This window comes from Lutra lutra, chromosome 17 (genome assembly GCF_902655055.1).
Source record: "Lutra lutra chromosome 17, mLutLut1.2, whole genome shotgun sequence".
In the NCBI taxonomy this organism is placed as follows: Eukaryota; Metazoa; Chordata; class Mammalia; order Carnivora; family Mustelidae; genus Lutra; species Lutra lutra.
In genome coordinates this window covers 29,368,121-29,438,764 of record NC_062294.1, presented here as the reverse complement: position 1 = coordinate 29,438,764, position 70,644 = coordinate 29,368,121, and the positions used below count along the sequence as shown (strand labels likewise).

Sequence of the window (70,644 nt, the reverse complement as noted above, 5' to 3'; positions counted from 1 at the left end):
GTGAACAAAACTTGTCTTTTGGGGCTTATATTCTAGAAAGAATAGTGGGTTTAAAAAATATGTTATAATTATGGGGACGCCCTGGTGGCTCAGTCCGTTAAGCATCTGAGTCATGATTTTGGCTCAGGTCATGATCTCAGGGTCGTGCGATCGAGCCCCACATTGGGCCCCAGGCTGAACATGGAGCCTGCTTGAGATTCTTTCTCTCCCTCTCCTCCTGCCCTTCCCAACACTCATGCTCTCTCTCTCTCTAAAATAAATTAATCTTTTGGGACGGACGCCTGAGTGGCTCAGTTGGTTAAGCAGCTGCCTTCGGCTCAGGTCATGATCCCGGCGTCCTGGGATCGAGTCCCACATCGGGCTCCTTGCTTGGCAGGGAGCCTGCTTCTCCCTCTGCCTCTGCCTGCCACTCTGTCTGCCTGTGCTCACTCTCGCTTCTCTCTCTATGACAAATAAATAAATAAAATCTTTAAAAAAAAATAAATAAATCTTTTAAAAAATATTATTGTGATGAGAACATAACATGAACCCTATCTTCTCAACAGTGTTTAAATGTGCAATATGTCATTGCTGGCTATCGGTACAATGCTGGATGGTTCACTACAGTGTGTTCATTTTAGGTAACTGAAACTTCAGGCATGTTGATTAATAATTCCTCATTTCTTCCTCCCTCTAGTGCCTGGTAACCATGATTCTAGTCTTTGATTTTATGATTTTGGCAATTTTATTTTATTTATATATTTTTTTGGGGGGGGGAAGGGGCAGAGCACACACACACGTGCACACGCGTGATAGAGAGAGAGAGAAATCTTAAGCAGACCCCCTTTGGAGCAGGGAGTCTGATGAGGGTCTCGATCTCATGACCCTGAGATCATGACTGGAGCTGAAATCAAGGGTCAGACACTTAACCAACTGAGCCACCAGGTGCCCCTGATTTGGTCCATTTTAAATACTTTATTTAAGTGGGATCATGTAGCACTCCTCTTTCTGTTTTGGCCTGATGTCCTCAAATGTGTATCCATGTTGTTGTTCATCGCAGATTATCTTCTTTTCTAAGGCTGTATAGTATTCCTTTATGTGTTTATGCCACATTTTCTTTACCCATTCATCTGTCTACAGGCTTTTAAGTTATTTCTACATCTTACCTGTTGTGAACAGTGCTTCAGTGAACATGGGAGTATACAAGTGGCCAATGGGTATATAAAAAAAATATTGTCATGCATTATCAAGGAAATGGGATACACAAAAGTTCAGGATGGCTTTGCCAAAAAACAAAAATGAAAAAACAAAAAACAAAAAAACCAAAAGACCAACATTGGTGAGGACTTAGAGAAATTGAAACACGTGAGCACTGTTGGTATGACTGCAAAATGGTGCAGCCACTGTGGAAAACAGGATAGTGGTTCCCCTTCAAAAGCAGAATTACCATAGGATCCAGTAATCCCACATCTGGGAAGAGATCCAAAAAAAAAAAAAAAAAAAAAAAGCAAGTGGAAATCAGAATCTCAAAGAGATATTAGCACACCATGTCCTGAGCTTTAGCATGTTTCAGAATTACCTGGAGTACTCATTAAAATATCAGTTGCTGGCCTCTGTCCCCTGCCAGAGTTTCTGATTCAGCAGGTCTCGGGCAGGGCTCTGGGGTTTGCATTCCTAACGAGTGCCCCAGTGCTGCTGCTACTGGTCCGGGGAACCTCACTTTGAGAAACACTGCTCTAGTTGAGCGCCGTGAATGTCAAGTCTGGTTGCACATTCAAAACCGCCTTTTTGAAAGCTTTCCAAAAATACTTGTGTGTGCCCCGCCCCCCGCCTGCCTCTCTGCCTACTTGTGATCTCCTTCTCTCTCTCTGTCAAATAAATAAATAAAATCTTAAAAAAAAAAATACTAGTGCGTGTGTGGGCAGTGGGAGGCCCTGCCATTGGTTCTAATTAATGGGTCCAAGCTGGGGTCTGGGCCTTGATGTTTTTTGAGAAGAGCGCCCCAAGTGATTCTGCGCAGTTGAGTTGAGAAATACTTTTCTTAACCTAAATGTGAAGAGGGGAGGGTAGACACATTTAGCAGGGCAGCTAAGAGGCTGACGGGCCCCACTTGGCACTCTGTTTTCCATTCCTGGCCCTGGCAAATTACTTTGTCTTCCTGTGACTCAGTGTCCTCATTTTAAACTGTGTTGTCGCGAGAAGCAGGAGAAGTACTCTCCGTGCTTGGCACGTAGCAAAGCCCTCAGTACATGCTGATTCTCAGGCTGGCACGCGGACTGGGGTACATGTCTCTGTCTCTCAGGGTACATTGTCTCTGCCAATTTTCATTTGATGACTTGGTACGTTTCCCAATAAACACATTGCCCGTTAGGACACCACAGAGGCTGACCTGACTTGTCTATCCTTAGATTTGTCATTTGCCCTGGTGCCTTCCTTTCTAGGGGGCTCCCTGCTGCCTTCCTTCTCTTTCTTCACTCAAACACCGATAATAAGGTCCTCATGACTCTCTGACAGCCCCAACTTCTTAGCAAAAGCGTCTTGTTTGCAGCTGTGGAAACATTCGTCATCCAGTGTAACTAAGCAAAACACCCCACCCTGGGACGTGTCTAATACACGTGCTGGAGAGGCGGTGCCAGGAGAGCAAATGGGACCCGAGAATAATTCCTCAAACGAGCCCCAGGCACGTAGTGAAAGCTGTCGGAAGCCAGAGGACCCATTAAAAATTTTTTGATGGACAGTCAAGCTTGTTGTCTTTCTAGCGCTTTCTCATGACCTGCTGTGGTTTGTGCTGTGTGAATTTTTTTTTTTTTTTTAAGAGTCATTGACTTCAGGGAGGGGACTGTGGGACCCCCAAGAAGTTGGGGCAAGAGACTCGGGGTGTGTACGTGTAGGTGGAAGGCACAGAGAGGGGGCCCTGTGTAGGTCTAGAAAGCTGGTTTGGGGTACACAGAAAGGAGGGGCAGGGAAGGGAACGTGCTTTCTTGCATTAGCCTTGTTGGACGGAACATAAGCTAAATTTATACATGGCCCTGCTAAGGCCAGGAATCCAGACTAGTCTCAGGGTGGGGAAAGCAAGAAAGTGGTTCCAGTGGCCCAGAAGCGCTTATAAAACAGCCTGACTTGGCTTTTATTCAGGTTATCTGGGGAGACATGGTATCCTCCTTGTGGGTCATCTGGAGATGGGGACCGTGTAGCTTGGTGGTCAAGAATGCCAGCTTAGGGATCAGAAACAACCCTGGGCACGAGTCTTCCCCGCCACCTTTTGCTAGGCTGTGTGACCTTGGGTGAGTGCTTCACCTGGCTGAGTTTGCTTTTTCATCTGTAAAATGGATATATTATTAGCCAGAGCACAGGGTTGCTATAGGACTGAACATGAGCTCGTGTTTGTGGAGTACTTACACTGCCTGCTGCGTGGGACCCACTGCCCTTCATCCATCCAATGACTCTTCATTTATTAAGCCTGACTTTGTGCCTGGTCCCACTCAAGGAGCAGCCACCCAGGGGTGAATAAGGCAGGTGATGTCCCTGATCTCAAATAACTTATATCCTAGCAGAAAGAGGCTGTATAAACAGCAATAAGTAAACAATGGGAGAAAAGTGCCATTAAATGCTTTGCTGATAATTAAAATAGGGTGCTGACTGGGGCACCTGGGTGGCTCAGTTGATTAAGTGTCTGCCTTCGGCTCAGGTCCTGATCTCAGGGTCCTGGAATGGAGCCTTGTGTCAGGCTCCCTGCTCAGCAGGGAGTCTGCTTGTCCCTCCCTGCCGTCCCTCCCCCAGCTCATGCTTGAGCACACACTCTCTCTGAAATAAATAAAATCTTTAAAAAAAAAAATGGGATGCTGTGAACAAGATAGGGGTCCCTTTTCCACAGGTGGGGGGTGGTCAAGATAAGGTCCCTATGGGGATGGTTTAAACTGAAATCTGTATGATGAAGAGCAGCCATGCCTATTTCTGGCGCAACAGCATTCTGGGCAGGGGAGGCAGCATGTGCAAAGGCCCGAAGTTTGGAGTATGGAGAGGGAGAGGCACGGATAGGAGGGTGGGGTGGCTGCCAAAGAAGGGACTAGGCAGAGAATGGAGGGAGAGAAATGGTAGGAAGAGGCAGGAACCACTTTGCCTCATGGCCCCCAGGAAGGATTTTGATGTTCTCCTGAGTGTGGAGGGAAGGCCTGGGGGTGTGGGGGCGACTAGAACAAGTGACAGGGTGACATGGTCTGATTTTTATTTTCAGGTGATCTCTGGGGAACAATGGAATGCAGGGGTGAGAGCGGAAGGGGGGAACAGAGAGGGAGCTTCTGCCATTTTGGAGGGTGGGTGCTGGCCGCTCAGTCGGCCCTGTTGACTTTGCTTTTAGCCTGTATGCCCTCCCTCAGGATGGAAGCAGAGGGCAAAGCCTCCAGTCTAATCCCCCCAGAACTGAGCTGCAGGGGCTGGAGAATGGGGTTGGTCCTCCCCGCTGTGTGTCCCCCTGCCTCAGGTTGGTGAGCTGAGATAGAGCTGGAGAGAAGACCCCTTCCGTTCATAGGTCCCCGAAGGCCCCCCCCCACCCCATTTCCCAAAGGGATGGAGGACACTGGCCATCAGCTGCCCTGTCTGGAAAGCGGCTCCCTGAAGGGACAGGTTTTTCTGGGGCTGGTGCTGGGCTGTTTCCAGGGGTTTTCTGGATCACTTCTGCCCTTGGAAGCAAGCATCTCACCAACATATGTAGGAAACATGCGTGCTCTGCCTGCTGCTTGGACACCCGGCCAACTGTTAGGATGTTGCTTGGAACTCATATCCCATCTTGCTGGGTCCATCTGGTTTGGACACCAGAGGGGCCTGAGCCCTGACGTCTGACTGGCCCTCTCATAGGCTCAGGTCTATCTGAAGGCCACAGGCCTTTGGTTAAAATGAATCTGGGAAACATGAGGAGGAAGTGTGGCTATACAGGAAGTGTCTCCCATCCACACCAGGTGGCCCAGAAGTCCCTTGGCAAGTGACAGCCTGGGTCTATCAGACCAGGCTTCTGGGAGCCCCCTGCCCCCGCCCCCCAGCCTGTCTCATGCAACCAAAGAATAAGATTTTCCATTAAAATAAATTTCTCCTCCTTGTCTGATGTCTTATCTAAACCCCCTACTTGAAGAAATCACTGTTCCTTCTGTGCTTTTTTTTTAAAGCTATCTTTGTATTCCCTCAATTTTTATAGCCGATCATTTTGTACGTGAACCAAGTACTAAACAAGCATTATTACTGCTTTGCGCACCGTGCACCACAGAGGCATAAATCCCACATTAACCTCATCCTAAAGAGCGGCTGAGTGCATTTTAATAAATGTCCCAAATGGTTTTAGTGTCTGGTAGCCAAACGGAATAAAAAATGCGCGCGCATTACAGGACGTTATGAACCTTTCTATCAAAAGTAATAATAAACAGACTGCTAGTTGAGCTCGGTGATTGGGCTACATTTTTAAACAGTATACTGAGAGACAAATCAAGGTGGAGCTGAGATGATTAGGTGATAACGATCCAAGAGGGCCTGGCCATCTCCAGGGGTTTCTAGAAGCAGGTAGACCTCCCTCCTGCCTCTGGATGCGTTTGCATTCTGAGCTCCTCCCCTCTCAACCCCCGCCCGCTCCATGGTACCAAGAGAAACAAGCAAATTAAGAAATCTTTGCTGCACACAGATATTTAATATAAGCAGCCAGATCAAGGCAGGGACGCACATCATTTGTCAGTTAAATAAAAATTCAGATGAGGTATTTTCCTGACGCCGCGCCAGGCGCCATTAGGAAAGCATTCTGTTTCCGGGGTCGGTGACGGCGCGCCGTTGGGGCCAAACTTCCTCCGCCCACAAGGTGTTCCTCGGAGTCACGCACGCCTCAGACGGCCCATCCGAGGGCTGGGAGTCTCCACTCCCAGTACCCGCTCGCTCTTTCCTTCCCGTGGTGGGAGTTCCACTTGGAAAGCTCCAGAAGCCAGTTAGGCCTTTGGGTCATCCATCCAGGGGAGATAGAATATCCTGCCGGTGGCCATTTTGGATGTGCAGATGTTTTGGTTTGGGCACATCTGTAGGCAATCACTCTGCTTTCTGGGCAGGAACGGTGTTTTATTATGGGATTATATGTGTAATCTTGGATAAATAGTAGAAATTGGAGTAGTTCGGTTGGAAGACTTGTTTTCTCTCCCAGAGAGCAGTGTAAATAGCAAACCAGAAACCATGCGCTCGTCACTGCAGCGAGAATCGAACTCTCCAGTTTTCTTCCTTCTGGCTGGCCCCCAGAGCCCGGTGTGAGGCTCTGGGCCAACAGGCTGCTGAAGCGGGTCAGGCTAGGCGTGGGGCGGAGGGGAGGGGGTCTCTTCCCAGGAGGGTGCTGGCTGGTCTCTGATACCCTGCCCCCAGAGGATCTGGACAGAGTCTCGGTGCCTCATTGCAGTTTTTGGAGTATGGGCTCTTCTTCCACTCCTAGCCCGATGTCTTCTTCCCCACCAAATGTGAGAAATGCGAAAATGGGGTGCTAGGGGGAGGCAGCCTGTACTGTCACAGATACATTTCTCCAATTCTGGTAATACACATAATGATGTTACTCAGTTTTGTTTTACATTTCCAAAACAGATGTACCAAATCCCTGTAAACTGATCTATGGTAATGCACTTAATTTTAATCTTCGATGTTAAAAGTAAAAACTGATCACTTAAAGCAGAAACATGTGTCACTTCTCCATAAGCTGGCATAGGACCCAGCCTCCCCCTTACCACTTAACTGTTTTGGCTCTGCTCTTGGCCTTCTCTTGATATTGTCCTCCCTGTGACCGCCCCTCCTTCTCCCGCACCATAAGGCATTTCTCAAGGAGCTTCCCCATTGCTGAGTGTCTGCTGTGCCTGATAGGCACTTCTAACCTTGGGTGTTCCCCAGGATCTCAACGCTTGCTGCTCTGGGCTACCGTGAGTAGACCTTGAAAACCACATGTCCACTGTGTTTTGGAAAGTTGGAAAAAGATCTCCAAGGCGTGTTCGATTGTGGAGAACCACTGTAAAGGATGGTCCGTGAGAAAAGAGTGCTCCGTGATCCAGATGCTGGCTAATTATTATAGTGAGAGAGGTGATGAGTACCAAATATCTTTGTTCAGGAGGAAGGGCTGAAGGAAAAGCCCTGATTTTTCCTTCTAGAAAATACGTTGTGGCTTCTTAACATCCAGGTCAGTGCTACCCTGAGGCACAACATAGATGGCAATCAGGGAAGTCAGCCCGGAAATAACAAAGGAGTCTGGAATGTAAAAAGAGGTTTCCCCAGTGATGGGCCAGAAGGGTTTGGAATGGTGAGATGCAGGATAATAATTTTTCTTCCAGTACAGGTCATTAGACCCCCAAACTCCACTCAGCTGAGTGTACCACATGGTGCCAGCTGTTTTCTGAAGAGTTTCTGGTGGCCATCACTGAACGGCATGGCGTCAAAACGTGTATCTTTGATGTTGAGGTCAGGAAGAGTTGAAGGCAGATGGACATTTTTTGTGCCTGAGTTGGGTGGGGGTTGGGGTCCCCACTGCCACGGATTTCTGGGGTTGACTTCTCAGGTGCAATTATCTACGAGACAAACCTGTAGATGAAGAAGCCCAGATGGAAGGAAAGGCAGGCTGGGTCTGGAGACCAAGAGCGGCAAGGGCCGAGTGTGGGAAGTGACCGTGGTTGATGTTGTTGGGGCTCTCAGTGCCCGGCGAGGGTCCGGGCCAGGGCCAGGGATGTGGCAGGCCCAGGTTAGAGTGCATGCACCAGGGAATTTCATATCTTAGCTTGAGATCAACTGGAAGACTCAGAAGGAAGTGACGTCATTGAGTTGAGACTTAGATCTCCCCGGCAGCTCTGGGGGCTCCAGAGAGCTCCTTTCCCTTCTCAGATCCCACATTCCTTATGTTGGCCCAAATCAGAGAGGGCTCTTTCCTTCCAGGGAAGCCCATCAAAGGAAAGGGCTGAAGGCCGGTGGCATCAAAGCCTCCTGGAGGACTGGTGACCGCACAGATTTCTGGGCCCCACCTGTCGAGTTTCTGAGTCAGCAGGGCTGGGGCAGAGCCTGGGAATCTGCATTTCTAGCGAGCTCCCAGTCGCTGCTGCTGCTGTTCCAGAGACCATACTCTAAGTAGCAGGGATAAGACTCTTGGTGTCCCTCAGTCTCTCTTTGTCTCGGCTGCTGGGTTCTGGAACCTGCAGAAGGAAGGGCCAGATGGCCCTGGCTGGCACTAGTGGAGATATTTTCCCAAGGGAGCTTCAGCAAGGCAAGGCAGAAGAAGGGTCCTGTGGCCTGGGTCCCCAGAAAGCCTGTGTGTTGCTCTTGGGCAGTTGGGGGCAGAGTCATCTCGCTCTAACCATACTCAGAGGGTCCTGTTCTTCATCCAAAAACAACGCGGCGAACAAGAATTCAATTTGGCAGGGGCACTTTGTGTTTAAGCATACTTTCTCTTAATTTGATCACCCACGCAAGAGCCTTCCAGACATTTGGACGTAAGTTTTTAGAAATTCAGCTTATTTTCTCAGATATTTTCATTCCTGGACATTTGGTGGGGGAAGGGGGGCTGCTGAGAGGTGGAGAGATACACAGCCTGACGGAGATTATTCGAGTAGAAATTGGAATGCAGCTGGAAAGATTCTGGAAAGACACAAAAACAGAGTTGCGGAAAGAAGTAGTTTTTGAAGCTGAGCCCACCTGCTTGGCATTTCCAGACCTGCCACTCGTGGATGTGAGGCCCTGGGCAAGTCATCTGGTGCTTTTGCAACCTCAGTTTCCTCTTCTGGAATGTGTTCTGATAACAGCCGCCCTGCAGGGCTGCCGATGGGACTAGAGGTGATGCCCGGGAAACAGCCACACACTCCAGAACCCCCGCAGGCCCTCAGTTACCATCTGCGATCACAATTGTCACTCTCCTTTTTCTTTTTATTTTAATATTTACCCACCTAACTTGAACTCATTTATGTTGCAGAGTACTAAGAAAATAAAAACAACACAAGAATCATCCATGTTTCTATTTTATAAAACCTGTGTCAGCGTGCCTGGGTGGCTCAGTCAGTTAAGTGTCTAACTCTTGATTTCGGCTCAGGTCATGATCTTGGGGTCATGAGATCAAGCCCCGCGTTGGGCTCCGCTCAGCATGGAGTCCGCTTAGGATTCTCTTTCTCCCTCTTTCCCTCCAGCTGCTCGTGTGTGAGCTCTCTCTCTCTGTCTCTCAAAATAAATAAATACAATCTTAAAAAAATAAAAATCTGTGTCAAGGGGCCACATCAGTAATCTCAACCCAGGGGCGGTTCTACCCCTCATGGGGCATACGATAAGGTCTGGAGAGGATTTTGGTTGTTTGTTTTTGTTTGGTGTTGGTTGGGGACCTGCTCTTGGCATCCAGTGGGTAGAGGCCGGGGACCCTGAATACCCCATAATGCACTAGGCACTCCCATGACAAAGGACAATCCGGGCCAAAATGTCAAGAGCATTGCTTTTTGAGAAGCCCTCAGCTGTTTCTCCGTGGTTCTAGGATGGAAGAGGAAAAAAAAAAATTCAAGTTACTAGGCATTGTGCGTTTTCTATGTGCCAGACATTGGGTTGGGCGCCTTATTTGTTTCATCCCTACAGAGACCATGATGTGGGTGACCCTGGTTTGCAGGAGAGACACCTGGTACTGAGACGGACTGCTGGGCTTTCATGCAGGCTGTCTTTGTTGTCTCGTACCTGCACTCATGTGACCCCTCCTGCCAGCACTCTCGCAGGGTCTGCCGTGTGCCAGGCTCTGCGCTGTGCTGCAGGGAAGGAGCAATGAGCAAGATGGATCTGGTGCCTACATGGGAGGAGCTCCCCGATCCCGGCCTGGTGCTGGAGACAGAGGGTGACATCTGCTGTGACCTGAACCTGGCACGATGGGAGGGGACGGTGGATGGTCATGCCAGACCTGGGTTCAGGGGACCAGAGGGAGGGACACCCTGGTTTCTTTCCGGACAGAACCCATTTCTGGGGACAGCAACCTGAAATAAAATACACTTTCTAGGCTGGAAAAAGGATGCATTCTTTCCCACCCTCTCAGTCCACGTCCCCTCCGCCATGACTCCACGTCCTCCATGACACGGGGGAGAGCCCATGGGAAGGATTTCTCTGCAGTCACAAAGACCTGTGTTTAACCGCTGCGTGGCCCTGGGTAGGCTGTGTGACCGCCATAGTCTCCTGGTCTGGGCGTGGGGCAGGAGGAAAGAAACACCGTGATTATAACCACAGCTCACCGTGTCAGGGGCTGCCTAGGAGCCCGTCACGAATTCCCATGTGTCCCCTCACCTCACCCTTGCAATGTGCCTGTGAGGCCAGCACTGGTATCCCAGCTGAGACCAGGGTGAGGCGAGGGAGACCCTCGCTGCAGATAAGGATTGACGTGGGTGCCAAAGAACTCAGGAATCCAGAAACGATTTTAATGCAATTTAGAAAAAGTGAATGCAAAAATACAAAATCTGTGGTGACCAAACGCTCAAGATTTTAAGTGTGAATTGGCCTCACCCTAAGCCTGGCTCCGCATCGCCCCATTTGGCAGATGAAGAGACTGAGGCTCCGAGAGACTATGTATCCTCCTGTCTTATCACTGAGGGGCGGCGACAAGGCAGCGGCCTTCACGGACTGTCCTCTGTGGGCCTCTGGCCCTTGCAGGGGAACAAGAAGAGAGAGTGAGCAGCAAAGAAGCAGCGGCCACCGGGCGGCTGGGCTGAGGCCGCTGTTACTGTTTAACATGAAATTAGAACGTGCAGCGCACTTTGAAATCGCCATGGCCTGGGAAGCATCCCGGTGAACTTAGCTCTTTAGTCTTTGGGGACAACTAGCTGTACTTCAGAGGGAATGTGGCTGAAGCTCAGACAAGGCCACTGTCAGACCCCAGAGGGGAAGGAACGCAGAGTTGGGCGCCGGGAAGAGCACGAGGCTACTTGGAAGACATCACCCAGGGAAAGAGGAGGAAGCAGCCCATAATCGCCTTTGTCTTCTTTTCTTTTCTTCTTCTTCTTTTTTTTAATGACTTTCACCAACATGAGTTCATCTCGTCATGACAGAGGTGGTGATTTTGCTACCTCAGATTTTGCTACCCCAGAGGTGGGGACCTATGCTACTGTTGAGAACATGTAAGCACGGAGAAGGTATAGAATGAATTGGTAGGTAGCACGGCGACGTCTTGGTTGGGGGTCCGGGAGGCTAGGACCCACGGCCTCTGCGCCCCCATCCCTGCCTCTTTCCCTACGAATTCCATCTCAGCCGCTGCATAGACCGTGACACTTGTTTCACAGATTAAACTCATGAGTGAGCCCTAAGCTCAGGACGTCTCTGCTCTACAAGGTACTGGTATTTCTCTTGCTCAAAAGCAATGTGCCCTGAACACGCCTGCTTTCCCCTTCTTGTGTGTGCAAGCTCTTCTTTGCACCAGCATTCTGTACTTGGTGCTCATAACCTGTTACATTCTGCTGTGCTTCTGGCAAGATCTTTCCAGATGGCGATGCCATCTTTGGCTTCTGTAGGAGATGGGGATTGAGGAATGGCCCAGATGAACCAGATCTCCCTGCCCCCATGGGCCTTTCAGTGATGTTGCTGCCCCTTCCAGCAGTTGCTGGGGGTCTATTTCTGGGCTGGTTTTGGGCTTGCTTAGCCCAAAGGTGGAAACAACCCAAGCGTCCTTGGACAGCTGCATGAATGAACAAAATGTGTTGTATCCATACAATGGGATATTATTCAGCCTTGAAAAGGAAAGAAATTCTCACCCCTGCCACAACATGGATGAATCTTCAAGGCCCTATACGAAGTGAAATAAGCCAGTCCCCAAAGGACAGCCACTGTCTGATTCCATGTCTATGAGATCCCAAGAGTAGGTCCAATTCCTGGTGGTGGGGGTTAGTAGGGTGGCTGCGGGAACTAGGGGGGACACGGGGAATGGGGAGTTCATGTTTCTGGGGTATACTTTCTGTTTGGGAAGATGGAAAGTTCTGGAGATGGACGTGGTGATGTTGGCACAACAACACGTATGTATTTAATGTCACTGAATTACAGACTTAAAAATGATTAAAGTCATAACCTTTGCATTGCACGAATTTTATCACAATAAGAATAAATTTTTGAGAAAGTGAGGCTGGGTTGGTTTGGAGCCTTAGGCCTCAAGGTGCCTTGCAGTTTTCACCTTGGCTCTCTTGAAACACCACCCCAAGACCACCAAGCAAGGAAGACGGTCCAGACTTCCAAAGGGTGAAGGGCCGTTGGAGAGGCCTCAGGGGCCCAGCCAGCAGCCAGGGCGAGTGAGGTCAGCCCCATGGACCTTCTAGCTGACTGGTGTTGCATGACTGAGTCCAGGCCAAACCCGAGGAAGACCTGCCCGGCCAACCCACAGAACCAAGAGAAAGAATGTTATTCCTTTAAACCAGTCCATGCTTCTTTCCTTTTAGTTCCAAAAATCTCTTCTCCATTTCTCTGTTCATAGCTTTGGGGGGGACACATACTGTATTACTCCATCCAGCTCCCATCTGACTTTTTTTTTCTTTTAAAACATAGAACATGGCCTTCCATTTCATTGCCAACATCGTAGCCAGGAATTTCCATCATACCAAGTTTTAGTGATTGCTGGAGAGTCAGAAAGTAAAATACGAACCTTAGGTCTCCCATCACCCTAAAGGCTCTTGGGTGTCACGTGAACACCTATCTACAAGCTGTTGGCTCTCTTCCCGGTGAACCCTCCCCAAATTCTTCATTAACTAAAGGTAATTTTTAGTCTTTGGGGGCACCTGGAGGTGCCCAGAGGAGGCCAAGCTCCCAGGAAATCCACCATTTACCTTTCTCCAGGCTGAACAATAATTTAGCAATTAAGTTTCTTAACCAATTAAGTTTGAGTCAAGGTCAATGACACATGGACTCACACACTGCTGATGGAGAAGGTAAGTGGGATGACCTTTCCAGAGACAATGGGACAATCTTGATCAAAGCAACTAAAAATATACATATCCTGTGCCCCCCCACCACCACATTTCACTTTTATGGATTTGCCCTAGGTAAATAATTATGACTCTGAGCTGAGACATGGCTGCATGGAAGTCCCTCATGGTATCAATTATATTAATGAAAAACTGGGAATAACCTAGATGTCCAACGAAAAGGGATTGGTTAAATACTTTAAGGTACAACCATACAGGGGAATCCTATGCAACTGTTAAAATTCTGCAGAGTAGAATACTAGTAGTACATCGTAGAAGACTAGTCAGTGGTATAAAAAGATGCTCATAATCTGTTGTGAGCCAGTATCTCAATAGAACAATTTAGTAGGATCTCACTTTTATGGAAAATGTATTTATATAAGACATATACTACCTGTAATATATGTGTGTGCATAAAATATATGGGAAGATATTCACCAAAATGTTTACAATGGTTGCTTCTGGGAGATAGAGTTAAGATTGATTTTAATTTCCTTTCCCTCTCCATAATTCCATAATTGAGTATAGAATGAAATAATAATAGTTATTGTTCTCGCATTAGGAGGAAACACAATAAAAGAGGCAGTGACGTTCAGTTAGAAATACCCATTCAACAAAATAGGTAGTTTTAACCATGGACGAGAAGTTGAGAGAACATCATTCTTCCCTGGCCCCATTTTTTAAATACACAATTTGGAAACAGCGAAGCCAAGTGCCTGAGACTCTGCTTTGGAGCAGAAGCGGGTGATGTCGAGGACACGGTCAGGATCACTGAGGGACATCTGTCTGCTCAGCTTCCCACAGATCCTTGCGTAGGGAGCGTAGCTCAAGAAATCTAAACGTGGTCTCCATCTGGATGGCTCCAGGCAACTGGATTAACACAGTGTCCCACGGAACCAAGTTCCTGGATTGGAATCCTGGTTGTGCTTGTAATCAGCTCTGGATCTCGGACAAGAACCCCAGACACCAGCCTTTGGTTTACGGGATGTAGGATCAGCCGCCATCTTGCTCGTGCTGGTCCATCCGTCAGTGAAAGAATGGAAGACAGAAGTTTCCTAGGCACCTATGATTGATGTGTTTTCCCAGAAGAAGGCCCTGGAAGTAATTTAAAAATATCCAGGACGAAGGATTGCTTCCTGGGTGAGTCAGGGGTTCACCCCTTCCTGCCCTCGCTGGGGCCTCGAGTTGGAGCTCTGGGCCTTCCCGGGGCGTGGAAGGGCAGTGGCCTTGGGACATACTCATTTAGCCCGGACTTTGTGTCAGGCTGTGTCAGGCGCTGACACCCCAAATGGCTCCCGGAGGGGTTGAGGCATAGAGAAATAGCCTATCTGTGCCCCACATGGAGGGGCCAGAAGGAAAGACAAATGTTTTAAACTCTCAGCCACCCAGCCTCCTGTTCTTGATATTTCCCTAACATATGCTAACATATGCTTTCCTCAAGAACTTCAAAAACCTGCTTTTAGCAGCAATGAAAATAGGACCATGCGTTCAATTCAACCCCGAGCTTCAAAGTTTCCCTCTAATACCATTACCTCATGTACAGAAGAAAATGTAAATCTGAAATATGCTGGTGATTATAACCTTTCTTCCTGACAGACATTGTAATATAAATGCACATAAATTGAATTTCTTCTTTAAAGAAATTTGAATACCTTTGGAGCATTTTAGCAAATCATCTGCAGCCCTCTCGGCACCACATCAATGATCTGTGGAAAAGTGATCTGTCTGTAGCATGACTTTTGCAATAGAAGGATAGAGCAGGGCTGGGACACGCCAAGAAAAATAGGACGTACTTTATTGATATTCAAAATTTATTTTATTAAACTCACACAAAAGACAGAGACGCAGGGAGCTGGTGCTACTAGAGAAAAGAGCTTCAGATATTAACTCCCTGCATCCTGCTTCTACCGTCTGGCTGCCAAAATTGGGGAGACAATGAAGAGAGACAAGCAATTGCAGATCTGCCGTTTTGCTGCACTTGGACTCGGCCACTGGGGCTGCGCACAGAGGCCTGGTGTGAACTACGAAATCAGAAATGGTAGCTACGGTGAGCGTACGTGGGAGGCTACGGGGCATGGGCATCGGATAGGAGTCCTTGGGCCCAGATGTCCCTTGGGGAGGAGGGAAGGAATGTTTGAAGAGTGGGCGCTCACCAGCTTGCTCCCAGATGGGAAGGCAGCTGCTGAGGTCTCTTGTCCCCTCGGGGGATGAGTTCAGGACTGATTACTGATGGTCACTATGAGGCTGGTAGGGTTGGAAGTAATAAGAACCAAAAAACACGCCCAGCCCTCAGGCCTTTGCACCAGGGCTTGAAATCTGGCCCTGGGCCTCTGGGGCCACTGCTCCACGCTGGGTTGGCATTTGAAAGTAAGCCGTGGACTTGTCCCAGTGCCTCTTTGGATCTGGGCTCCATGGGTCTCCAGGGGCCCCAAGGCTGTGGTTTGGGTGCCAGGCCTTGGCTTGGCCTGGAATTGCCCACCATCTAGAAACCTCTGGGATGGTAGGAAAGTGGCTGGTGAATTTGGACTCCATGGAAGTTTCAAGTCAGGAATGCCGTTTTGGAATACTTGATCCATAAATGCTAGGACTGCCTTTGCAGAGGACCACTGTCCTCTAGGAGCAAAGGCGGTGTACTCCCTGTGGGCCCCTGCCCTGAGCCAGCCCCCACAAATAATGAGATGACAGTGTGTCCATTTTCTCCTTCACCTCCCAGCTCTGGGGGCCTGAAGCTTCTCCATATGCATTCCCGCAGCCAAGAAGCCAGCCGAGGTCAGAAATCCTTTGGGCTGCCTGGAGGAGACATCAGGGCACCCCTTTTCTTCCCCTGCTCCTGGGCGGCTCTTCTTTGATCCATCAGACCATGTACCACCCCTCCCTTACAAAATGAAGCCACCAGTCCTGATCAGGGACGGCTTCTACTAGGATAGTCCCAGGGTCTGCAGGCGGAGCAGGAGAGGAGAGTGATTCCGAGCTGGGCCTCATACCAGACTGCCCAGGTGGGAATCCTGGCTCCACCACCTTGGGACTGTGAGCAAGTTAACTTCCCCCTCTGTGCCTCAGTTTGCTCATCAGTGGCACGGGCATAATGCCATGAGGTGACACCACATGAAATTGCCAAGAGGGGGGTTCAGAAACAGTCAATCAGTGGCAATTTCATATGATTCCTCTTAATAGTACAGACCCACGATTGGTGATGAAATTAACGAACAGGAACATGTATGGAACAGGAACGAACCTAGAAACATGCAAAGCACATGGCAAGAGCCTCCTAAGTGTTAGTTGTTCTAGTATTTAGTCTCACCTGCCGCTCTGCTGCCCAAGGGAGAATTAGTCCTCACAGGGGCTCATTTTCCTGGGGGTTGTCCAGACTCATGGGGTTTAGGGAGGAAAGAAGATCCGGCTGAAGCTGACCAGATATGCCTCTCCTCCTGTCTCCTCCTGTCCCCTCCTGGCCCAGTCACATGCACTTACTCAGAGCCCTTGGCATAGCTGCCCAGTACACTGGTCATCTCCCACCCAATGTGTTCATTCGGTCAGGGCCGAGTCAAATGTGGAGTAGCTGAGGCAAAATTTACATCGGAGCCAAAAAACCCGGTGATCAAGATAAATCATATTTTAATGAGATTTTAAAAAAATTTTTTTAAAAATTTAAAAAAATTTTTAAATTTTTTTAAACTTTTGATTTTTTAAAAAAATCAAAATTAATGCAAAAAATCCATGATGAACAAAATAGCAAAGCTTTAGAAAAGAGGGGACCCAACAGAGCAGGGGTTGGAGAAGAAGGGGGTGAGTCAGACAGGGGTGCAGTGGGGAAGAGGCCGTGGAGAGGCTGTGGGGTGGGAGGGCCCGGGGGAGGGCAGCCTCCCCTCATTTCCTCTTCAGCCACTAGTCATCGCTGCGCCTCCTTTTCCAACGGTTACTTCCAGTTGGGGCTTTCTTTTATTTTATTTTTCCTGAATTTGGAGAATTTCTTTTTGTTTGGAATAGAAAAAAGAAAAAGTCCAGCATCAGCGAGGGCAGATCACGTGACGCTGCGGCCGCACGTTGGGCCGCGGTCTGCCCCCTCTGACAGCGCTTGTTGCAATCACATAATTGCTTGTTAGACTGAACTGTACTGATTTATGGGGGATCAATCCTTCTGCCGGTCTCCGTTCGGCAGGGTTCTGTGCCAGAGGGTTGTCAGAGAAGCTCATTTTCCTAGAAGAGAGAAAACACACAGGGAAAAGGGCACTCGCAGATGTGGAGGCCCCAGAACAGTGTTCTTTCCCCCACATCCTCTACCTTCTACTGTTTAACTGTGACACCCGCCACAAGTGAGCAGAGGAGATCCCCAGGACAAGCCTGAACTCTTTCTTGCCCAGGTCACTGGACTCATTCCTACACCCCCTCTTGTCTGGAACACAGAAAAGGATGTCAGGTGGAGGAGTTGCCCTTTCCCTGCTCTGTTCCTTAGCAGACCCTGGAAGAGTTTACTTTCGGGGCGATTTGCAAAGCTCTTAACCTTGGCAGAGGCAGGGAGGCTCCAGTGGGGACCGGGGAGAGGCAGCTGGTCCCAGGAGGCAGTTAGTGGAGGCTACTAGAAGAGGCTGAGAAAGTGGGCTCTGAGGTCAGACTGCTGGAGTATGAATCCAGGCTCTCAGACTTTCTAGCTGTGTGGTTCTGGACAGGTCAGTGAACCTCGCCAAACCTCGGTTTCCTCATCTGTAAAAGTGACTTCCTCACTGGGTTAGTGTAGGAGAGTTGTTATGTGTGAAGCTGTGAAGTCGTGGACATGGTGCCTCGCATACAGTAAGTGCTCAATAAATGTTGGTGGAACCAGGAAGGTCACAGTGTTCCAGGGAGAATCATATGTTTCTCTTTCCCTATTTCTACCATCCTCTAAGGTGAACTCTGGGAAAGAGGGCACGTTTCTTCTCTTCCGCATCCAGCCAGTATCTCATATCTGTGAAGCTCAAAAAACAAAGTGTATAAGGAAAGGATGGGATTGGAAGCTGGGGAAGCCTGGTTTGTAGTCCCCAACCTTGGCAGGTCCTTTTCCCATTCTGAGACACGGATTTCTCACCTGTGAAATGAAGGTTTGCCTGGAAACAGCATTTCTGGAGGTTTGCTCTGGGACCCTAAGAGTGTTGCATGTTTTTTAGCTCAGCAGGGCCGAGGAAGAGGGAGGAAAGGTTCTGGGGTCAAATTCATTTAGGAAAGGTTATAAGCCGTCAAACCCAGCACAGCACAGGACTTCTCAGAACCCTTAAGTATTCAGCATTTCTGGTATCTGTCCACCCTCAAAGCCCATCATTGGCAAGACATCGTGCAGAAGGCGATTCTGAAAAGTGCTGGACTCAGGTCTTCTCTAAAGTCAGTCTCCACCTGGGTGTGATCCATGAGGCTGACCCAGGGGCAAGAAACTGCTTTGCTGGGTTCTCAGTCTCCTGTACAGGTAGTAAGTCAAGGGGCAGCCTAGAGTTTTCCAGGTGGGAAAGAGCCCCTGGCAAGGACAGCCCTTCCCAGGAGATCAGGGAAGTTGCCTCTGATTTGGTGACATGTAAGCAGAGATCTGGATGGAGTGAGAAAGCCACGTCCATATCTGAGGCAGTGTTAGTCCAGGGACAGCAAACAGTAAGTACAAAGGTCCTGAGGCACAAATGCACTTGATGTTCAAGGAACAGGGAGAGGCCAGTGGGACTTGAGTGAGCAAGTGGGAGAGAAGTAAAAGAAAGTGACCAAAGAAGTATGTGTAGGGGTCTTGTAGGCTACACAACAACATGGATTATGTTAAAAAAAAAAACTTTATTGAGACATATTTTCGGTATCCCATAGTTCACACTTTTTGAGTATGCAACTCAACGCTTTTTAAATTACATTTACTAAGTTGTACAATCATCACTAAATCCATTTTCGAGCATTCTCATCACCCAGTGTGGTTCCCTTATGCACATTAATCATTGCTCCTCCTTAATCATTTGCCCCTCCCCCAGGTCATCTGTCTTTCTAGCTTTGCCTTTTCTGGATGATTCCACATAGGTGGGACCATGTAAGAGGTGGTCGGTCCCTTCTGTCTGGCTTCTTTCACTGAGCATGTTTTTGGGATCTGTCTATGTTGTAGCTTGTGTCTGTAGTTCATTCCTGTTGATGGCTGAATAGTATTCTAGCTTGGATTGCATTGGAAGCCATGACAGGGGTCTGTGGGGAGGTCTGGAGCATAAGAGGGACACATCATGACAGCCCCTGTGCTTTATCCCAGGGGAGTGTGATTCCCAGGAGGGTGAGCCCATGGCTGTGGCCTGACTGAGTCAGCTTCTGCCATTATAGGATCACCCTTAGACAAGTTATTTCACCTTTCTGAGCCTTCATTTTCTTATTTGTTTCCTAATTAATCTTTTTATTATGGTAAGATATGGCTGTTTTCCACTTAATCCTTATATTGTGTTTAGATGCATTTTTGAGATCTAGTGAGAGCCTACATATTTTGTGAGGTCCAATCTATCAGTTGGTCACATCATGTTCCCCTCATTGCTTTTAAACATTGAAATTCTTTTGCATCCCCCCTGAGGGTTTTAGAGGGGAGCCTGGTGGTGGGTATTAAGGAGGGCACGTATTGCCTGGAGCACTGGGTGTGGTACATACAATGAATCTTGGAACACTGAAAAAATAAAATTAAATTTTAAAAAAAGATATACATTAACACTAAGTTTAGCATTAGAACCATTTTTTTTTAAAAAATTGTATTTATTTATTTGAGATAGAGAGAGAGCACAAGCAGGGGGAGAAGCAGAGGGAGAGGGAGAAGCAGACCTCCCACTAAGCAGGGAGCCCAATGCAGGGTTCGATCCCAGGACCCCAGGACCATGACCTGAGCTGAAGGCAGATGCTTAACTAAATGACTGAGCCACCCAGGTAGCCCTCCTGTGAACCATTACTAAGTGTACAGTTCAATGGCATCAAGTACATCCCACTTGTGTGGCCATTGCCACCGTCCCCTTCTAGAACTTTCCATCATCCCAAATTAAAACTCTGCACCCATGAAACACAACCTTCCTACTCCCCCTCCCCCAGCCCCTGGCAAGCACCATTCTATCTTCTGTCACTGTGAACTTGACTACTCACATAAGTGAAATCAGACAGTATTTATCTTTTTGTGTCGGGCTTCTTTCACTCAGCATCATGTCCTCAAGGTTCCTCCATGCTGTAGCAAGTGTCAGGATTTCCTTCCTTTTTAAGGATGGCTCCTTTCCCCTTGTGTGTCTTTACTATAGTTGGTTGATCCATTCGTCCCTCGATGGACATTTGAGCTGTTTCCATCTTTTGGCAGCTGTAAATAACGCTGCTGTGAACATGGGTGTGCACATTACCTTTAAAGTAGGGATGGTGACTGTTACTTACCTAACGCCAATGTCATGAGCATTCAATGAACCAATTCACACGGGTGCTCGGCACAGGGCCTGGGACGCACAAGGTGCCAAATGGACACTGTTCAATACAGATTCAATGACAATTGAGCTGTTATTATCGGTGATGATCTGTCGCCAAGCATGGGAGAGAGAAATAGCACAGGACCATGAATTCGAAGAGAGGGCAAAGCGAGTTCTCTTTTTAAAATAGAGACACAGTTTTTATTCTAAAAAATAATGTGGCCGTCATTTTTTTTTAATGTAGGATATGGTGGAGAAAAAATTTCCCACCCGTAATCCCACCCCTTTCACTGAGTTTCCATTTCCTCCTGCTTCAGAGGGAGGCAATGGATCCGTTCAGTCGAATGGAGGAGACCTGGGAGGATTTGGGGGGGCCAGCGGGGGGGGGTGGGCAAGGGACCCCAGGGAAGACTGGCTTTGAGAGGAGTCATTCGTGGTTGGTGCTTTTCTTGTGCTTTCGAAAACCCTGAGGCCTGGCTGGCTCAGCCAAGCTGGGATGCATTTTTGGCTTCAGCGTTGGGAGAGAGAGAGGAATCAAAAAAAGGAAATATCATTTCCTTAACTACTAGGTATTAATATCCTGTTTAATTTAATTTTGGCTTTCTGCGCTGGTGAGCTCTTTTGCCTCTAACGTACAGTGTCAGCTTGGCAGGGAGTTTCTGACAGTATCAAAAGAGGATTTAGCTCTGAATCCTTGCCATGAAAGTGTCTCTCTCTGCTCCCAGTGTAGGCTTTCAGCAGCGAGCATTGTGTCCCGTGAAGACGGTAATTGAGTGAATGAGGCCTGGCACCTGGGCCTGCCGCGGAGCACTGATAAGGACATAAAGAGAGGCTGAAAGGGCCTGCTTGCCAGAGGCAGAGAGGCTGGCACGTCCCTGGGAGGAGGGGAGCCCAGCCGTCCCTGCAGAGAGCTGAGTACGGGGAGCTCAGCCCCCACAACCCTGCAGGGAGAGAGGGTCCTGGGCAGAGCGGAGGTCCAAGCATTCTGCACCTCAGCACAGAGCACTGGTACTCGGCAGGGAGATAAGCAGGTGGCCAGTGAGGTGGGGCTGGCCCAGCTGGCCGATATGCCCTCTATTTCTTGATAAACACCGTATTCATGTTTGGCCAGCCCTCCTCTAGCTCACTGCAGAAGGAGAGAAGTCCTGCCTCAGTCCGTGGGACTTGTGTCTACTCAGTATTGTCAGGCACGGCAGTGTGGTCCACTGTGCAGAAGGCTGAATTGGGACCCTGGGAGTCTGAATGGTTAATTTCCACACTGGTTCCAATGTGCATCTGCCTGCCCTTGGTCAGCCCTTATAATCCTGAATAGGACTGCCCGTGTCTCTGAGAGCTCTGAGCTGATCATGAAGCTCCAATCCACCCCAAAGAAAAACAGACATGTTCTGGTCCTTCCCCTGTGAGCTGAAGATAATTTAACGGATACATGCCTATAGGGTTATTGCCTACCAACCCATCCAGCCAACCATCTGTCCATCCATTCATCCATCCATCCATCCATCCATCCACCAACCCCCCTAATCCATCCACCCACCCATCCACTAACCTGTACCCCCCATCCGTCCATCCATTCATCCATCAACTTTGGAGACTCTGTTATGTGTCAGGCACTAATGGATGACATCTTTTAATGGGCTTTTAATAGTGATAGCCTTGGACTTAAAGTTGAAGCTTAAATCCCTAACTAGTTGTGTGAACTTGGCTAAGTCACTGTTTTAGACTTTGCCACAATTGGGAGCTACACTAGTTAGGGGCAGACTGACTTTTTAAACCATTGCTCCCAAATTTCAGTGGTTAATATGAGTTGCTTATTTATTTATTTGAGAGAGAGAGAGAGAATGAGTGGGAGAGGTAGAAGGAGAGAGAGAATCTCAAACAGACTCTGCTGGACACGGAGCCCAATGCAGGTCTTGATCCCACAACACTGAGATCACAACCTGAGTCAAAACCATGAGTTGGACACCCAACCAACTGTGCCACACAGGCATACCATGAGTTGGGTTCTTATTCATGATCCAAAATAGATGTTCTTCTTGATGGATGGCTCTCCTCCATGTAGTGACTCAGGGACCCATGTTCCTTCCATCTTGAAACTCAACCCTCCTGTAGTTCACGGAGCCCTTTCCATTGGGCTGGTACATGAGAAAGAGAGAAATTAACATTACCTACGTGAGACCTGGAAGTGGTGCACTCGCTTCTGTTCATATTCGAGCTGCCAGAACTCCGTCCTATGGCCGCAGCTGACAGTAAGGGTGGCTGCTTGCCCAGGAAGGTGAGGAGAACACGTACATGGGGAGTGCCAGCAACCTCTGCCATTGTGTCTCCAGATGGTTTTTGATGACAAAGAAACAGTAAAATGTTGGATACCAACAGAAAGAGGTGGGTCAAAGGCTTCCAGATTGCCTTTACTTCCCTGGCAGGAAGTTGGGTATTACCTCTGTGGCCAAAGAGGGGAGAGTCTGTCCAAACAGCCTGAGGCATCAGGCCGGGCATATTCACGAACGGATAGCAGAGGAGTTTTTTTGAGTGAGTGAGCACGAGTAGAGGGAGGGACAGAGAGAGGGAGAGAATCTCAAGCAGACTCCCTGCTGAGTGCAGAGCCTGATGTGAGGCTTGATCTCAGAACACTGAGATCATGACCTGAGCTGAAGTCAAGAGTCAGATGCTTAATCGACTGAGCCACCCAGGCACTCCCAAGAACCTTTCAAATATAACAGGAACCCTGTGCCAAAATGAAGGTGAGAAGGTCAGGGTCTGACCTCTTCAAATATTTGATATTGGGAAAAATGAAAAGCCCATAGGATCATCCAATTATAAACTCTTTTATCTAGAACTCTTTTTTATTTTATTTTATTTATTTATTTGACAGAGATCACAAGTAGGCAGAGAGGCAGACAGAGAGAGAAGAGAAAGCAGGCTCCCCACAGAGCAGAGAGCCCAACGTGGGCTCGATCCCAGGACCCTGAGATCATGACCTGAGCCGAAGGCAGAGGCTTTAACCCACTGAGCCACCCAGGTGCCCCTATCTGGAATTCTGATGACAAGTTTATCCTGAGTTTTTCTAGAAACTGTGCTCTAAGCATATATTTTGAAATCATCATCGCCATCCCCATTGTTGCTAACAATCATTACATACTTACCACGTGCCAGGTACTATTCTAAGAGTTTTGTATAATTCTATATTTTACCTATATTTTATCTACCCAAGTATGATTATTATCTCTGTCATGGAATTCTGTGACAGGAAGGCATTTAGCAAGGATCCTAGAGCTATTCAATGGCAGAGCAGACAAGAATGATTTTGGTGGCTTGGCTTGACCCCAAGAGCATCGAGATATTGCTGGAACCTTAGGCCCAAGGCAGGAGATTTTCCTGAAGGTCTTTCCCATGGCCACTTAAACATGTAGGTCAGTTTTCTCATCCATAAAATGGGAATGCCAGTCACCGTCTTGTCTCCACGGGCAGCATTATCAAAAGGATCATGGACGAGAACGGGCTTGAAGGCACTTGTCCAAGTGCATAATGGCACCTATGAATAGGATCATTGCTTTGAGGGTACTACCCTCTGTTTGCAGGCTCAAATTTACTTAAAAAGCATCTCAAGTGACTTATTCAGCAAAGCGAAGTCTCATGATAGAACACGCTGTTCACACGCGGTCCTTGCCCTTGGAATATTAACCTTGAGAGGTTCGGGTGAGCTGGGAAGTCTAGGGCCTTCCCCTCAGTCCCTGACCTCTGGCCCAGGCTGTGCATGTTTTCCCAGCTCAAGGAGAGATGAGCCTGTTCTCCACACTCCAGATGTTTCCAGCCCCACAGAGCCGTCATCGTCTAAAGCAAGCTGCCGGGCACCGAGGCTTCGGGTGACACTCTCCCATGGGTTCCCTTTAACGGGTGTGGCTTCGCTGCAGGGAATGCTGTGGAGGCCCATGTTTTTGTTTTCTGTCTTACACAACACGGAACCAGTAATCTGTTTTACATCTGGGGCTGATGGCAGACAGGCAGGAGCAGACGGAATGGAGTGGCGGGCCAGCAGCTGTGGGAGGAGGCTGGGAGCCCCCCGCTGACAGTGCACCCATGCAGGTGTGATGGGGCGGCTCATGGTGCCGAGAAGTCTCCAGAAGCCAAGAGGCCCCTCCAGCGGGGGGCTGGAGGAGGGGGTGGTTTTTGTTTTTTTTCTGTGATACTGGGCTCTTTCCCCCTTGGAGCATTTCTGGTTCTGTCTGGGTTTTCTGGAAGCAGTTAGAAGAAACAGCTGGATGTTGGAGGGAAAATGTCCAATGTGCTTAACGTCTTCATAAAACCGGTTCACATTCAGAGAGAGGATTTGTTCTAGTCGGTTCTCCCGCAAACCTGCTCTCTTATGCCTCCACAAAGGCTTTCCCGAAACTTCCAAATGTTTATGGGGCAGATTTAAACAAGCGAGAGGTCATTGAGGGTGGCCGTGTTTAAATAAAAGCAGCTAGGGCCCAGGCATCCGATTAGAGATGGGTGTTGAGTGCCCCTTGCAAAGTATGTAATCGACCTGCCTTAAATAACTCTAACTAGGCCCAAACAGTCCTGAAGAGGTTTCTAGGATTAGATCACAGCCTGGCAAAAGCAGAGAAAGTCTGGGAAAGTCCTAAGAGGATTCTAAAAAAAAAAAAAAAATTCTATTGGGTTTCAAATGTATCAGATGAAGCAGCTGATGCAAGTTTTGGACCCAATGAAACATTTCAATAACTCATATTTGTTAAATCATGATCAGCTGGAGGAATTTTGATTTGTAGCTGGCTCAGGAGAACATTCTTGAGTCTATTTTGGAAGTATCAACCAAGAGCCAATTACTGCCATTGTTCCTTAAGGAAAGAAGGATTTGTTTTGGTCCAAACTGCAGGGCACTCAGGAGGTAACTTGCAGAAGGAAAGGGGCCTAACCCAGGGCCTCGGTCAGCTCGGGCTGCAGTGACAAAATGCCATAGACTGGGGCACTTGAGCAAGAGAAGTTTCTTACGGTTCTGGAGGCTGGCTGGCAAGTCCCTCAGTGAGAGGCCAGCTGATTCCATTCCTGGCTTGAGATGGTCTTCTTGTAGAGCAGAGAAGGATAGCTCTTTCTCTGTGTGTCTCTCCTCATAAGGCCACCAATCCCATCATGAGAATTCCACCCTGGGTGACCTGATGACCTCCCCCAAGACCCCTTCTCCAAATATTATTACATTGAGAGTAGGGACTTCAACATAGGAGTTGGGGGGTGGGGATGGTGGGACTTGTTCTATAGTACCACACTGCCTTGGAGACCCTTAAAACATTGAATAAACCAGGGCATCTGGGTGGCTCAGTTGTTAAGCATCTGCCTTCAGCTCAGGTCATGATCCTGGGGTCCTGGGATCGAGTCCCGCATCAGGCTCCCTGCTCAGTGGGAAGCCTACTTCTCCCTCTCCCACTCCCCCTGCTTGTATTCCCTCTCTTGCTATCTCTCTCTGTCAAATAAATAAGTAAAATATTAAAAAACAAAGCAAAACCAAACCATTGAACAAACCAAGAAACACATGCCTCCCCCAATGATGTCAGTTAGAAATGTTTGCACCTTAAGAAGCACAAAGGCAGAAAACAGCCTCATCATCTGTGTGGGTCACACTGTTGTGCTCTACACACAGCTCCGCATGCTGTGGGCTGGGGAACATCGACACAGACAGGCCTGGAACCCAAAAAATTACTAAAGGACAAGCCCGCTGTTGACAGGACTTTTTCCCTCAACTTCTACTCCGCGAAAGATGGGCTTGGTTCTTTGGAGCCCAGTGTTGGAAATAAACTTGGCCGAAGAGGTAAAGTCTTAAGAGGCCAGGGAAGGCCAGGTGATCCAACGTGTGGAGCTCAACCTCTCACTGGGCCATATTTTCAAAAGGGAAGACAGCTAATGGGAGTAGGTTCCTTACATTAAACATATACTTACAGTTAACAGCACCACACCACTTAAGTTGGCAGCAGACCAATTATTAATGAGATGAATGGCCTTTTATAAATCCCTCTGTGGCCTCCAGACAACTGATGGGTTTATGGTCCATGCATTAGGGAACGTGGTTCCTCTGTGGCTATCATTAGCCACAGTTGCTGACCGTTTGAGGGTCATCCCACCAAAAATAGCGGCCCCATGGACACCCTGTCCTGTGCTGCCACATGGTTGATGGGGGAGAAAGCAGAAATAGGAGAGCAGGGTTCCTTCTATTGTCCTTCCTAGCTGATGGATCTTGGTGAAGCCCCTGGAAGTTTCTCCTTGGTTTTCTCATTTGGATGTGTGTGTAATTGATCGTTCTAGTTTTTACCTGTCATGGGACCCAAGCCTGGACCATCAGAAGGGTGTGTCTCTCTAGCTGCAGCCATTGGTTCCCATCCAATGAGAAGCCAAGCAACTCAACTTCCTGGTGCCACGTAAAGAACTATTGTTTCCGTGAAGCAGGTCTGGCTGTGTTTTACTCTGGGCCCCCGGCTTTGTTCCTGCGAATGTTGATAAGTTGAAAGTTTTGGAAGTTGGTACATGTCTGGAACTCTTTAAAACATATTTAGAAGCCAAGAAAAGAATGTCTTTGCTTTTATAACATGAAGACCTGCCTCAAGATCCTAGCTGGAGGGGCCAAAGGAACACGGATTTAATGGGGACCCCCAACAGCATGCATGAGTTTCATCCATGACCTGTCCTGCTGACCGTGGGTAGGAGGGGACTCTCTCTCCCAAGTCATTCAGAGTACAGGTTCTTTCCATCTGGTGGTTTTCTCATCCACTGCACCTGCTGAATCCTTCTCTCCTGAATTTACATCCTCCAGAATGTAAATAATACATTCTGACAGCAAGCAGAGGCAAGAGAAAGCGTGAAGCAAAGTGCTAAGGTTTGATGCCCCTCACCTGGGCATCAATTCTGCCCACTTCCCATTGGCCAGAACTCACTCACATGGCCACCCTAACTGCAAGGGAGACTGGGAAATGTAGTCTACCTGGGTGTCCAGGAGGAAAGCTGGAAAAGGTCGGAAGACAGCGGCCGGCTGGACTCCACCTCGCCCCACGAACACAATTCCAGGTTGGTGGCTCAGTGGATAACATGTTTTATTTTTGTGAATGTGGATAGCGCAAGTGTGCTTTCTTTTTTTTTTTTTTGGAGGGGGAGACTGAGAATACAAAAGAAAATGACAAAAAACTCAAAGCCAACCATTTATCAGACTTTCTGGCTCCATGAGAGCTAAAATATTTAGATGGCAGAGGCTTCTTTGTTCACAGTGAAGGTCTCATTTGTCCGAAGAGACGTATTTGACATTGGCTCGCAGCGTTGAAGGGTTCCGTGCCGCTCTTGTCAAAACTGGGTTTTCCTTTTACTATCTGTTCCCTTGTTTATTCCCTTCTCTTGGAACCTAGTTCCCCCAAAGGCTGGACTTTCAGATCCGTCCGGTCAGTCATCTCCAGGCTCCAAGCTAGTTCAATGGGTGACATTATATGTGTTCATGAGAAAATCATTTCAAGGGCTACAAATGAGTCCTTTAGTAATACCCAGGAGTCATAATGTCTGTGACATAATGAACCTTCCTAAATTACAACCTACACTAATTAGATCACTTATTGCTACATTCCGGGCCCTGAAACAATTTGCTTAAAGTGATAGTTACCTCTAATGAAAAGATACATAACGGAAAATGTCAGCAACCTTTTAAAATCCTCCACAACTTATCACGAGGACTGTCTCGTGCAAAGTGCTCATGGTGGTGCAACACCTTTTGTCGCCGTTTCCTCCTAAATTAGGAGGGTGTTTTATGATCGCTTGGAAACGGAATTCCCTGGGGTAGTAAGAAGATGAGGTAAGGGCTCGCTGTCTCCTTCAGCCCTTCTCAGCCCGCCCCACTCCAGGATTCACTGCGGCAGAATGACTTCCAGCCTGTTGCCTAGAAAGATCCTTAGTCAGCTACTTGTAGACTGGGTTTTTCCTTCAATGCCTGGGGTTCCTGCCTGTCTGGCAAGGGAGAGAGTCCTCAGGTCTCCCCGAGCTCTTCACAAGGGGGGCTATGTCATGGCCATCTCTCTGATGAGGTTGGGAGGGCTGTGCCAGTTGTGGAGGCCAGTGGAAAAAGGGGTCTGTCGAGGACTGGCCGTGTTGGCTACCAGGTCAGTCCTGCAGCAACCCACAGTCAGGATCCTTCAAGGAGGCCTTCAAAAGGCACTTTTTGCAAAGAGGTAGGGGCAGGATACAAAGAAATGCAAGGCATGACAGCAGAGCTGTGGTACCTCTCTGCCCAGAGGGACAAGGAGAGGGAGCCGTTATCAGAATCTAGATGAGAGAATTGTATGGAAAGGGCCTTCTAGAGCCACCTGCTGAGGCCCCCAGCCTGTCTCAGGTGCCCCACAGGGAGAGAGCTGGAGAATAAATGCCGCAACTCATTCTCCTTTCTTCTGTGCCTCCCTCCCTCTAGTCCCTTGCTGGGCTCCCTGTTGCCCCTAGTCTCCTATAAGCTGGGGGATCGAGGGAAAAATGAGCAGGGAGGATATGGGACCTCTTTGATCCTGACTATTTAAATCAACCTTCTGGGCCACAGAACAGGGAAAGGAGAGTGGGGTGCAGCTTTGAGGGAGCAGGGCACTCCATGCCCAGCACTGTCAGGTTCTGCCCATAGCCCTATTGTTTGGGAAACCTTCTTCCCTGCCTGCCATGGCGCCATATCCCTGAGGGCCCTGAGCTGTGTGGGTAAGAATCAGTACATTGGTCAACCTGGGTCTCATCCTTGGCTTGACTCCTTCTGGGGATCAACGGCTGCTTATCAGGGACATCCGAGCATGCCACAGTGACGCTCCTCTGTCAGAAAACAGCCAGAAGGTGAGGCTTCCTTGAGTTTAAATGCCCACCTCATAGCCTGAGGGTGTGTCCCCATGAGAATGAAGGAGTCCCATCAGAAAAATAGGTGACCCACCCACCCATTTAGAAAGTGGGGTCTCTCTGCCACACTCCTCTTTCTTGAAAAAATCTGGAACTGAAAGGGACTCATTTGTTGCTTGAATCTTCTGGCTTCCAGAAAGCTTATTTGGAAGCCCCCAGGAAGGTCCCCGGCACAAGGAAGGTGCTGAGAATTTGTCGGGGGCCATGGTTCTCTGAGTCTGGGGTTCCTACTAAAACCTTCCTTGATACAACCATCCTTTGAAAAAGCACAGAATCCATTTTAAACTAAAAGTCGTGTGTTCGCCTTCAGGCCTGAGTGTCAATAATAATTCTGAAAATCACGTTAGACCCTTTTAATGCATTATTATAATTTATTTATGTTTTCCCATTTGATCCTCAAAACAGCTCCATGGATCAGTTAGAGATGAGGAGAGAAGCCGGGGGAGCTGCAGGCCCTTGCTCAAGGCAACACGTCTTCTTGTCCCTGAAGCTGCTGGAAGAGAGAAACATCCAGAAGCCTAAGTAAGATATTATTTTTGCTCTGGAGGAGCTGAAAGTCTAGGTGAGGAGATAAGGCAAGGAGGAGTTGCAGGTGCTGTAGGATTCGGGTGTGGGGGTGGTGGGGCAGGCTGCCCCCACTACTCCAGCTGTCCCCCTTTTTCCTCCCAGCTGGGACTCCCAGTCAAAATCCACGGTCTCAGGGCAGAGTCTGGTTGGGCGAGCTGGGGCCGTAGGGACAACGGCTGGGCAGGGGAGGGTGGGGCCTCCTGATAGACCAGCACTACGTGCCATGGCGGGAAGGGGCACGTAATGCGCACCAAGGAAAACCCATTGTGTTATTAACAGAAGATGGAAGGGATTCTGGGAGGTTGGAAAATCAACAAAGATCCACTAGACAAGACATCGTCCTTCCCATCTACCCTGTGCCCCCCCACAAAGGGACTAGGACGGGTGACACTGTCGCCATGATTGACAAAGGGAAGCAGCAGCCCAGAGATGGAGGCAAGTTGCCCGGGTAACAGGGCATCTCACTCACTCCTGTGCCTCCATGGGCCCCGCCCTAGCTGTCCTTTAGGTCCGGCAACCTGCGTGTGACCACCTAGGCCACCCGAGGCCTGTCCGGCAAGGGAGGGGCTGGGTTGACGCCAGAACGGGATGGAGGCAGAGTGAGCCCTGGGTCAGGCCAGGGAGAATGTGTCTTTTTCTAACACCTTCTCATCAGGGATGGGTACCCTCTCTCACCTGGAGAACACCTACCTCAGCCCAGCCACACTACCTGCCATGGCTCTCTCTTGCTCAAAGAAGGATCTGGAGCACGGAGGTGGTGGGGGGCAGGTGCTGCTGGACTGGAGGTTCCAGAGCCCAGGGAAAAAGTAAAGCTAACCTTCCTCCATCCTGTAAAATGGCCAAAGGCCATCTAGGGAGTAAAACTTCCAAGGTCCCTGCCTGTCTAAAGCAAAAAAACCCACAGTAGAAAATTCTTATTCCTTCTCCTAGCTCCCAGAGTGGGGCAGAGGCCAGGAGACTTTTGTTCTAATTCCCGTTCTGCCTCTTTCCAGCTGTAACCTTGTGCAAGTCCCACGTCTCCCTGGATCTCATTTGTGCAACTGGAAGTTTGCATTAAACACCAGTAAGTAAGATACTATTAATGTTAATGAAAAACAGTATCCTAAGTGTTTGTGGCAGGTGACAGCCACTGGTCCACCCAACACTTGAGCACTTCCTGCATGGAAGCCCCCCTGGGAGACAGCCCCCCACGCAGGGACTAAATTTTCAAGCCCTCCTCATGTCCAGGGGTTTGAGTGGGGGGGATCCATGTTCCTATAAAATTTTATTTTCAAAAAACAGGTGGTGGGTTGATCTGGCCCATGGGTCAGAGTATAGGGAATGCCGCTAGTAGAGGGAATGCCCATATAGCCTTTGTCTAAACTTCCCAGCTAGGAACATTTACTAATCACCTGCTAAGTGCCATTCGCTAATCTGTATCTGCCGTGCGTAGGAATGCGGCAAGATTTGGGATTTTACTCATAAATTCTTCCAGCCAATTCATGTACCCATCTTGGGTACCAGATGCTAAGGGCCTCCGGAATCTGACGGTGAGCACAGAGGCCCCGGCCCTGCCTGTGAAATTACATTCCAATGGATGTGGCTGATACGGAGAAAGGCAGGTGTTAGGGAAGTGTGTAGGAGGACCTCTAGTTGGGACTGGGAGGGAAAGGGGGGCTTCTCAGAGGGCAAGGCGACAGCTATCTTCAACCTGTCTTCCAAGATCTGTCCTCTGCACCGGGCACAGTGCATCTTCTCCCTTCCTGAGACCAGAAGCGGACGGCTCTGAACTCCTAGGAGAGGGTCGAGCCACAGGGTGGAGGGATCCTGAATCCCCAGGTCATCGCAGGGAGAAAAACTGCCTCTAGACTAGAAGCACCTGCCTGGAGTTGCCGTACGAGTGAGAGATAAATCTTGCTGTGTCCTGACGCTGGAAGGATAGGAGTTCTTTGATATCAATCCAGCGCTATCCTCACTAAGAAGATGCTCCATGTACCCCTTCTCCTTTGAGCTTCTCAGAAATCCTGTGGGACACCCCAGTTTTCCAGAGGAGAGAGCTGAGTCTCAGAGAGGTTAAGTGGCTTGTCCAAGTAAATGGAAATAACCCAGAGTCTCACCTCAGAGAAGTTTCTCTTCAATGCCCATGCTTCTGAGCTCTGTCTACGGCTCTGATTCTGACTGATACAAAACCCAGCCCTCCCGTCCTGTCCTCGCAGCTCAGCCCGGAAGAAGCTGGGGACCGTCCTGTCCTGGGACTTGTATTAATGGGATGAGACAGGATTTCCCCAGGGCAGGGACCGAAGGCCAGAGGCCAGACAGAAAAGGGCAGTCCCCCTGCCTCGGGGAAAGCCAGGTTTTCCAGAGGTTTGGAGACGGCCGGCTACAGAGCTGCGTGCCCCAGACCCTGAATTCCTCCCAGAGCGTGGGAGAGAGATGGAGGCAAGTGGGAGGAACCCCCAGGATCCCTTCTTAGTTCCTGCTCCCTTGAAAATATTTTCCTTTACGGGCCAGTGAGGTACCTCTCTCTTTGTAGCCAACATGTCCAAGGCTGACAGGCTAAAATGGCTCGCTTGCTTTTAAGTGTCAGGAGATGTAAATAGTTTTAGTCTTCAGTGGTTTCTGATTGAATCTCCTTTTGAAGTAATGATAGCTATAATTTAAAGCAACAGTTACCATATTTTCCTTGCTGGCTGGCCGTCTTTGAAGCACTAAGTATAAATCTGCTTAAAATCTTAAAATAGCCGTAGCCCTGTCTCAATATTCTACCAGGAGCCAGGGAGATTCGGCCTCTAATTGCCATCATCTGTAACTAATAGCAGCAGCACAGCGGGCTCGTGACAAGGTGGCCGGCAGAACAGCTCTGACCTGGACAGGAAGGTGGAGGCAGAGACATGATGTCCCTGGGGGACCCTTGACTTTGGTTGGAGTTCGGAAGAAACCCGTCCTGAAATTAGGACCAAATGGGCTCTGGGCTGTGAGGGGGTTTTTCAGGCCCGTCTTTTCCAGGTCTCTACCAGGAGTCTGGGATGGAAAGGAACAGGGCCTCCTTGCAAAAGGGACCTCAGAATGTTCAAGGGTGAGCAAGGACTTGGTCCTTGGGACCCAGGGATGACATCCAGTCCCCAGGGAGGGGGAAGGCCTGCCATCCTTATTCTTCCTAAGAAGGAGGATGGAACTATAGAAGGAAGAGAGATTTCCAGGGTGACTGGTCACCAACAGGGAGCGACACATGACCATCTCTGGCACACTTTGGCAAATGCATTTAAAATACCGCTTCACTCTTAAACTGGCCACCGTGTTTTCCTTTATTCACGAATATGAATTTCTCTGACAGATACGTACTGCATCCCTACTGTGTGCAGGACAGTGAGCAAAACAGTCGGCAACCACAACATTCACGGGGTTTACGGTAAGCACTACTGAGATAAGGAAAATGAAGATAGGGGCTGGGGAGCAGAACCAAGGTAGGAAAGAAGAGGGGAGGGTCACGTTGCGCTTTTAAAAAGGCTTGTCACCAAGAAAGTGACATTAGGTGGCGTATCGACCTTTGTAAAAACTTGTCAATGGACGATGTACTAATATGTATATTTTTAAAGATTTTATTTATTTATTTGAGAGAGTGAGAGAATGCACGTGTGCATGGGAAGAGTGTAGGGGGAGAGGGAGGTGCAGGGGGAGAGGGAGAAGCAGGCTTCCCTTGGAGCAAGGAGCCCAACCCGGGGCTCGATCCCAGGACCCTGGGATCATGACCTGAGCTGAAGGCAGGCACTTAACCGAATGAGCCACCCAGGGGCCCCATATCTACACCATTCTAAAGAATCCTGGTGGGGAACATTCAGAGAAGTTGACAACTGCCAGGACTCTGGGTGATTTTAACTTTTACTTTGCAGACGTTTTCTGAATGTCTTATGATAAACATGCATGCATTTGGGGAAAAAGTGGCAATTGAGTTTGGCAGTTCCCCCAGTAAATTAAGCACAGAATTTCCATATGGCCCTGCAATTCCACTCCCGGGTATCTACCCGAAAGAGCTGGAAATAAATATTCAAACAAAAACTTGTATGCGAAAGCTCACGGCAGCATTCACCATAGCTACAAGGTAGAAACAACTCGAGCGTCCCCCTGTGGACAGATGAGATGAGCGACTTGTGGTATACCCATGCCATGGAATATTATTTGGCCATAAAAAGGAGCAAAGGGTTGACACACAGTATGACAAAGGTGAACCTTGAAAACAGTACACTTTGTGAGAGAAGCCCTATGCTAAAAGCCACATCATGTAGGATTCCCTTTATAGGAAATGTCCAGCGTAGTCAACGCCATATGGACAGAAAGTGGACTTGCGGTTGCCTAGGATTAAGGGAAAGGGCTTCACCGCTGTAAGAATTTTTGGGGGGGTGTGGGGGCAGTGACGAAAATGTCCTGGAACCTAGGTTGTGGCGATAACTGTATTAACACTGTGAATATTCCAGTCACTGAATTGTTGCACTTTAGACTGGGGAAAACGGTCAGTTTTATGTTATATGTGTTTTCTACAATAAAGAAGAAACGGTTGTTGGGGAGTTACTGGAAAAACTCAGTTGGCCGCACATGCCCGTAAGAGGCCTGAGGTCACAGGTGACGGAGGTGCCAAGTGCTGGCCGGGGGGACTTGGCGGAGTCCCCATTGGTAAAACTCATTTCTTCTAGTAACTTACCCAGCACCTCCTAGCTGCGGGGCAGTGAGGTCATGGTGGTGGGCGAGGCAGGCCCCATCCAAAGGAGCCTCTCGCTGGAGGCCAGCCTGGGGAGGGCTGTGAGGGACTCGAGCGGTCAGAGGGGAGGCCTGGGGGAGGGGGGTGAAGAGATTCAAGTGAGGCTGAGCTGCGAATCCAGCTGCTTTGACCCTGGCCCTGACATGCTTCTCCCAGCTGAGTCTCCCCATCTCGAAGGAGAGGCCAGACAGGCGCTCCAGGAGGCCGCCCGGAATGCACAATGGGGGTTAGCAGCAGAGCAGGCTGGGTGGCTCTGGAGCCCATTAAGGGATTAACAATTTTCCACAGATGATCCACAGAAAGGGCAGTCTGGACACAAAGAATTGAGAAAGAGCCCGCTTTCCTAAAACCTGGGCATTCCAGTCTCCCTCCACCGAAGTGCTCACGCTCTTGAGGACGGCAGAAATGAGGGTGTTTTCCCATGGAGGGTAGGGGAGAAGAGGGGCCATTTCCTATCGTCACACGCCCTGTCCTCACCCCTGCCTCCTCAGCCTGCCCTCCCTCAGAACCCAGAAACCAGCCCCTGCCCCCAGTCGCAGGGGCCCCCCTGGGACTCAGCCCATGCCCCAGGACTCATGAGAAACTTCTGGGTCATGCTTTACAGCTGAGTGTTTTTGTGCTAAAATATAATAGAGATGCGAGCTGCCTGAAGGGCCTCGCTGGCTTCTCCCGCTGTTTCTCCAATGAGGAAAGGCCATGGGCTGCTCCGGTCCCAGATGTGGGCAGCTGCCTGCACAACGGTGGCTTGGTGTCCACTGCAGCCCCAAGAGAAGTGGCCCTGCCCCCATGCACAATGGGGTGAAGCCCGCCCACCCTGCCCAAGTGGACCACTTAGTATTGTTTCAGTTTTTTATACATTTATATTCCTCTTGTGATTAAAAATAATACATTAGGGACCTCTGGGTGTCTCCGTCGGTTAGGTGTCTGCCTTCAGCTCGGGTCATGACCCCAGGGACCTGGGATCAAGCCTGAGTTGCGCTCTCTGCTCAGTTGGTCTTTTCCTCCTTCCCCTCTGCCCACCCCCCCTTTTGTGCTTTCTCTCTCACTCACTCTCTCTCTCTTTCAAATAAGTAAATAAAATCTTCTTTTTTTTTTTTTAAAGAACACATTAAAAATATCCAGCGAAGCAATTGATTCAGGATGGACTTTGTCCTCCATCATTTACTTGCTGTGTGACCTTGGCAAACTGTCTCTGCCTCTCTGAGTCAGCCTCACCGGAAAAAGCGAATGATCATGGTTTAACTACCTCCCAGGATATTATGGGGTTTAACAAAGAGAACAGCCTGTCTTTCCAGGCTCTAAGTTTTTCTCATCGGGATCCAGAGGTTGGAGGTGCTCAGCAAATAACTTGCTGAAATGAAATCTTACTTCCTTTTGATGTGTGTTAGAAAATTTCCTTCGTTGGCTGGGAGCAGAGGAAATGTGATTGAGCGAAGGTTTCCTGGGGATACTGATGGGCAGTGATGAATAGTGGTGCCAATACTCCACCACAGTTGGGGGGTGGGGGTTGGCCTGGATGGGACAGGAGGTACAAACAGGGCTGGTGGAAGGCCAAGGTGGCTGTCACACCAGGGACTGGGAAAGGATGTGGCACCACGCAAGGGGGAGACACTAAGCTTTTGGTGTCATAGCACCCAAGCCTCAAATCCTCTCACGACCACTTACTGCTTGGGAGGCTTTAGGCAAGTGACTTATTCTCTCTGTGCCTCAACACCCCCATCCTCAAAATGGGCAGAGGGTCAGAACAAAGCAAGCGCTTCATAGATGTCATCCGCAACCAGGGTGTCAGTGATGACATTGTTTGAGCGGGTGAAGGACAGAAACACATCTGTGCATTGAGAAATGTCCCTCGTCACAGTGGGCAGGACAAATTATGGAGAAATCGGTACAGGGAGGTGCTTAAGGGACAAGAGGCCTGCTTTGTCATAAGGAAAAGGAGCAGGATGGGAAGAGATGATGAACATAACAGAAAATAAAGTGAACTTAGCCTTTGGTTAGACACAGGGGCCAAGGCAATGGGGGTGGAGGAGGAGTGAGGGATAACAAGGAGGTGGGGGAGGGAAGACCCAGTTCTGGAGCCTGGGAGAAGATTACAGTTGGGACAGAGAAGTGTTCTGGAATGCAGTTGGGTTGGGAATGTTGAGTTTGAGGGAGCCTGGGAATCCAGGTAGAATTCTGGAGAGATTTGGGTGTGGCCTTAGATAAAAGTAAGTGATGTAAGCATTCCTGTCACCTCTGAAATAGGTTCCTGATTTGGACATCCTGAGGTCTTAGAACTGGTGGTTAAGATACGAGGTCACAGGGATATCACAGCTGCTTTTTCCTAGAGATAATACAAGGAATTGTGCTTGCCCTTACAAGTAAGGATTCTATTTCCTCAAATATATTTTACTTTCGCCTGTTCTATGAAAAGAATATTTTGTGGTCAAATTTAGGAGACATTCAGCTAAACAAACAAACAAAAAAAGTAAATATTTCTTTATGTGGGACTTATCAGTGCCTCTTCTGTGTTGATAGGTTTTGTGTACTCTGGAGAGGAATGTGAAATATAATATGTCTCAAACTTACCTTCCTGCACAGCTATTTATTTATCTGGCCAGGTGCTCGGCCCTGAATGCTGAGGTATCTAGACCCGAGTTGGTGGATGGCAGAGGCCTCCAGGTTATCCTCTTAGAACAGAGTTTTACCAACTTAGCTGCATGTGTTAGTTTGCATGTCTAGCAAGCTCCCGGGTGATGCCAACAATGTTGGTCCACAGACCATGTGCTGAGAGGACCTCCTTCCTCGATTGGCCAATGGCCATGGAGGACACCATAAGGATTCCGACCAAAGTGGGGAATTATAGCTTATCACTGCCATTATTAGGGGTCTCCCCTACCCACTCTGCCCCCCGACTGATCCCATCCCTACAGACAGAACCCTGGTTTCTCACAAGTTGCAACTGCCTTCCTGTCTGGAGCATGGAAGGGGCTAGGGAAAGAGTGAAAGTCCAAAAAGGCAGTCAATAGGAAGGAGAAGGGCCCAGGTGACTGTCCCCGGACCCCGCAGAGGAGCAGTGGATGAACAAAAGCCACTGTGACCCCAGGTTGGCGTCAGAGAGCGTAGCTGGGGGACGATCTGCTGGGTCTGCCTAGAGGGTGTGTGTGTGCACGCGCAAATGTGTGTGTTTGTGAACTACTGCTTTCAAAACAGTCAAATCATCTTAATTAGATTGAACAGCCCTCCGATCCCTTATTTAGAATGGAATGTGGAGCCCGTGCTCTGCTTCCCTTTAACATGCGGACGGAGGGAACGAAAATAAACTTGGGTTTGACTGTGGCAGGGGAGCCAAGGGAGGAGTCTGGGTTTCAAGCAGTGGTCACCACTGCTGGGGAGAATGATGGCTCCTAGGGACACCCACACCACTGCCAGGATACTTGTCCCACACCCTCGCTTCTAAGACCCGCTTTGGAGCCTCCAAAAGGCCCTTTGCCAAAAGGCCTTGCTTTTTCAGAGTCAAGGTTAGGCTGATGGAGCCCTAGGTTTGGATCCCAGCTCTGCCATTTACCAGGTCTGGGACCTATGGGTGCTCGATACATGGTAGTTTTCATTTTTTGCTTATTCAGGAGTCTTATGAGTAAGAATAAACGTGGTTTTTTCCACACACATTTCTTTTAAGGGCATGAGTGCTTTCTGAAACTTAACCCTTGAGAGAAGGGCTCTTGTTGGGTTCTCAAGATGCCCTCAGGGGGTAGGGAGGGGCCTTTCCAGAGGCTGGGACATGTCCAGGGCTGCACGTCCAGCAGACCCTGGGACAATACTAAATTACAGGTTGACATCCCTGGAGTCCTGAGTATGAGGAAAGTGATTTCTTAATGAACAGTGCCTTGGGGACAAAATTCCTTTAGAACTAGCATGTTGAAGCAGGAAACGGGAAACCTAAAATATCCCCCATCTTGAGGTGGACTGGCCTCTGTTGGACCCTGAGGCCATCTTGCTCTGGCCTTATATAGTGGGTGGTGAGGAGACTCAACTGTGAGAAAAGCAGGGAGTCCTTTCACTGTGTCTCAGGGAGACGAGGGACTCTGACCTCCCTTGGGAAGATGTGTGCACTCCTGCCCCGCAATCTGGGGGATTAGGGTCTGGTGACCACATATGGACACCTGGGGGGAGGACCGACGGACAGCCTGCATGCTACATGGTAGGCTAATAGCTCTTAAGGACAATGAGCTCCTTGCTGAGTCTTTAACCCATCACTGAATTCTTCTCATGCGCTCCAAACTAGAGAGCAGTTTGTGGGTGACCCAGCTGAGGTCCCAGAGTGGAGAAGTGTCTTTACGGTTGTCACACATCAAGACAGGGTCCGTACTCAGCTCCCAACCCTGGTGCTTTTTGCATTGCCACCGAGAAAGTCCCGCCTTTCCTGGTCTCTGCCTCAGAGTCTGACAGATCTGTGTCCCGGGCTCCTCCCAGCCGCAGCTCCTCCCTCCTCGCCCCTGCTCCCAAACCCACCCAGAAACACTGTCTCTTCTGGCACCTCTGACAGTATTTCAGCTTTTACACCTCATGCTGCTTCCTGTGACAGTTCCCACCACCCTGGGATAAACCGGGGGACTTTTTGAATGTCTCCTGATACATTTGGTTCTCCGGGTAACACTGAGGACATTGTTCCTTTCCCCTCTGGTGAAAGACAGTAGCATCTGGGCTTCTGGACTTATCTCCGACGCTTGCTGAAGGATCATTGTATTTCCTCTTCTCGTGAAAACATCTGACCCTCCCAGTGGCTTAGATAACAGGTGGTCCCCAATGGCTTGCTTTCCCCAGGGTGCTTCTGGTCCCCAAAGGGGAAGGGCCTTGTACTGGCTCAGTGCTATCAAAAGACTCCTAAAATTGTCTCAAAGTACTGTTGGGAGAGAGGTGACTTTTTCTGTTCACTCTTGTTAACAAAAGATGTGCAGGTTGTAGAGCAGAACGGAAGGGCTGGAAAGTTAATTGTAGTAACACAGGCTAGAGATTGCTAGTTGCCTGGCCAATACCCGTTCTCTCCTGCTTCCTCACCAAAAGAGCCCTCGTCACTGAGGCCAGCACTGTGACCAGCTATAGGACTATTTTCCTCAATGTCCCTTGTACATACGTGACTGAATGCTGGCCAATGAGATGCAAGTAGAAGTTGTGGAGGGATTCTTCCAGAATGTAGTCTTTAAAGAATGATCCCTGAGGATCAGTTTTTTTTTTTTTTTTTACCCTTACTTCCTTCTTCTTAGGACACAGATGTGATGGCAGGAGCATTGAATCCATTTTAGGTCATGAGGTGACCATGGGGATGAGGTGACAACACGCCAGGGATAGAAGGATATGACGACAGAGGGAGCCTGGGTCCCTGATGACCACGGAGCCACTGTGCCAACCTTGGACTGCTTACTTCTGGATTTATGTCATGCATATAGGAATAACCCAGTGTATATTTCTGTTATTGGGGTTTTCTATTACACGCAGTTGTATCCAATCCTTACTGATATCAAACATTTAAAAGTGGATGGCATCCAGTAATGTGAAAATACGTACCCAGAAAGTTATTCATTGCTGAATGGTTTATAATTGCAAAATATTGGAACCAATCAAAATACTGTGAGATTGGCTGAATAATTGTGCTGGGCACTCAATGGAGTTCTATGCAGCTGTGAAAAAGAATGAGGGGGAGATCTAGGGACTTACGTGGGGCTGATTTCCAGGACTTGCTGCTGAAGCAGGATGCTACCTTTTGTGTAGCAGAGGAGGGGAAAAAGAAAATATTTGTACAAAGCCCCCAAAACAACTGTGAGAAGAATAAAACAGAAACTAATGAGACTGGTTAATTCCAGGAAGTGGGTGGGAATGAAGTTGAGAAAGGAAAGAATAGGAGGAAGGAAAGCCTCTCTGATACATTTTTGGTTCTCTTCTGACTTTGAGAACCATGACAATGATTTTATGCACTCAAAAAATAAAAAATAAAAAGAGTGAAATCATCAAGGTTGGTGGAAAAATCTTAATATGAGATACGAGTAAAACAAATGAACTGAACTATATCTCAAATGAAACAGTCAACTGTACTGGAAAGGAAGGTTGGGGAGAGCAGAGACCAGTGATTTTGGAACCCGGCGTGTGGATGAAAGACAAAAGAGCTCAGTGTGAGTCTTCAGCCGTTGAGAACTGGCTCCTTTTTTGCCCTTGTACAGGTTAGCAATTCTGAAAATACTGTGTATCCTGAGATTGAGCAAATAAGGAAATACATCGTGCATACATTGTGTGCGCCAGGTTTCTTGCTGGCAGAGAAGGGAGTCACATGTATGGAGAGTGAAGGATCTGATGAGCTCTGCCCTGCCGGGTTGGAATTGGGAGTATCAATTTATATATACACACAATGTAAATTACATATATACCAGAACATATTTATATATACATGTGTATTTGGTAGATATACGCTTGTGTATATATATACTGTATACATAAATTTTTTTACATGTAGATATTTATATTTACATAGATATTACTTGCATAAATAGAGATAAATATAAATGTGGATATACTCATATCTATAGAAGGATAAGATAAATACTTAAATATTTTATGTCTAGATCTATCCATCTGTTGATGAGAAGGAGAGAACTATGGTAAAATGTTTACATTTGGGGCATCTGGGTGAAGGGTTTATGGGAATTCTTGGTACAGTCCTTGCAATTTTTGTGTAAATTTAGAAGTATGTCAAAATAAAAACATTAAAATAAAGAAACCAAAGTGGACGGCTTGTTAGGGTTGATTGTGAGTCTGGAACCCAGTCCGTCTGGCCCCAGCTGGTCTTCTTGCCCTGTAGCCTTCTTACCATTTAGTGCGGATCTATGGAGGAACTCGGGTTAAGGTCAATGCTGGGCAAATAGGTTTCCTAAACCTTTTGCATTCATCTGCGGGATAGGTCTCTGACGTGGGTGCAGGGAGAAGGAAAAGTGAAGGACAAAAGATACCTGCTGGAGCCTAGATGAGAAGGCATCTACAGGGTCCTGGGGGGGCGGGTCAAGGGCAAGGGACTGGCTCAGCCTTGGAGGGCGTCTATGGTCTCCCATCTTCCTCACTTAACCCAGTGTTCCTCCTGTCATCCCTAGATCTGTGCAAGAAGACTTCGTCAGTGTAGTATATCCCTCAACCCATTTATTCTCTCCCTGTATCTTGGAGGGGACGATTTCTCTCATACCCTTCTTGCGCTCCAAAGTGTTGCTTCTCAGGAGTTTCAACAGCATATTCAATCATGCCCGTTGAATTCAACAGCAATTCGCAAAGGCCAGGGAAAGAAAAGAACGAGCTTCTTCCCTCCTCTACCATCCTCCTCTAATTGCTCATTTGTAAGTATGTGTCAGCGCACTTGCCTTTGAAGCGTAAGTGATGAGGGCTTTGGCAGTGGTGTTAGGCAGAGAAGTGGGTTCCGAACTTCACTCTGACCCCGTTATACCTTGGTTCTCTGCCTGCCCAGGGGGACGAGGATAGCTTTGACCTTAGCGAGTGGCTTTGAGGATAGAACAAGATAAGCACGGAGATGCTTATTGGAGGGCTCAAGGAATGTTAGATACTAGCTGTCATCGTAACAGAGCGTATGGGCGTCATTTCGGGCATCAGTACAAAGGATGAGCCATCGAGAAGGCCACATTGCCGTCCCCAACCCGGACCCATCTTGCCTGGATGGCAGTTAACCTGTGAGCGTATCTGATAGCTTCGGGGGCCCTCCTGCTGAAGACATGGGTTTCATCCACCTGGCGACCAGCCTTCCCTAACTCTCCCATGTGGCGTGTGACTGGGGGCTTCCTGCCCCGGTCCCACTGTGAGTCCCTGAAGCCTCCATCTTCCCTGCATGCAGAGCTGTGTTGTTGCACTGTAATGTTCTGGGAAGTGTCTTCGCCCATCAGCTCTCTTTCGTTAGTGTGAGGGGGCAGCGGTTTGCTAGTGTGGGGCGCAAGTCGTCTGCTTTTTGAGGGGGAAATAGCATGAAGCTTTTATAAGCCCCATGCAGGTCTCCCTGCAAATACTGTCCTTTGGAATCCTGTTACTTTGCTAAGGCTATGGGGACAGCTCAGGGGGGCTTGCCATGTAAGAAAGTTCCAGAACATAACTATTTGAGGTGACAAAAATTTTTTATTCTTTTAGGGGGTGGGTAAAATTTTATGTACTTTCAGCGGGATCGCTTACGCCAAAACTTTGCAACAAAAATTCACTCTCTGTTACCAGCCTTAGAGGAAAATATTCACAGCTATTGTGTCAAACTAGTTTTATCTCTTCTCTTGTGTTTGCTCTGTGTGTGTGTGTGTGTGTGTGTGTGTGCGCATGTGGTATCTGAACATTTTGGGAAATGTCCTTAAGTAGCAGGTTTATGCATTGGCCAGGGGGGCGTACCCAATGACTTTCTTGAGCTATAATTCACATGAATTGTCATTCATCTATTTAAAATGTACAGTGTTGGTTGCCTTGGGTGGCTTAGTCAGTTAGGCATCTGCCTTTGGCTCAGGTCATGATCCCAGGGTCCTGAGTTGGGCCCCACACCGGGCTCTCTGCCCAGCTGGGAGCCTGCTTCTCCCTTTCCCTCTGCCACTCCTCCTCTGTGTCTCTCTGCCAAATAAATAAATACATAAATACATAAATAAATAAATTTTAAAAATAAAATAAAATGTACAGTGTTCAGTGGACACAGAGTTGTGCAATCAGCACCCCAGTCAATTTTAGAACACTCTCATCGCTCCAAAAAAGGAGCCCTGTCCCCTTTAGCAGTCACCCTGTATCTCTTCTCAGCAGGAACAATCCCTAGGAAACCAATTTCTCTTTCTATCGGTTTACCTATTCTGAATATTTCTCATAAAGGGGGTCCTACAGTGTGTAATCTTCTTACGCTGGCTTTCTATCCCTTCGCACATTTTCGAGATGCATCCACAACACGGCACGTAGCAATACTTCCGTCCTTTTCGTGGCTAAGTAGTATTCCGACATATGGCGTCAGGTGATGGACATTTGGATCGTTTCCTCTTTTTGGCTGATAATGCTGCTTGTGAAGATTCATGTAGGAGCTGCTGTGTGGATGTGTGCTTTCCTCTCGAGTATCTAGCTAGTAATGGAATTCTAGGTCAGATAAAAGTGATGTTTAACTTTTTGTACAACCGTCTGTTTTTCAAAGGGGTTGCACCCTTCCCACCAACAGCGTATGAAGGCTACGGTATCTGCACATCCTGTTACCCCAACACTTGCTGTTCTTTGACTCTTCGATGACAGCTGTCCTCACGGGTGTGAAGTGGTATCTTGTTGTGGACTTGGTTTGCAGCTCTCGGATAACCAGTTGTGTCGAGCGTCTTTTCACGGGCTCATCGGCCACTTGGATATCACCGTTGGAGAAATGTCTCTTCAGATCCTTTGCCCATTTTTAAATTGGGTTCTTTTTCTTTCATTATTGAGTTGTAATAGTTTCTAAAATATATATATATATATTCTAGATACAATTCCCTTATCAGATATATAATTTGCAAATATTACCCCCCTATGCTATGGGTTCTCTATTTACTTTCTTGATGGTGTCCTTATAGTCACAAAGCCTTACCTTTAGATGGACTCAAATTTAAAAAAAAAATATTTTTGTCTGTTGCTTGTGTTTTGGGAGTCATATCTAAGAAGGCTTCATCATACCCCAAGTCATGAAGATTTATGTTTATATTATCTTCTAAGAATTGTATAGTTTTAGCTCTATAATTAAGTCCCTGGTACATTTTGAGATGATTTTTGCGTATGAAATAAGAAAGGGATCCAACAGTATTCTTTTGTAAGTAAATATCCAGTTATTTCTGTTTTGAAAATATAGAAATTATTCCATGGCAGTTGGTAAAGAGGGCTGCCCTGAGATCCCCCAAGTGTCCCCTCTTTCATTCTGGCTCTCCCCAGGGACCTCCCAGACATTCCCATGACTCATAAACTGACCTGTCCATGCTGGCACAGAGCAGGAGGCATCAGGACCTCGCCAGCTCTGATGCCAGGGACATCCAAGCTGTTAAATATTTTGAATGTCACACCTATGTGCTTGTGTGTGTTAGGACACGTTCTCAGGGTTGGAGATCCTCGTATCTGTTCAGAGATGCCCTATAACCTGCCCTTAATACTCCTGTATTGTACCTCAAAGGGGTGATGCTGGAGCAAAGAGGAACACCAGCATTCTGGAACTGTCACACCAAAACATTCCGAATAGTCTCAGCCGCTGCTTGAAAGTCGATAAGCCATAGATCCCAGAGGCAGCAAGATGAACATACTCTACTGTGGTTTCTCCATGGGCAGCCTGGTAGCCCATCTTTGGCTCCCATCACCAGTGTCCCATCTGAGGACCAGGGAGATTCCCCTGGGTGGGTTCCTCTGGGAGGGACTGCCTGATTCTCCTTTCTCAGAGTGAGTTTGACCATCCATGATTTTGTAGGATGGAAGGGGCTTCTTTCTTGGAAGGTTCGAAGAGTCGAGACAGCTTCCTTAGAAGCTCCTAGTTGACAGATGAGTCTACCCTAACAGCAGGTGTCTCCTACTCCCTTGTCCCAGCTCGCCGCTGATGGAGAAGGACGCTGCCCACCCATCGGATCAGCTCTGCCTCTGCCCGCCCTTCTGTCCCAGTCTTCTACTGCCCTTCTGCTCAGCCCCTCTCTCCTGCAGCGTCTCTGTCCCACATTTCTGGATAATTATATTTTTTGGCAATGGCCCTTCTGCGTGCTGTGGAGCAAGCAACTGAGCCTATGGCCCTTTCCCAAGTCCTGTTTCCAGCAGGGCCGTGCCATCCTGTTCTTCTGCTGTATTCCAGGACCTGAAAGGTCAGGAGTCTTGCCGGGAAGACAGACCCTGGTGTGGAGACCTCCTGGCCTGTTATGTGGACAATAAAGGAGCATCTTGGAAAACCAGTGACAGCAGGTGACAGGGACTCCCCCCACCCCGCCCCAGTCCCGACCTTACTGACTGATCTCAAAAATAGTCCCAACGGCAACTTAATATTTGGGTGCTCGGGACGGGCTGGTGTCTGTTTGGGGGCGCTCGGGAATGGCGGGGAGAAGACATAGGACAACTATAAATGGAAATGACTCTTGCCTTTAAACCATATTCTCTGGCTGACTTTGCCTAGAAAAGCATGAGGCCAAGTTCCTGTCACAGGGCAAAGCTGAACGAAGGGTAACTCTAGTGCCCCAGTAACGCTTGTATAATGATGATACTTAGTGCTTGCTTCCGTAGCACATATATTCCAATATAAGGATTATACTTTATAATTGTATTTAAACTTATATCTGATAATTATTAAAAATATTTTTACAAAATGATATTTATGGTGGAGTTTTTTTTTTTTTAAAGATTTTATTTATTTATTTGTCATAGAGAGAGAAGCGAGAGTGAGCACAGGCAGACAGAGTGGCAGGCAGAGGCAGAGGGAGAAGCAGGCTCGCTGCCAAGCAAGGAGCCCGATGTGGGACTCGATCCCAGGACGCTGGGATCATGACCTGAGCCGAAGGCAGCTGCTTAACCAACTGAGCCACCCAGGCGTCCCTATGGTGGAGTTTTTAATCATTTTTATTTCACAAAATACTTGCAAATTTTATACTCGCCTAATGATCTGAGAGGAAGCTAGGAAAAGCCCAATTTAATCACCGAATCCGAAAGCAGCAAGGCACTCAGGGACTATTTACAGAGTAAATGGTAATAGGAGGCCCTGGGATGCACCCAGCCCCGAGAGAATCCCCAGGCTCAAGATGCACCCTTCAGCTCAGGTTCAAGGGTAAGAGGGGAAACGAGGGAAAGGGACGATGAAGAGAAGGGGGGGATGCCAAGCCTTAAAGTTCTACTGACCTGAAGCCAATCACGGATCCCCAAGAGCTCCCCCAGCCCAACCCCCTATTCTTCTGTCCTTAGTCACACACCCAAGACATGGGGATCCAGCTCTATGTTGATCCCATGTCCCCAAGTTTCTTGGGCCACATCAGCAGACCTCCAGGGTACCCAGAAATGTCCCAGGATGTAGCAAAGCCATAGGACCCATGGGGGTCTTTTGAAGAAAAACTACTTTTATAGTCAGACAAACAGCAGAATATCATGGAGTAAGATACAAGCTCCTAAATAAGATTTTGAAAACAAGCACAAGAGAAGGCGCACTCTGGCACTCCACTTTGGGTCCAACCTCTGCTTGTGGGCAGAGGCTGTGGCCACGAAGAGCCCAGTGTTACAGCCAACCTTGAACATGCTTCAGGGTAGAGGAAGGAGCACCATAGGTCTTACATCCTGCTAAATTCAACCTCAGGTTGATGCCTGGCACCTTCTCCCTTGACCTCTCTCATACCTTCCTTTCCTCCCCTTTGCTCTACCCACCCCCACCCTGCATCCTCCATCCTGCTTATCCCATGGAGGTCCAAGTCCCAGAGACTGTTGCTGTTTCCATTCTGGAAGGGCCAGAGGTCTTACTGGAGAGCATAAGGACCAGCGCTTCTCACACTTGAATATGCACACACATTCTCCCGGAGAATGCTAGGAAGATGCAGATTCCGAGTCAGGGGAGCTGGGAGGGGCCTGAGCATCTGCATTTCTAACAAGCTCCCAGATTGCTGCTGCTGCAGGGAGCACATGGTGAAAAGAGATCTGGAAGAAGGACTAGCCTTTATTTCACTAATACGGATGGCCGCTTCCAGCAAGACACCGGTGTGTAACTATACCGAAAATCCCTTTCCACCAGGATGGAAAGTGAGAAGGAACTGAACGAGTGGACAGAGATCTTCAACCTGTCCTGTACTTACTCTGAAAATTTAATTTAAAGGCAACAGTTCAAGTTGGTGCCTGTGACACAGCCACTTATATGCCGTTGAACTTGGCTGACTTTGTGGTGGAAATGGCAGGGCTGCAGGAGGAGGTGGTGGACTGGGGCTGTTTAGGCTCTTGGTCCCTCCTAAGACAAGGGCAGGCTCGATTGGATCGGGGAAGCAGGTGGGGCAAGAGCAAAGCCGCGTCACAGCCGATGAGCACTCCACCCCAAATCCTGTTGCTTGAGCAAGTGGCAGACTGGATCAGAATGCTGACTCCATGACTATTGGTCTCATTGAGCAAGTGGCTGAGTTTGGGTTTACCTACCTATAAAATGGGGCAATCATACCCATCGCCTAGGGTGCTTGTTGTCATCATTAATACAAATAATATTTGTGATTTATCAGGTAATTATTATGCACAAGGCAAATCCTTAGTCTTGGCGCACTGTTCTAAGTGTGAATGAATTCCTTTCATCCTCTCAACGGTCTATGAGGAAGGGAAAGTGATAATGGCTCTTTCTGTTTTATGAGGGAGCAAAGCCCAGAGAGGTGCAGTCAGTCACACAGCTCAAGGTCACACAGGGAGCACTGGAGCTGGGATTCAAACCAAGACATTTGAACCCAAGGCACACGGCCCCACCCCTACAGGTATGGGAGGATATCTGTGGGTATCAGTGAATCAATGAATGCTGTGAGATCCAGAGAAGTTGCTTTCTGCCTGTCCATCTGTCTGACCTCTCACTCTCTCCCTCTCTTGCATTTTAGTTATTTACAAACAAAAAAACCTTTTTGAAGAGCTAACACATTCCAATGGTTCAAAAGGAGCAAATGAAGAGAGACTGAGAAAATATCCCTCCTGTCCTTGACCCCCAGCTGCTTGGGTCCTTTCCCTGAGGCAACTACACCAGCTCTTTGTACAAACAAATGCATATTACCCTTTTTATCCAGACAGCAGCATAGCCTATGGAATGTTCTGCCTAGTACCAGAAGAGTCTCTTAAGCTGACGTTGTCTTTAAGCCTTAATTTCTTCATCGGGTCCCTCCCCTCCCCAAGATGGAGGTTGTGATAGTGAACTAAAATTCATGGGAAGGGGTTAGCATGGTTAAGAGTTAGGCCTATTAAATAATATGCACTTAACTCCAGTTTATTTTATTTTATGAAATAGAGTAAAGGAACTAGGACATGACATGGCCTCCACTCCAGCTACTGAGGCCAACACCAAGCTCTTGAGGGCGAGGAGACTTCCTGTTAGTGTTTGTATATAGATAATGAGCCATTCCCCCCCAAGACAAGAAAGGAGGAAGGAAGGAGCAAAGAAAAATATGGACAAAGAAAACTTCAAAGCCACACTAAAAAATAGAAACTGAGGGAACTCCCCTCCCCCCACTAAGCAGGCCACTTTCCCCATCGAAGGCCTCACCAGCACTGAGGTTGACACCATCTGGCTACAGACACTTTTCCTCAACACCCCAGCGTCAAGTCAAGCAAAACAGGCTGGGAAGAGGGAAATAAGTTGGGTTGGTTCACACAGAGCTTCCAGATTCCGTGCAACAGTGAGAAATAATGTACAAAGCCCAGAAAACACAGCTCTGTTGAGTCTGGGCCTCTTGGTCCTGACATGTGAGGAAAGGGGAGCAGGGCATTCATCCTGTTGAATTTGTGGAGCTAAGCATTCTGGGAGCCCAGGGGGAGCCCTAGGAGGCCAGGTGGCCTGCCAGGCAGTCGTGGGCCTCCCCACGCCGGGCCCTAGGCTGGCAAGAATGTTCTAGGCCCACAATCTGGGCATGAGGTGCCTGTCTCTTGCTATCATTAATTCATTTCTCCCCTCCTGGTCATCAAAATCCCATTAAAAAAAAAAAAAACCAACCAAACAAAAACCATAGCGTTAAAATAATAGTAACGTCATTTTAATCTACATACATTTTTATCAGTGTTCAAAAGATTTTTTCAAATTACCCCTGGAAACTCCCGCTATCTAATAATTATCAGGAAAAAGAAGAGAGAGGGAAGAGAGAAAGAGAGAGCAGGGTAAAAAAAAAATTTTTTTAAAAAGCCCACAAGAGGCAGGGAAGCTCTGCTTTGTCAGGGAGAAGAAAATAAAGAGAAATCAGCCCAGCTTCAAAGGGCGCATTTCCATAATTGCCCTGTAACTTTAGCAAAATAAATCTGAGCGGCTGAGAAAAGCACAATCTCTCAGATGAGTGCACTCCAAAGGCCCTGGAGGGCTGCGGGCCCACTTGTTAGCGGCCTAGAGCAGTGGGAGAATGTGGGGCTCGCCGCCCGCACAAAAACCATGAAATCACAGCCTGCTCGCCCTAGACGGCCGGGCCCGAGTAAGACCTTACCCGGCCTTTGTCTCCTTCCTGCTTCCTGACACGGGACCCACAGACCCACGCACCCCCACGCACACCCACGTGCACCCACACATCCACACCCACGCCCGCAAACACACTCACAAACGCACCCCCCACATCCACACCCTCACCCCCCCACGCTTACACATCCGCATGTACACACGCGTTCCCACATGCATCCACATACTCACCCCCACGCACACGTGCACACTCTCTCACACACACCCATGCACATGCACACACACACACATCCACACCCGCACACCTACATGCTCCCACACGCACCTGTGCACACTCACACACCCACATGCACCCACGGACACTCTCACACACATACAACTGCACCCACACAACCGCGCACACTCACGCACACCCATGTGTGTGCACACTCCCTCACACACACACACACACCTGCTCTGGGGTAAAATAAGTAGGTAAATAAATGGGCACATTTATGCGCAGGAAGGGCTGGCAGTGGTTCAGAGGTGGCAATTATGAGCCAAACCACGGGAGTCAGGCTTTCATCTATGAGAACATTCCCGTAACCTGCACCTGATATAAATATCCAGGGAGAAAGGCCCCAAATTTCCAGACACACATCCTCTTTGGAGATGACTCTGTCTCTCCCTCCTGAGATGGTCCCACGTCCAGCAGTTCAGGGAGCCGAAACCTACTATACCAGTTTCCAGGCTGGCCAAGTTTCCTGCTTATGCCCTCTCACCCCCTTGGCCCCCTTCCAGGGTGATACGTCTTAAAGAGCAAAAGGCACCCCCCCCCCCTTAGCATTCTTCTTTAAGGTTTCCCACCGCAAGCTGTGTGTTTCTGGGAGAAAACATACTGCTCTAATCGCCCCAGCCACCTCCCCCCTCCCTCCCCTCCTTGATTTCTCGACGGAGGCATGATGTACAATTTGGGCCCCATGATTCTCTGCCATCAGGGCCTACCTGTGTCTGTGGGACAGCATCCCTGGTGTCATCCACATCTCTGGTCTCCAACCATGACATTCCAGCAGCATCCCAGTCATGGCAGTGGAAAGTGTCCTCAGATATTGCCATGTGTCCTGGGAGTGGGGGCTCCCCCAGCAGGGAACTACTGCTCTACCTCAGGACCTCTTCCAAAGCTTGCCCTGGCTACTCACCCCTTCCACCCTCGGGAAAAGACGCCTTGTGGGGTTTTCCACGCAAACAATCGGGATGGTCTTTAGAGGGGCTGGAGCCTCTGTTGGGAGGGAAGCAGGAGCTCCATGTAAGCCAGGTTGACCCTGATACAATCATTGGGGGACATCTTCAATGGGGTCATGTTGGCTGGCTGGATCCGATGACAAGGCTGATCAGGATCAGGAGGCAACATCCGGAGAGGTTATGGGCCCCCCTCCATTAATGCCCAATATGAGACAACCTTGGCTTGGAACAAATTCATCTAATCCAGTCCCCACCATCACGCAGCTGGTGAACGCGGAGCCTCGAGTTGGGATGATACTTGCCTCTACTCAAGTTGGAGGTAGCTCTAGCCACAGATGCAATCTGTCTATACCCTTGATTGCCCTTTTTCATTTGGTAGAGGCAGAGGGTACATGCAGCCAGGAGTTACAGGATACAGAGAACGTTCTAGAAAGACACGAATAATGAGGCCTAAAGCCAGACTTCCTGATGGAAAGTCCCAACAAATCAGTGAAGATGTGTGACATCCAATTCTTACCCAAGCATTCAATCCCTGTTGCTTACCTTCCAAAGCTCAGGCCTGAGACAGTGGGTAGTCCCTCCAGGGGGCCTGGAGACCACCGGCTCAGCAGGTGATGCCCTGCCCTCTCCTCTCTCCTCACCTGGGGCAGGTAGGTGGCTGGAGCACCCTTTCCTCTCCACTCCAGGGGAAGCCTCTGCTGCACTAGCTTTCCCATGTTGCCCTCTGACCGGACCCCGCTTCCTCCTCCCTGTATTCCCGTGAAAATAAATTCAATTGGAAACGGTGACTGTCCCAGTCCCAGAGGTGGGCCATCACTTAGGGAGATAATTTTATTCTCCTCTGGCTCTCTGGCCCGATGATGCCCCCCCCACCCTCCAGCTCCATACAGATAATGAGGGAAGCAGTGACATACACTCCTTCCTCTGACCTAATTGATTATCCCCACACACCTTGGCGTGCTTTGCATAACCAGCCCCGACAGCAGGAACCCCTTCCAGGCGGTGTGATTGACATATTTTATTTCTAATTGAAGCTTAATCAGGACCCAGGATAGGATTCCCAGATATTCTCTCTCTCTTACTCCTTGTTCTTCTCTGGCTTCCTTCTCTCTCTCTCTCTCTCTCTGTGAACCCTACCCCTCTAGCTTCCTTTTTCTTTTTAAAATTTTAGATCCGCACAATAAAGTGTGGTCAGGGGCACTTCCTGGGATCCCTGAAAGGAGGGAGAGGAGGGGGTGGCTCAAGGAGGAGGACGGAGAACTTGTTTCTGGTGAAATGGAGAGGAGAGCTGCTTCCTCTGCCCTATTTTGGCTAGAAAGCCCATGGGATCTTTTTCGTTTTGATCGCATTCTCTTATGGGGGTCAGTATGGGGCCATGTGAAGGGCCCATGTGTTCTGTGGGACAGAGAAGCCACTCCCAGGTCTCCCCCAGCTTTCCTCTGGCACCCCCCAAACCCCGCCCTTCCAGTAGGGGCAAAACTGGTCTCATCCGGCGACCATTATCCCTGGAATGAGCTGGTCTGAAGAGGTGAGCTGGCTGCAGGGTTTACACTAGAGAGTCACCAAGGACAGGGGGGCGGGTCAGACCTTTCCCAGCTTGGCTTGGCCTCTCCACACCCACCTCCCTGTGAGCAGATGCCTTCCCTCCTCCCTTGGTGGTCGTTCCACGTGGAAAGGCTATCTGCCTGCTGCTGTGACCCCTCCCCTGATCGCCCTGGTTTGGGGACTTACCTTTCTCCCTGGGTTGACCTGGGTCCTGAGGTGCTTGGAAGCCACATACCTCATTGTCATGGTTGAGGGGAGTGGGTGGACAGAATTGTGCCCAGAGGTGAAGAAAGGGGTCTGGGAGTCTGGAATAGTGTATTAGTAAGACTAGGGCTATTTACCTTCCCTGGGCATGTCAGCACGAGACCTGCTTTCTCTCATTGGCTCCTCCTGTGAGGTAGGTGCCATGATTCCCATTTCACAGATGAGGAAATAGAGCACAGAGAAGTTAATTATCTGCCCAGAGTTTCACAGGCTGGAGACTGGAGAGCTGGGTCTGCGCCACAATGAAGCCTGAAGGCACTAGCTGACCGCCTACCTCAAGATACTCAGGCCAACAGCAGAGGCCTCTGCCTGGACCCGAAACCCTGGCCTCTGACGTTTAAGACCCAGAGTTGAAGCCCGTTCCATGTGGCAGGCCGCCATGCCCAGTGCCTGAGCTGGACCACAGCCCGCTTCTGGGACCTGGGAAGGAGTCTGAACCCCACAAACACTACTGATACAGAGCTGGAAGGGGAGGGAACCTGAGAGACATCTCCCACCTCTGGGGCAGAGGCAAGAAGGGAGTCGCAGCATCCCTTGGAAGGTCTTTGCTCAGAGACCAACCTGTTTCACCAGCGCTCTGGGAAAGGCCACCAACTCATACTGGCCACCAACAGACCCTCTTTCCCCCTTGCCCCTAGGGGCCACCACACTCTGTTTACCCAGATTCTGTGTGGTTCCCTGGGGGCCATGCGGGAGCTGCCTGAGACATGGATGGGGCCTTCCATGACCTACCCTGCTCTGGCCGGCCCTAGAAGTGTACACTAAATTGAACATGCTGTGCCTTGTTCTATGGCTTTGGGTCTGCAAGCTCTTTCCAAACCTCCCAGGGGACCCGCGGGACTGCCACAGGCCCCCCACACAGGGGGGTGGGTGGGGACAAACACCTGATATCCAGCCACCCTGTAAGTTTACCAATTAAACCTGGGGACTGGGGTATAAACAAGGTACCCCCTGCTTCGGCGGCACTCTTCCCGTGCTCCCTACAACTTGTTCAAGTCAGAGTTGGGCCAGGCTGGCGGACTGAAAGAGAAGACAAGAGGTCGAGGAGGGAGCAGGAAGGGGCCGCGGAGGGTCTGGCCTGTCCTGGCTGGAGAGGCCGCCAGAGGTAGGTGCCTAGTGGCGCTTTTGTCCTGTAGAGGGAGCTCCAGCCCCAAATTTCCTGGCTCCCTCCCCCAGCCAGCCCACCCCCGGACAGGCGGAGAGCTTCAATCCAGGATACACAGGTACTACGGGCGGGGAACACCCCTGTTCCCCTCCACGGGAGCCCAGAAAGCTGTCCTTCCAGGGCACTTGGGAAAAACCCGCTGGGGTGCCAAGACGCACAGATACTACCAGGACTTGGGTCCCCAACTCTCCATTCGGGCTGGGCACAGGCACCAAGAAGAAACGATGGGCAGCCCTAGGCTGCCGGCTCCTCCATACCCTCGCCCTACTCGCCGCCACCCCACACCCTTGTATCTAGAAGGAAGAGTCTAGGGGCGCAATTAAGTTGGAAAGAGTTTGGACTGAGCAAACCTCAGTTGTGCCTATCTAAGAATGGGGTTGCTGGAGTGATGAGAACTTCCCACCCTAGTCCTTCAGCTTCCAGACCCTTCTGAGTCTTTCTGCTTTGTCATCAGAGTAGGCTCTACAGTGGACCGGCAGGGTGGGTCCAACCACTCAGGCTCCTTGGAGGGCATCATGTCGGTTTCCCCGCTGTCTTCTCTGCCCTTTCCCATGGGCGCCCCCCGGACTTCTGCAACTGCCTCACCTCCAAGGGCGAGCCCAGGCCCACCACTTCTCTGTCTCCTCCGTCACTGCTCTCCTCGGAAAAAATGGTCTTATTCTCCCTTTCCGCTGATCCCAGCGACTCTTTAAACATGGGGGGTGTGGGGAGTGGATAAAATAAAACAAAATAGAAACCAAATAGATCCATCATTGGTGGGGGGGCGGTCAGACAGGCAGCTTATAGTCAAAGTGGCAACAGCTCATTTATTTAGCCAAAAATAGATACTTTCTTGTACAATTTGGTTCACACATATGTACATTTTGCTGTATATACAAAAAAAGTCAGACACGCTTATTCTCACGGAAACTCCACCCCCCAAAATCAACCAAACCAAAAAAAAAAAAAAAAAACCCTCACAAACTCAGCTAATGTGGGGTACAGAAGCTATACTTGGGGAGGACTCAGGGGGACTTTATTTCTTTTTTTCTTTTTCTTTTTTTTTTGTTTAGTTTTTTTTTTTAAAGGTATTCATACACGGACATGCTTACAAGTCATAACTATACAGAGCAATTTTTTTTTTTACAATTATTACAACGATTTAAAATTTTTTAAAAATAAGTACTAAGACGAGGAGAGAGCCGAGAGGACCAGAGCGGCATCCAGGTGGTTCTGGGGCCTGGAAGAAAGAAGCAATGGTAGTAGTAAGAGTTCCGAGGTACCGGCGCTGCCTAGGACCGGGAGACCCAACGTGGGGGCTGAGGCCAGAGGGAGGTCTGGGAGGTGTCTCAGTGTCAGCTGCGTTCCAGCTGCAGAAGTTGGGCTCCCGGTGTAACTATCAGAAGGGCAGCAAGGCTTCAGACCCGAGGTCTGGGCTGGAAGACCCCTGAGGGGGCGTCCCAGAGCCGCCGCCCGCTCCAGGGACCTGCTGGCCAGGCCGGGCTCCGGCGCCCACCGCGCCATACCCTGGGCCGCGCCCGGGTGCCAGGACCGGGAAGGCCAAGCCGGCTGTGGGCCCGCGGGGACTACGGAGGGCTGTGGGGTTCCTTCACTTGCTAAAGCGCGTCCCGGCGGCGTTCCCGGGGGGGCAAAAGCCGAGTGGGCCTCCGCGTTCGTTCCTCCCCCACTTGCCTGTCCCACCATTGCCCCTACCGCGGGCTCTCTTACCGCCTGGGCACGGGCTGGAAGGCTGTCTTGAGTAACTTTTTCTCCACTTCCAAGGCACTACAGCGATCTAAGGGAAGCGGGGAAGAAAAAGGAAGGCCTTTAGAGCGCTCCATTCCAGCACTCAGGGCCGCTCGAGGCAGGCGCGGGGTGGTAAGCGTCCTGCGTCCCCGGGGTCGTGCCCATCTCCGTCTGCCCCCTGGCGACCCCCAGAACCCACCCCCTCCCTCCGCACCCAGTGCTCAGTAGTCACCTGTTCCGCCCTCGGGCTCCGCCGGCCGAGCGAAGGCAGCGGCGGCGGCGGCCGGGTGGCCCGAGGCTCCGGGAAGTCCCAGCAGGTGTGGAGGGGCCGAGCCGAGAAGGGAGAGTGGGTGCGGGCGGGGCCCCGGCGGCGGGCCTGGGAACGGCCGGTTGGTCCAAGCGGGGAACTTGCTCAGAGGCGCCGAGACGAGTCTGTGAGCCGCGGCGGCCGCGGCGGCCGGAGAGAGCTGCAGGGCTGGGGGCGCGACGGCGGCTCCAGGGGGAGAACCCCCAGCGCCCGGAGGCGAGGGGCGCGGGTTGTCCGGGCTTGTGGCCGTCTCGGCCAGGGACCAGATCTTGGGCTTCTGCAGGGCTGAGGCGGGCGCTGGCGCGGGAGCGCAGGGGTCCAGGCCCGCAGGCGGCGAGGGCGGAGACGGCGGGACCGCGGCCACCGGCGGTGGCGCTGGGGCCAGACTCAACACCGGCAGTGGACGCTCCTCCAGGCCCTCCGAGCTGTCGTCCGAGTCGCTATTCTTGGAGTCTGAAATGGGTCTCAGGCCGAGGTCGCCGTCCCTGTGTTCCGCCCCAGCCAAGGCGAGCTCAGGCCCCGTGGCCGCACCGTCTAAGTTCTCCAAATCGATCTCCTCGTCCTCGTCGTCGTCCGCCAGGCCCTCGCCCCCCGTGTCCTCCTCCTCCCCCACGAGCTCCTCCTCCTCCAGCTCCAGCTCGCGTTTGCTGTCTTCTTCGTCCTCCTCCTCGTCTTCCTCCTCGCGCTCGCTCCCGTAGGCGTTGCCCTCCTCGTCGGTGCGGCTGCGGGGCGCCCAAGTCATCTTGTTCTCTTTCTTGAGGCGCCGGCGCGCGTTGGCGAACCAGGTGGACACCTGGGTGAGGGTCATCTTGGTGATGATGGCCAGCATGATCTTCTCGCCCTTGGTGGGGTAGGGGTTCTTGCGGTGCTCGTTGAGCCAGGCCTTGAGCGTGCTAGTGCTTTCCCGGGTGGCGTTCTTGGGACGGGACGGGTCCCCGAACTGGTACTGGCCATACGGGTAGAAAGCGGGGTGCGGGTGCGGAAACGCGGCGGCCGCGGCCGGATGCTGCACCCCGGGGCTGTCTTTCAGCTCGTACTGCGCGCCCTGTACGCACATGGAGAGGGAAGGGACACGCGCGGAGAGAGCGCGGGTGAGCCCTAGCCGTCGCCGCCTCCACCCTCCCGGCCTGGGCCGCGCTCATCTACTCCCGCGCGCTCACCTCTTCCCGCGCCCCAGCTCTCCAGCCCTCCTCCACCCCACCCCGGCTCCCTGGGCGCTTACCAGCTGCGGGAAGATGGGCAGCTCGGCGGCGTAGGGCAGAAAGGCACCGTAGCCTTGGGCGGCTGCGGCAGCCGCTGCTGCCGCGGCATAGGGCGCCCCGTACACGGAGGAGAGCACGTTGGACAGGGACCCGGAGGCGGCCAGCTCCGAGGCTCCGGCTCCCGGGCCGCCCCGGGCCCCAGCGTTGCCGCCGCCGCTGGCGGCCCCCGGGCGCTCGGGTGGGTAGAGCGGACGGATGTACTGGTATCCGAGCTGGGGGAAGGACATGATGGCCCGCGGGGCACGGACGGAGAGGGGGCCCGGCCCCCGGGGCCGCCCTGCTCAGCGCCGCCCGCGGGCTCCGGCGCGCATCGGGGGCTGGGCCGGGCTGGGGCCGCGCTGCCTCCCGCGCTGAGCGGCGCTCGGCGTTCGCCTATTGATCTGCTCCGCGGCGGCGGCGGCGGCGGCGGCGGCGGCGAGGAGCCAGGTCAGGTCCGAACAGATTGGCGGAGATTCCCGGGGCTCCGGGCTCTGATTGACATTTCTACGGGCCCGCAAGCCCCTCCTCTCTGCGCCGCGCTCCCTCCTCTTGCCAGCCCGAGCAGCCTCTGCCAGCGCCTCGCTCCTCACTGCCCTCCTCTCCCCGAGCAGTGTCGCGCCTCGCTTCCTTCGCCCTCCTCTAGTTTTCACTCCCCCTCCTCGCCCTTCCTCTTCCCTCCCTCTCTGAGCTCCTCTTGCCCCTAGGATCGCTTCCGCTCCTTCGGGCTCTTTCACTCTCCTGGACTCTCGGAAACTCTTTTCCCTCTCCTGCTTTTCCGTTCTCTTTATTCCTTCTCTCTTCTCCCCTTTCTGCTCCGTTCACTCTTTCTTCTCTCCTCTTTTTATCTCACTCTGCCTACTCGCATAACCCCCCCCACCACCCCCACCCCTGGCCTCGGCGGCGCCCTGGGCTCAGGCGGCCTAAAGTTGGGGACACTTAAGGTGCCGTGCGGGGGGTGTGGATCCGTGGATCGGTGTCTGAGGCTGTGTCTGTGTGTCCGTCCCCGCCCTCACCTCCTCCCCTGCCCTTCCCCAAATCTCGGGTCTGACGTCTCGCCCTCTTATTCGACTTTTCCTCGCGTCTCCTTCCCGAGTCGCCAATCGCCGGGGCGCCTTCCAGGCGAGGCCGCCCACCCCGGAGGACACTGCGCGCAGGGCGGGGCGGGGCGGGGACGCGAGCCCGGGCGCTCGGAGTCCCTGCCCGCCCCCTCCGGCCTGCGCCGGGAGGGGCAGCGGGAGGCGCCGGGACGCGGGTTAGTACTGGGTCAGCCCGCCCCTCCCCGCTGCCCGGCCCTCGGTACCTCTCTCCCCGCCCCAGCGCCGGGCCTGGGTCGGGACCGGATCTCGGTCCAGCGTAGGCGCTGGGGCTGCCCTCGGCCCGGGCCCCTTTTTCGGCTTGCACCTCTAGATGCTAGGCCACCCTCAGCGGAGTAGGGAAGAAGCTAGAGGAGTGGTACGAGGGGCGAGGGGGTGCGTTCTAGTGGAGCCTTCAAAGGCCATCTCATTCCCCAGGGGAGCGAGCAGCCCCCTACCCAGAGCACCAAACCCTGAAATCAGCTACTTTAACGGCGCCTGTGTCCGGGTGCGAACCTCTCATTAGAAATGGCGGGCTCTGCCTCGGCAGGGGCTGCAGTGTGGACCCCCTGGGGACCCTGGGCAGCCAACGCTGGGATGTCGAGCCTAGCGGCGTCTTAAGCGGGTAGGCGTGGGGGGGGGGGGAGCAGAGAGCCAGGTGGAGGAAGCTCCAGGAACTTTGCGAGAGCGCTTCTAGAAGTTTGTATATTGGAATTTTCAGTCCGGAGACACCCTTCGTTTCCCTACCCTTTCCTCTGCTCCCTGGTCACCGTGCCAAACTGTTTTCTTTCTGTAGAGATCCTATCACCGTCTCCGGTGGGGATGGCAGGCAAGACTTTTGGTTATCTGTGGGGTATTTCCTCAATCAAACCTGAAATCCCAGTATCCCAACGCCCACCCTCATGGATTAGGGCGTGCAGCCGACCGCGGGATTGAAATTCCCGGAATCACAGCGACTCGGGGCTAAAAGCTTTAGGCCGCGGCAGCGACCGACACACAGGCCAGGCCTGCAGCGGTAGCGCCCCAGGGACAGCACGGGGGCGGTGACTCGGTCATGGAGTGGCCAGTCCCGGCTGTGAGGCGGAAACTGGCCGCCGCGCGCTGATTGATTGAGGAATTGAATCCGAATTCCACCGGAGCGGAGGGATCGGAGAGCCTCCGCCCGCCTGTCTCTCCAGTCTAAGCAGCTCTGGGCAGTCCAGTTCAGGAATGAACTGCCAGTTTTGACCCCACCCCTCACTCCCCATCTCCTTTCACCGGTCTTCGCACAGGGCAGTGGCTCCAGAGAAGAATTTCGGGCGGCGGGCGGCGGGGGGGGGGGGGGGGGGGTGGTGTGCGGGAGGGAGACAAGAGAAAGTTTGGGGGCCACCAGTTTGGCGTTCGATTGGGGAAACTGACGTGCGGCCTTCTCAAATTCGGGCGAGGTCTTTCCTATATCCCTTCCCCACCTGCTTCTCTGCCTGATACCTGGCGTTGGCCATAGCTGGAGTCTCCCCAGAGGAGATGATGTCAGGGGAAGCTGTGGCTTTGAAATGTTTCCCCCGCGCCTGATTTCGTTGCCAGTTAAACCTCTCAGCCAAGTGGCTTCGGGAATCATGGAGTCACCTTCTCACGGAAAATCCAGGGGTTACAAAATTGAGGGTACCATTATTTCCCAGAGTGCTTCCTAGGTGTCCGACCTCGAGCCTCGACGGCCCTGAACCCCAGAGTTTGCACCAAATGGTGGCACCGGACCGCAGAGAGTCAAGAGCCAGATTCCGAGGTGGGGAGACTGTGGGATGCGCTGTAAATGCCCGGATGAAACGCTCACTTTTTAAAACTCAGCTCTTCCTGAAGGAAAAGACAAAACCATGAGCCGGGGAGATGCTTCCTCCGCATTAACCAGCTATCGACCTGGCTGCGTCGAGCTGCGGAAGGTGGGAAAGAGGCCAGGGAAGGGGCGAGGTGGTTCTCTGTGAACCAACCACGCAGGTCCGAGGGCTCCCATGGCCCCAAAGGAGAACCCCCAAACCCATTCGCATACCCAAGAACCTCGATTAATCAGGTCCCTCCCGGCGTCCCAGGTCCCGAGCAGAAGCGGCCTTTCCGTTACCCTAGCGTCCCGCAGAGATCAGCCCTGGCCCGGGAGGTCCGCGCTTTACGTCGGGACTCAGCGTCCCAGGCGGCCGAGCCCCGACGTGGCACTAGTTCCGCAACTCGACCGGGCCAGTAGAGCCCGGCCCCGGACTGCACTCTCGAGTTCGAGGACAGCCGAACCATTTCCAGAGATTTCTAATCCAAGGGAGGACGTCAAAGTTACACACTCACACAGGGAGGAGAAGCAGGTGCACGGGAAGTTGATTTGGGAAAGTCATGCGCGCAAAAACGCGCCGCACACAAAAGCTTCTCCGTCTTTTCTCCTTCTTCCAACGTCCCCAGCGCACACAACGCTTCGGAGGCTTGCTGTAGACGCTCTCTCTACGCGGCCCCGAGTGTGGCAGTGTACGGAGAGGGTGACCATAGCACACGTTTGGTACACACAGCAGCGCTCACTGGACTCGCACCTGGTGCCGCTCGGCCCGACGTCTGCCCAGAGCCCGCGGCCCGCCAGGTTCAGGGGCAGCGCCAAGCACTGCACGCGAGTCGCTAGCCGCCAGGCCCCCTTTCTGCCCTCTCCTCGCCCAACCTCACGGTGGGCTAGCGTCCCCGTCGGGGGGCGCCGCTGCAGCCCTAGGTCTCCCCGCCGAGGCCGGTCTTCTGTCCTTCCCTCCCAGAACCGAAGTCCCCGGGCTGCAGTGCGGCCGCCGATCCCTCCGCTTCCTGCAGACGCCGCGGCGCTCGCTCCCACCGCTCCCTCCCCCCCGCGCTCGGGTTACAGGTTAATGAAATGCTCGTTTTCCTCAGTCATTTGTTTTGTTTTCCTGCAAAGTTCTGATAAGTAGCTAACCAACGAAGCTTGTAATTACAATCTTACAGAAACCGGGCCGATCTGTATATAAATCTCACCATCCAATTACAAGATGTAATAATTTTGCACTCAAGCTGGTAATGAGGTCTAATACTCGTGCATGCGATAATCCCCTCTGGATGCTGGCTTGATCAGATGTTGGCTTTGTAATTAGACGGGCAGAAAATCATTATTTCATGTTCAAATAGAAAATGAGGTTGGTGGGAAGTTAATTTCTCTCCGCTCTGTGAAGCGTAGACAAGAATTTAATGATTTAATTACAGTTGTAAGCCCTTTCCATGAGACTTAAATTGAGCTGAGAATATTTTTTTCTTCTCTCTCTCTCCCTCTCTCTCCCTCTTCCGCATTCTCTCTCTCCGCTATTAGCAGCCTTGCGGACGCCGGAGTGCGTGGCCTGGCGTCCGCACCGGGAGGGATTTGCATCAGGCCGGAATTCGGACCTCGGGGATCCCAGGAGGCACGGGCCGGCGGCCTACAGAGCCGCCCGGGAATGGGCTGCGGCTCCCCACCGGTCGCCAGGGCCTCGAGGCCGGTCCCTGGGTCCCGAGAAGCGTCGGGGAAACTTTGGGAGAAACTTTGCCAACTTTGCTCTCGGCGGGGGAGAGGCCTCCCAGCCGGCTGCCGCAGCTGCGGGCCGCGATGCGCGCAGTGGGCCCGGAGTCAGTCCCAGGCGCCCTGGAGTCAGCCCGGCGGCCCCAGGAGGGGCGCGAAGCCGGCCGATTGCCCCTGGCGCCCCGCTGCGCCCTCGCGCGCCCCCCACCCGCCAGGCCCGCGCCCCCGGGGCTCCGAGCGGCCCGCGACTCGCCGAGCCCAGGATGGCTGGGATCGAAAACCTGGCCCGCAGAGCAAGTGATCTGATTTTTCTTTACCTCTCCACGATCATCCTTTTTCCACCTGACTTATGCAGTTTCACTGCCTCCCTCTCCTTTGTTTTTCACTCCCCGTCTGTCTGTCTCTCCCACTTTCTAGGTATTCGATTTCTAAGTCATTCATTTTCCTTCTCTTTCCTCTACTCCCCTCGTTTCTTGTTTTATTTGTTCCTCTGGACCATTTTGCAGTGGCTCCTTCCCTCTGCCCTGATTTTGCCTCTTTTTATCTGTCTACCTCTGCGACCGACCCTCTCCTTCACCCCCCAATTCTCCTTCTGTCTTTCCTTCTCTCTTTCATCCCAGTCTATGTGCTTCTCCGGTTTCTTGGTCTGTCTCTCAGGTTCTCCTCTGCGTGTATTTTTTCTCTTCTCTTCCTCTCCAGGACGTGTCCCCTCGCCCCCCACCCCCACCCCGTGGATCTGCCTTCCCCGCGGCGCCCCCTCCTCATCCATCTTGGGAGATGAATATGTCGCCTTATTGGATGCCGAGGCCAGAGCCGGGTGATGGGGCTCGGACAGCCTCCCGCATTTTCTTCATGCATATTGAGAAGATGGTAATGAGTGCGTTTGCATTGTTGCATGGAAAAGACTGCGTTTCAGGCCGCAATTCCGAGCGGGCAAGGGTGGCAAGGGTCCCAGGAAGCCCGCAGTGGGCACCGGGCCTGGTGGCCGCAGCTGGACCTCAACGGGATGGCGGGTGCTCGGGCCCTGGGGAGGAAGTGACCTCTCGGAGCGCTCGGCTGGGCCGCCGCCTCCTTGGGCTTCTCCACAAAGGCCGCCCTCTCTCCCCTCATTAAAGCCTCGTTATGGGAACCCCTGCCTGGCTCACGACGGTTCCCTGGCGCCCCCAGCCCGTGGGCCTCTGAGCCCCCTCCCCTGATATTTCGAGGCCTGTGATGGAGCGCCACCAGGAAATTAGTGCCTGACAAGGACGTCTAATGGCCATAAATTGCGAATTCTGAGTGACACGTCACGGCATCAAACACAGCCGCATTGTGTGGGGCTCCGCTCACTCCTTCATCTGGGAGGGCGCAGCGGCCCTCGCTAGGGCGGGGACAGGTTGAGCTCAGGCTCCTGGGTCGTCCGCAGGGGACTCAGCCTGGGCTCAGCCTCCCCAGGGCCGACCTGGAGGACCCAGTCATTCTAGAGGGGCATGTCCCTCCCTGAGAAGGTCCCGGGAGCTCAAGAGACAAGACCCAGGCATGCCACTCAGAGAAGGGAAAGGTTATGAAAGTCTGCAACTTCCAGGGGTCAGACTCTTGAAGAATTGAGCTCGGAGGAAAGCCACTGCTGGAAACCCAGAAGGGCAGAGATCCCCAGGTCCAGGCGCAGTGGAGTTGGGAACCTCTGGGTGTTAGACATTTGCACTAATCCCCCATTCTCCTCCCAACTTCAAACCCAGGAAAGCTGAGAAAACATCAAGATCTGGCCTTGTCTGGAATTGGGTGGTGTCAGGTTTCCCAAACTTCAAACCCTCCACTACCACCTCTATGATTTGTTTAACATTTTTCCTTAGGTTGACTCATTTTAAATACTTACATACATGTTTTTGGAAAGAAAACCTGGTACTGCTACTGTACATTGAAAATAGCTCTAACTCACCATAAAGGGAAATGGGAAAAGATAAAAAAACAACTAAAACCAAGCAATCTAAAACATTTGAACCATGTTGCTCGCTTGGGAATGGCTTCTCGAGGACCTGCGTGTGTGTAATCATTAGCAGGGGTTGGAAGTATTAAACACTGCATCTTTTTCAGAAGAAATGAGAGATTTGAAAAGGCAATGCTAACTCTCTGTCTCCAAGATACCTGAGATCATACTGAGGACCCTAAAAGCTGCACTGGCTTAGGGTTTACTAATGTAAACCCATATTCTTTGTTGAAGAGTATATAAAAAAAATTAGGATAAAAAAGTCAAGTTATTATTAGTTACCAAATAATTGTGTAAAGCATTATTACAAATAATGTGTGTTAAACAGTATCACATATAAGATCTATAAAGGAGAGACTATCCACGGTGGCCATGTATGGTTGTGCAGGCTGTTCACTGAACCAAAACACCCAGCTGAGGGGCTAAGAGGGTCCTGAAATCCAGTCCTGCACTCAACAAGTTGGTGCTTTGGTTAGGGCAGCACTAGAAGAAAAGTGCCTTTCTCCAATTTGCACAAAGCTGCGGTATGACGTAGCCCTTATCTTTGTGTTGGGGAAACTGAGGCTTAGAGAGCTTGGCAAGACCAGACTGGACACGCATCTGATATTTTTTTACTATGATCCCTCTGGGAGGAAGATCAGGGTCTTCTGGGGACTTGAGGAGGTGGTGCTGGGAGTTTGGTTGGGAGATATTCAAAGAATAGTCCCTGGAAAAGGACAGGGAAGAAAAAGGGCAGCCAGGCTATTGGGCTTTCCCTTCACCCTAATCCTTATACTTCATGCAAATATTTGGAGGGGACCTGGGTCAAGGATGCATTATCTCTGCTTGGCAAAGGGGAGAAGGTGTTCTGGTTTGCCTAAGTATTTGGACCTGTTCCTTCCCTCTATTGGTCAAGTCTTCTGTGTATGAGTCTATAGACCAGAGTTCCATCTTGCTCGGGTCCACACTGTTTGGAAATTTCTGACTCCTAAAGACGTACGGAGGGCCTGCATTCCCCAGAAGTTGGGAATCAAGGGTGACCTCTGACCAAAGGCATTTTTTTGGGGGAGGGGAGGGAGCAGTGAGGTTGGCCTCCATTGAGTTTTTCAAAACTTGAATTGCTTGCCAACACTTGCTAATTAGGTAATTTTATTAAAAACATCTAGATCTGTTTGAAAAACTGGAGGGCTGAGAAACACAAGCTTCTCCTTTGTGAGCACAGTCACTAAGAGTTCATGACTGCTGCCTGTTTACCTGGTGTGCTCCCATCCCCACCTAGCCCACTCCTGGCAATGACTTCTAGGCTGTGGGGTGCTGGCATGGTCTTCATCCTCAGTTGTGAGAACTTGACACTCTTTGGCAGGCAGACACTTCTCGTCCAAAGAGAAAAAAAGTGGCATGAGACGTGACCTGAGCAGGAGTCACAAGGGTTCCTTTTCTCCTTTTCTCTCTCCCACTCTCCTGGTTAGCGGGGGCAGCTGATTTTCCACAGTGTGGGGAAGCTGAGGGCGTGTTCCTAGGAGACATAGCAATGAATCGCTCTGAGAGGTTGTCTAAGAGCAGGAGCCAGGTCTGTTCTAAATCTTCTGGGAAGAGAACAGAAAGGCTTGTCCCCAAACAACCATTTGTAGGAGGACCCCCCCCCCCCCTTTGCAACAGCCCTTTCTAGATTCCCATGCACTGTCTTAAAAATATCATATCAGGGGCACCTGGGTGGCTCAGGCAGTTAAGCACCTGGCCCTTGATTTCAGCTCAGGTCCCGATCTCAGGGATCGTGAGATCTAGTCCTGCATGGGGCTCCATGTGGGGCGCGGAGTATCCTTGAAGATTCTCTCCCTCTCCCTGTGCCCCTCCCCTCTTACAAAAAATCAAACCAGAAAGTCTGTTTCTTCTCTCCTTTTTTCCGTCTCTCCATTTCTCTTTGCAGCAATAGTTTATTGAATGTTTCCTGTGGTCTAGAAACAATGCTAAGTGCACACAACAGACTGATGAGCTAGCTGTTCACATGAGGCTTACATTTTAGTGGGCACTGACAGCTACACAGGAAAGCAAGCAGGAAAAATTAGGAGAGCATCAAGTATTATAAAGCAACACAATAATACAAGCTGTACCCGGTCGTCTAGTGTCTTCTCCAAATTCATGTGGTTCCCAGAACCTCAGAATGTGGTCAGAATAAGACCATTGCAAATATAATTCGTGAAAATGCAACTGTATGCTGGAGTTTTATCTCTTAGAGGAGTGAAGTGGGTTCTTAGTCCAGTAAGGCTAGTATCCTTATAAGAAGAGGAGAAAAGACACAGAGAAAGAGACAGAGAGAAGCCACGCGAAGACCAAGTCAAAGATTGGAGCGACGCATCTACAGGCCAGGGGATACCGAAGATTGCCGGTAGTCACCAAATGCTAGAAAGAGGCAAGAAAGAATTCTCCCTGAGAGCCTTCAGTGAGAGTATGCATAGCCCAGTCACATTTCAGACATCTAGGCTTCAGAACCACAGCGGAAGAAATTTCTGTTGTTTAAAGCTGTCTCTCCCGCTAAACAGTGCTGGGAAATGAACATACACAGTGATGTGATAGGGATAGGAGAGCTTATCCTATAGACAGCACAGTCACAGATCTGTGAGGAGGTGGTGTTTTAGCTGAGATGAAACTATTTGAGAAAAATCGGGGTGGGGGGGTGTATTTTCAAGATGCTTTGTCCAATACAGTAGCCACTAGCCACATGAAATGCAGCTGGTCCAACCTGAGATATACGGAAAGTGTAAAACATCCACCAGTTTTCAAAGATTTAGTATGAAAAGAAAGAAAGTAAAATGTCTCCTTCAGTTTTCAGCATTGATGACAGGTTGAAATGAGATTTTTGATATATTGTTAAGTAAAGATGGGATTAGAATTAGTTTTACCTGCTTATCTTTTCTAAAAGTGGGCACTAGAAAATTTAAGATTGCCTGTGTAGCTCATATTATATTTCCATTGCGTGGTGTTCTCAATAGAAGGAACAGCGTTTGCAAAGGCCCTGTGGCAAGGAAAGAGCTCCCTGTGTTCAGTTGTTTCGTACTCAGTCTGCAGGCTGACATTTATTTGATAATGTTGCAGAACCCAAGACTCTGATCTGGGAAGCCCTGCCGAACTTACAGGAAGTGAATATGGGAGTCTCTGCCCCTTTCTCTCCTCAGTGGAGGGAGAGACCATAAAATTCAGCCCTTCAGCTTGATGTCTCCTTTCTACTTTCCAACCCCACGTACTCCCTTAGGCCCAAACTCTTCCCATCATTTCTGCTTGGCATGTCCATGTCATCATCTCTGTGTGCTTGTTAGCATGAAGACCTTGGAGCAAGGCCAGCTCCATAAGCCTTCTTATCAGCTGGTGGTGTCCTGGTATACAGCAGGGACCTCCATTCCCTGAACCCACAGCTTGCAAAGTGGACTTCGAGGAACGCATTAGTTCACTTATGAAGCTTGAATTTTTTTTGTCCTAAGACAGAAGTTGCAACATGGTGTCCTGGGCAGAAGGCCTGCACGCTTTGATCATCTTGCATTGTCTACAAATTCCTTTTAGCTTAGGTTGCTGCAAAGGTTAGGCAGGGCTCTGCCACAGTAGCCAACAATCCCCAGACTTTAAAGGTGGATAACCATCCAGGCTCCTTGTTCTTGGCTATGGCCCTGACCGTGATGTCTTCAGTCTTCACTCCAGGACCCAGGGTGACAGAGCAGTTCCCATCTGGGGTGTTGCCGCATGCCATATCGGAGATAAGAGAGTGCAGGGAATCACATACTGGTTCTGGAAGCAAATGCTTGGAACAGAGCGGTGCTACTTCTGCTCACATTTCATTGGCCGGAGAAATCACGTGGCCAAGCTTGACTTCAACCCCAAGAGGCTGCACACGCCCCCTGTGGGGCAGACCACTTTATGGGACAGGGACTTGTGCCCACTTCAGACATGTTCAGCCATACCCTATTGCAGCCACTGCTTGGACAAGCACGAGCAGGTTCACCTGGCGGCCTCCACGATGGACCTCTTGCTTCTCTGATGTATTGGCCTGGGATGCCGGCAGCAACTGGTGGGTGCCCACACATGTGCCCCCAGGAGCACAGGGGAATGAATACCTACGGAGCCTCCCTTGACCAAGGGGGAGGGAGTGGGCGGCTAAATGTTTCCTCTTCCGTTCTGGAGGAGGCAGCTCTGAGAGGCAGAGTGTAGGTGCCTCAGAAGGTTCTGGAAGCATCTAGCTCCAGTAGCAACAGTCAACCCCAGAGGACGTCTTTGGGTGGCTTTCCTTCTTAAGCCTTCACTCCCTGTTCTTGCTCTCTGGACTCACTTCCCATATAAACCCACTGCATGGATGGTTTTGCCTTAGGACCTGACACCGGGAGAAACCTAGCTGAGATGGAGAATAGACGAAGGGAGACACCATCTCTCACCATTGCTCATATTTAACAAGCTAGGAGATGTACCATAAAATCCTAATGCCACGATTTTCTGAAAAATCACTTGTGACGGCACCGGGCCCAACTTCCAGCAGATCCTAATAGGCTGGGCTTGAATGGGGGTAGTAGGTCCCTTGAGATGGGACCCAGGTTCTCTGTTGGGCACATTTGCTCTTCAAATGGGGGAGTCTTCATGTTTTCATGAGGTCTGTCTGGCTCCAGCAGCCTTTTGGGTTTTTCAGCTCTATTATAGGGACTGTTAGTTGAGTTAGATTTATGAGTTCTTGGAAATCTTTTTTATTATACAGGAATCTTTCTCAATTATTATTATTATCGTCATTGTTATTTTTGCTTTTTCTTTTCTTGTTAAGTTTCTCTTTCTCTTTTATTATAACAGGGTCAGTTCTAAGAAAAACATACACTGGCAGTGCTGGGAAGAGTGGGGGCCTGTGTGTGTCTTGTCTCCACTGTATTCACAGTGCTTGCCTCAAGCACAGTGTACAGCAGGTGTAGACAGGCAAAGCATGTTTACTGTATGAATGACAACTTGAATGACTGTAGCCTCCAGCCTCCAAGGTGACTCCCAGCGATCTCCAGCTCCTGTCCCCGTGGCGACACCTCCCTTTGAGTGTGGGCTACACTTACTGGTTTACTTTTACCAAATAAAATACAGCACAAGTGAGGAGATGCCACTTCTGAGATGACAGCAGGTTATAAAAGGACTGTGGCTACTGTCTCGGGCACTTTGTGACTCTCTCTCACACAGAAATAGCTTCCACATTGTGGGAGGCCCATATGGCAAGGAACTGAGACCTAACAGCAGCCTTGTGGGTGAGCATGGAAGCAGATTTTCCGGTCCTGGCTAATCACTCATCTGCAACCTCACGAGGACCGCTGGGCCACCAGCATGAGCTAAGCTGCACCTGGATTCCTGACTCACAACAACTGAAATAATAAATGTTTGTTGTTTGAAGCTGGGAGTGGGCAGACCAGAGCCTGTGGGCCGGCCATCTGTTTTTGTAAATAAAGTTTTATTGGAACAGAGAAATGACCATTAGCGTACATATTGTCTCTGGCTGCTTTCCCACTCCATCAGCAGGAGCTGTTCACTAGTGGCAATGGAGGTCATATGGCCCATGAGCCTAAGGTATCTACTCTCTGGACCTTTAAGGAAAAGTTTGCTGATCCCTGTTTTAAACTGTTGTGTCTCAGGATAATTGTTACTTAGACATAGGTAACTACTACAAAGCCTTGCAGATCGAGAGCAGTGGGTTCTAAAGAGGCTTGGATGTCTTGGGGGTAGGGCTTCTGATTTCAGTGTAGCTCATTTTATGAGGTATTAACTGAGCATCTACTGTGTGCCAGGCCCAGTGTCAATCATACTCCAGAATGCTGTTTTCAGTCCTTCGTCTACTGTCCCTTCAGACACTCCCTCTGTCTCTGGCACCCTGTAGTTGTGCCAAATGTTTGTGGATTTAAATTGGTTTTTAGAGATTGGACTTAGCAGTGCACTCTCTGGACCACCATGGAGAGCTGTTGTCATGGGGGAAGTGAGCAGAAAGCAGGCAGGTATCCAGCTGGTCGGTATATGCATGGTTTATTGGTGGTCAAAATATGGCAACATTCCTATTGCCTTACTCTTAAGTTCCTAGAGCTCTCCTGCTGCCCCAGCTCTCCAGTCTTCTGCCTGGTCCAATGACCCAGTGACCGAAGAGCTTAAGGCATGGCACAGCAAGGACCACCCCAGCTCCTGGGGGTCACTCTGATTGGTCAGTTCCCATGTTACTCTAGGACAAACCCCGTACCTATTCCCACCAGCCACTTCTCCACCTTATCTTGGAGCATGGAAGAGGAAAGCAAATTATTGCTCCTCTCCGGGGCCAGACCTCAGGCCTGGGCTGGGAGAGATGCCCAGCGGTGCTGTCCACGATGAAATCTGCAGGTGTACATTGAATGTTGGCCCCTTTCCAGGGTGGACCAGGGAGGGGAGGCCAAGAGGAGTAAGATGTGGGTCTTTGCTTTCAGAGGACAATCAAATTCTAACTTGGCAGGAGGGCCTACAGCAGGAACCTCTGGGTGGACTTCTGGCCCCACGTCTGACCTTGGGCTAGTGACTTGGTTCTCTGTGCCTCTCTTCTTCCTCCATAACAGGAAGACTTCCGACCTCATGGCATTTTCATGGGGATAAGCTAACACGTAGAAAGTGCTGAGAACGATACCTCGTACCTAGTGAGCACTCAGCAAATGTTTAAAAAAACATGATTAAATCCCAGGGCCAAAGGAGTAAGCTCAGAGGGCGTCATGACAATGGCAAGATGGATGGACATCCAGTAAGTGTGTTTGTTGCACACAGACTAGGCTCATGTGTGGACAGCGCTGGTCTCATGGGCACGTGACCTCTGTGTGGTGCCCTGTGCTTAGAGGTACCCCATGCTTGGTGTCATGCTCTGCTGTTGAAATCTTGAAATTTTTAAAAAAGATTTTATTTGTTTATTTACTTGAGAGAAAGAGAGCAAGGGAGAGAGAGAGCAAGTGGGAATTGGAGCAGGGTGAGAGGAACAACCAGACTCCATGCTCAGCATGGAGCCTGACTCAGGGCTCGATCTCACGACCTTGAGATC

The 70,644-nt window shown here is 50.4% G+C and overlaps 1 protein-coding gene and 1 long non-coding RNA gene across 2 annotated transcripts; one reads left to right on the top strand and one right to left on the bottom strand.

Annotated features, from left to right (window-relative positions):
- Positions 1-24,072: 24,072 nt before the first annotated feature.
- LOC125089712 (uncharacterized) lies at positions 24,073-43,958 on the top strand. Its single transcript, XR_007124030.1, has 4 exons — positions 24,073-24,183; positions 29,615-29,771; positions 30,769-30,839; positions 43,675-43,958. It is a non-coding gene; the product is annotated as an uncharacterized LOC125089712 (long non-coding RNA).
- A 10,637-nt stretch (positions 43,959-54,595) lies between these two features.
- Positions 54,596-58,093, bottom strand: IRX3 (iroquois homeobox 3). The gene is made up of 4 exons (XM_047712233.1): positions 57,064-58,093; positions 55,767-56,886; positions 55,517-55,583; positions 54,596-55,028 (listed from the first exon to the last, which is right to left on the bottom strand). Exons 1-4 carry the CDS (start codon positions 57,328-57,330, stop codon positions 54,974-54,976), a joined length of 1,509 nt encoding a protein of 502 aa, XP_047568189.1. The 5' UTR covers positions 57,331-58,093; the 3' UTR covers positions 54,596-54,973.
- Positions 58,094-70,644: the final 12,551 nt, after the last annotated feature.

What these genes read in the sequence shown, in the direction of transcription:
- IRX3 (XM_047712233.1), bottom strand. Translation starts at nt 57,330, where the DNA reads ATGTCCTTCCCCCAGCTCGGATACCAGTACATCCGTCCGCTCTACCCA. An exon ending in TGCCCATCTTCCCGCAGCTG is followed by an intron (nt 56,887 to 57,063) that starts GTAAGCGCCCAG and finishes ATGTGCGTACAG; the next exon opens with GGCGCGCAGTACGAGCTGAA. An exon ending in TTCCAGCCCGTGCCCAGGCG is followed by an intron (nt 55,029 to 55,516) that starts GTAAGAGAGCCC and finishes TCTTTCTTCCAG; the next exon opens with GCCCCAGAACCACCTGGATG.